General features: G+C 35.4%; 1 protein-coding gene across 1 annotated transcript; it reads right to left on the bottom strand.

The window, feature by feature from the left end:
• Window positions 1-21,115: 21,115 nt before the first annotated feature.
• On the bottom strand, window positions 21,116-48,723 carry LOC145670556 (uncharacterized). Its single transcript, XM_081739361.1, has 4 exons — window positions 46,564-48,723; window positions 34,514-34,693; window positions 26,202-26,387; window positions 21,116-21,321 (listed from the first exon to the last, which is right to left on the bottom strand). Exons 1-4 carry the CDS (start codon window positions 48,655-48,657, stop codon window positions 21,175-21,177), a joined length of 2,607 nt encoding a protein of 868 aa, XP_081595487.1. The 5' UTR covers window positions 48,658-48,723; the 3' UTR covers window positions 21,116-21,174.
• Between the last annotated feature and the right edge of the window lie 9,547 nt (window positions 48,724-58,270).

The following is a 58,270-nucleotide window of genomic DNA, read 5'->3' as shown; positions in this document are numbered from 1 at the left end:
CTTTTCTACTTAACTAACTAAAAGATAAGATTTTGTATTCCAAGGAAACACACTTTTAAATAACATGGAAATTTCTTCCACACCCTTTAGACCCCGTAAAGATTAAAAATATTCACTTTTGGCAACTTTACCGTGGGTATGTCCCAGAAGGCTACAATGATGCCGAATTTCGTCATTCTAATCCTGCCGGAAGTGCCGAAACATGTTGATATGTAGAAAATGTCCCATTAAATAACATGGGAAAGATTTGTCACTTACCGATGAAACCACTCCACAGTTAGACAATTTTTTTGATGACTTACTTAGAAAACGCTAAAAAACCTACAAACATACCGAATTTCAACTTTTTATTCCAATTCCAAGTGTACCTAAAACTTGAGATTATATTAAAAAAATAAATAACTCACTGAATTTCTTCATCCCCGCTTTATACTCCTTAAAATTAAAATATTCGCCTTTGACAATTTTCCTGTAGGTTAGTCCCGAAAAGCTACAATCATAAAAAACATTGAACTTTCCATTTGAACTGGTAGTACCCTTTTGTTTTATGTGAGTCCATGTATATTTAGTTAGGATATAATCTTTTTATGGCCTGTGTAGCGCAGTTGCTAACGATTTTGCCGAGGTGGTATCTAATGTAATGGTCCCACGCCAGTTCCTTCTTTCTCCATTTTCATATTCCTCTATATTATCGTCCTTTCTGAGTATTATCCTTCTTACCTGATAGGGCCATAGATGCGAAAGCCAAGCATTTAATTAATAATCATAATCCAGACCAACATTTTTAAAATCGTCTTTAACAGCTTTATACTTTGATGATGCTGGTGGTAGGACATTACGTAGTTTCGTCTGCGTAGTAAGATGCATATCACTGTCACATCACAGCAAAACACAAGAAAAGGTAATTCAAACCCCAACATTGACTTCACCTTTCCTTTTCGTTAATACACCTGCCATTTTTCATAAATTATCAGCGTCCATTTGGTCTTAGAATATTAATAATAAAGTACATATTTTACCTAATTTATTTGTACTTATTGCAGAGGACAAAAATTAAAAATCAACTGCCTTCCTTTCTTAGCACATGATCTGAATTATTCTTAGTTTGTAAACACTCTAAGACATAGACGAGTATCATATCATTTTATTCAATATTAATACGAGTATTTCCACTTACATAGTCAAAGATAAAACTAAGGTTATCAGAGGATGTGTATTAGAGGAGCTAGGTTAGCCCCAATGGACCCCATTTTCAGAAGCTTCAAACATCCGCGAATCAGATTTAAGATGTTAACACGAAAACAAAAGTGTTCCGAAGAGTGAAAATTCAAGATGGCCGCCACCCATAACATCCTTTACCTATAAAATAACTGTTTTCTTCAAAAATTACAGAACAAAAATTAGCAACAGTAGAATTATAAAACATAATTTGGTTTGTTTGGCATATAACAGGCAATAAAGAGCGTGCATTGTTGTCCCCACATTATTTGTTTAGAAGAAATATCAGAAATATACATTTTTCCGGTTCCTTTGAGTTTCTCCTTTTGCTTACAGAGACACCACAGTTACTTCGAAGCCAAGTTTATTTTCAAAACATTCTATCATGTATCCTCCGACGACGTACCAAAATCTATGAGTAACACTTGATTAGTTACGGAGAAAAAAAAGTTATACGAAGTAAAACAAATCCTGGCGATATATATAAAAGAACAGTTCGTTTATCTTTATTTTAAGGCAATACATACATAATTGAAACATATTGAAATTTCCAATGAATTGTTTCTTTTATTCATATTCACATGTTTTGAATTTCTAGAAAAATAATCTTATAATAATGTTTGTTTATTTTAATTGTATGACAATATATACGTGATTGAAAGATAAGCACTATTTAAATTTATAGAAGAAGGGTTTGCTCCTCAAGATTATTACCTGAATTTAGAGAAAAAAATATTTTATACAAAAAAGTTAGTTTATCTTAGATATAAGGCAATATATAAATGGTTCAAATATATTCCAATTTCTAGAATAGTGTCCTTAACAAGATCACTTTGAAAGTGTTCCAACTATATGATTAAAATTATTACATTTTTTAGATATGGAAATGGATATTGGTGCTTTACGTAGGTATTAAGATATTCAAGATACTGTATATTTTCCCTACCTTTACTTTGATTGATTAAATAATCTTTTGTTGCGGACAAAAATTTGTTAATTGGAATGGAGCTATTGAAGATTTCTAACTGCTACTGAAACTAATATATAGAGTTATTAAGTTGAATATGAAAAACCATGAAAATAATGCATTGCTTGAATTACAATTGATAAAACATTTAAATGAGGGAAACGTGGAGTCATACATGATAAATGATACATAACTAACATAATCATTCGACTACATAATGTCAAACAAATGCCGCTGCCATATCAAGCAATTAAATGAACATGTTTCAAAACATTTCCAAAATATTGAATGTTGTGTAAAAAGCGCTTTAGCATTATTTGTAACTCTGGCACGTTGTGTTGTAATTTTACGTATAAGAATTTAAAGACACATGTACACATATACATATACACATATACGTAAGGTCTCACTACTTTTGGTCTTTTGTAATGATATTTTTTTAAAGACATATGATCGCAACACGGTCTATCCAATTTCGCATTCATCTTCTGAATCGCCTGAAATATCTCATACGCTGCCTACTGACAGGAGATCAATATTTTCTTCGTTTTCATCATTATGAACTAAAGTATGAGTACAGCTATCCGCAGACAAAATATTCACTAAATTTTGAGGTAAAACGGGGCCCTCTGACGACATCGGTTCTAAAAGCTTATCACTAATTTCCCAACCATGTAGAATTGGGCTTCGAATGTTTGGATTTAGTATATATGATTGCTTCCATATACCACACCTGTAATTTACATTTGATATGCAGAGATAACGAACGTTTTCATGATGGCAAACTGGAGCGATCCACTTTGGAAGAACATGTTATCAGTTTATCTTCACCAACCATTTTCTTTAACATAAACCTCCGAACCTGGACGTTTTTCAAGCAAGAGTGACAATACATCAAGGAAGTAAATTAATTTAATTGGACTTTAATGCTTCAGAAACATCCCATTGGTTTCCTAAAGCAGAAAAGTATCTTGCATTATTTTTTCTTCTCCATTTTCTTCAAAGGGGGCTGCGGTTCCCCTTAAGAGCACAGTTGCCATCTTCACCAGTGAAGCAATGTAATCCTGAAAGAGCAGCACAAAAACTTTGATCAAATTTCCTTGCACTGTGGGAAATATTTAGAAGTCATCTCTTTCATCCTTTAGCAGTATGCATATAAACTAGCTAGGGATCTAACATTTGTGCAGAGTAAAATAAAATAAAAGAAATGTCACTATCATGACTTCGAACCACTGTATTCTTATAATTATTTTCTTTCCTGTACGCGAGGAAAAATATTACTCTCGTATCTGTTTTTTCTTGCGTAGAATAAAGGGATTTAATTTCTTTCTCTTCAATTGAAATTTGTAAATGAAATCTGTAAGTTTTACGTCCCACGTTATGCGAGTTAGGTTAAAAGAGAGGGTGATAATGAGAAATGATTGAAAATGGTGAAATGAAGAAAGTGGGAGGAAACGGGAGAATCGCGAGAAAATCCACGAGCATGGTGTTTGTCAACCACAAAGTCCACACGGCGCGAGCTGAGATCGAACCAGCAACCCCAGGCACAGGAGGTGAACGCTCTACCACTGAGCCACCGCGCCAACTTTCTCTACAATTGATTTTCCATCTGATGTCAAAAGGAATTTTTCTTTGACAACAAGCATAACTTTTCTATCATCAAGTCATGATGAGTCACTTTTCCACATACGATACATTAGTCCACCAATTGCTACTTATTTTCATAATTTTGCAGAAAAACCTGGAAATCTGGGGGTTTCTGATTTCAGATCGCTGAAGTAATAGTTTTTTATTATCCAAAGCGCAGATGTTCTTGAGATTTTATAAAACTCTCTATGTATCAGTTGAAAATATTATATGCGATTTACGGCTGTGGGTGTTCAGCAATTTGGTACAAAATTCCTCAAAAGTTTATGGCAGATTCTTCATTGCATGAAACTAGGCATTGCCATCTATGAAAAGGGTTTCCTTTGTAAGAGGAGGATACGTATCATCTAGGACATCTCTAGTAAGATTTGTTTTGTTTGTTTTCGCCATGAATCCATCAGGTATTCAAAGATTGTGAGGAACAGGTGTTATACAGTACAATATAACATGAATTCATCAGTGATCACAAGTTGTTCGTCAAGCTGTGACTTAACAAGTATTTTGAAAACAACTCACCCTGCTCTTGTCATTTTATAAGTAACCCATCGGATGCTTTCCACTTGATCACTTTATTTTTGTAGGCCATGGATTTTATATTAAGTCTTGGCAGTCTGTCAAAGAAGTTTTTAATGGGTATAACCCCACCTTCTTCAACCTGAAACTTTTCCTGTAGAAATCTCTTTTTCTCTCGTTTCCCTGCTTCTTCAGCAGCCAGAACATCGCATGCAATCATCAGATGAAATTATGTACAACTTGTCTTCAGATAGTCTGAAGATCAATACTAAATTTAACATGTTTGCGATCTTCCCTCCCAAATTTCTCAAGCTTATCACCGATATTAGAAATCATATGGGTACATGTGTGTGTGAAGAAGATTGACTTTTATAGCACTAATATTAAGATTTCTGCCAAGCACGCAATCAAACTTTGATACTATCGTTTATTAGAGGGTAGTACTCACAGTGGAATTGAGTGTTAGAAAATTAATCAGGAATCAGTGACACTTGTTCCTCAGATTGAGTCACCTTCAATTTCTTCCTTGGTTGGCAATCGGTATTTTTTCATTCTATTTGTGCTTATATTATTGTTTTAGACGTATTGTTTCATGACCAAAACTTGTTATTTGAAATGATACCAAAAGTTGTTGCTTTTACTCTGCTTACCTGTCAGTGCAAGGATATTATTTACTATCCTTATAGCGTATATGAGGTTTTATGTTATTCAACCAGCACTCTTTTTAAGAAATTTTAGTTCCTCATTGCCGGTCATTATAAAACCGCCATGTGGCAAATCCATAAGATGTACACAACGATAGTCAAACCATTTACACGACGTAACACGCACTTCATCTTTGACCAATAATTCGCGCTTCTGCCACTAGAAATGAACCTGATTGAACAGTTACCTACTACTTCATGAAGCTGAAAGCACTTATATTTTATCTTTCGAATTGCCTCATCATCATCATCGGTATTCTGCCTCTATTGGCAGGTCACTTCCCGCAGCTGAGAAGCTTCCATGCTCCACGGTTCTCCGCTAACTTCTTCGTCTTCGCGTATGATCTTTCTGTTTTCATATCATCCATTAATTGTAGTCTTCTTCGCCCCCTCCCTCTCTTTCCCGATACCATACCCTCTAGGACGTCCCTCATGATACAATCTCTTCTTAGGCAATGTCCGAACCAGTTTCTCTTCCTCTTCTTAATAATATCTAAAAGTGTTCTTTTCTAACCCACCATTTCTAACACTCTCTCATTCGTTTTCCGCTCGACCCAACTAATTCTTTCCATTCTTCTCCAGACCCACATTTCGAAGGCTTCCAGTCGATTTTCATCACCTTTACTTTCATTTCGAATTGCAGATCAGTAAAAAAGTGCGCTAAAAGCTGATCGTTACTTGTTGATCTGCCATTGTACTTTCTGTAAATTTCTGTAAATCAGTTTTCTGTTATTTGCGGAAGCTCATAATAGATAAACGTTATAAAACATACTTTTTAATAATCTTCCTAAACCTTTATAACTTACTGAAAAATATTCGGCACACATAGCAAATTTAAATTTATTTGTGATTTATGTGTAGTACTATTTTTAACATTAGTTCTAATCTACTACAAACCTTTCATTTCCTCCTTTGTGGCCGCGGTGGCTCATTGGTAGAGCGTTCAGCTCTGCTTCATGGGGTCTTTTTTCCATCCCAGCGCGTGTGTGGGTTTTCTTGGGGTTCTCTCGTTTCCTCACACTTTCCTCATTCCACCATTTCATTCAGTTCTCATCAGCAGCACCTCCTTTTCCCTAGGCAGCATAACTGAGGGACGTAAAACTTAAAAGATTTCGTTTAACTTTATTTAATTTTGTTCTCCTCCCTAAAACCATTTGACATGTTTTCCATATTCTCTTCATATATCTTCTTTCTTTCCTTTTAAGTTTCTAGTTTATGAACAACATTCTAATACATATTAATACATTGACAGTAACACACTGTTAAGTATGCAAGGTATGTTAGAGGGATGATTACTTACTAATATAACAAATAAAATAGAACACTTTGGTGCCATGGTTTTTTGTTTGTTCTCAGGTTAGACAAAACCAGAACAGATAGAAGAGGAGAGGATATAGGACAGGTGACTATTTTCGATACGTGGATTGTACGATTAGTGATGATATGAAGTATGAACGTGAAATAAAAGCAAGGATAGGAATAGAGAAGAAGCCTTTAGGAAGAAGAAAAGTTAGTTTTGTGGAGCCTTGAATAAAAAGTTGAGAAAAAGACTCATAAAATGCTTCGTGTGAAGTATTGTACTCTATGCATCAGAAACATAGACATTAGGCAAAAATGTTGAAAAACTGGCTCGAGTGGAAATGGTAGGGTAGAAAAGAACAGTTTTAGATATTATTAAGAAGAGGAACAGAAACTTGTTGGGACATTGGAGAAGAATGAACTGTATCATGACGGACGTGGTAGAGGGTATGATCACACTTCCCTCATGATACGGTCCTGGTTCTTCAGGAAAGAGAAGGAGGGAGTTAAGAAGATTACAAAAAATGGAGTATATCAAAACAGAAAAATCTTATATAAAGACGAAAAGGTTAGCGGAAGATGCTGGAGCATGGACGTTTTTCAGTTGCCAATGATATGCCAAAAATATCAGCATACCTATGATGATGATGATCAGGTCATGTAAGTCTGTGGTGGACAAAAATAGCATGTATGGAATTTCAATGGTTATCCTATTTCTCCTACATTTTTATCCTACCAATATTTCATGAACATTGACTTTCACTAACCATCAGTATCCTATCGGGGATACGGCATAACGCTGAGACATACAACTAGAACTTTCATTGTATTTGTGATATACGTCTAGAATATCTTTTAACTTACAGATGGATTTTCGAGAAATGTTTTTTAACTTCTCGTTGATTAAATTTGTTCTAATAATTGCATGTTAACATGACACACACATATTGTCTTGAAGCTTCAGTAGCCGCAGTTGGTTTCATATGGCCAATGACGTAACATTGTGTTTGTAATGTTATAGGTATCTATATTTGGGTTGTAGTTTTGTTTGTGTACTGCGGATTGATCAAACTGTGGTCCTCAGTTAGAGTAGGAAAATACATTAAATTTGCTTACTTTGACCGTGGAATACACATCGGGGAATTGAGGCACCCCAGTAGTTGTACTAGTCACCATTGTGATGCTGTTTTCAGGCCTATTGGTTGGTACTTCCATGTATTCCCATTTTAAAGAGTGACATTCCCGGTGGTAGTTGTCAAACCATTTCTTTCGTTGCTGAATACGAGGTAAATAAGGGATGTGGTTCTTTTGCACCCTATTTGTTTGTTTACGTTTGTAAAATCTAGTGTTAACGAAAATCGTCTTTTGGTACTTTACGCGTGTTTATGTAATATTTTCTGATGGCGAAATTAAGTGCAGATTGAAGCAAGTTTATGAGACTTTGTACTGAAGATACTAGACCTCAAATTATATATTTATAACGAAACAAATCGAAGTATTGACTGTTTCAATCAGTTACTTCACATATAAAGTGTGAGTAGGACAGGGGCGGCGATTCGGGGGAGCAAGAGGGGGCAGTTGCCCAACCACTTTTTTGAAGTGACCCCGTAATGTATATAGTTTCATTTGGAAATGTAAAGTTTTTGTTTACTGGTTCATAGAAAAAATGGTGCCATATAATATTTGTCGTTGCGTGAGTACACATTGGTTATTTGTCTTCCCGTAAAGCTAAGAAAGCTACAGTTACATATAATGCCTTGCTTCCCCACTTTTAACGTCCAATCGCCGCCACTGGAGTAGGAAAAGGGAACGATGGCCTCTGGTTTGCTTTATTTTAAGTTAAATCAAGCTAGTGTTCTCCAATATTGTAGATTAATAGAAGGAAATAGTACGTAAGGAGTTTCTCAAAGAACTGAAGATGCTGTTAGCTAGATCCTATATGAAGGAGCTGCTAAAGTTGAATCTTTCCACGAATTTGTCTACTGGCACCAAAAATATGCTTGGTATTGAAGACCAATCATCATCTATACGTGATTCAGCACCTGGTTTACCGAAGCAAGTACTATGTTGAATGTGCACCAGGAACAAGGACAGAAAAACAAAATATTTTTCAAGCTGGTGCAAGACGGCTGTTTGTGCTGCACACTAAAAGGAAGTATGAATTTCAGCACTAAAATGTAACTATTTTTGTTCAAAATTTAAACATTGTGCTTTTGCGTATTCTAGTATGTGATAAAATCTTAGAGATTTGTTAAAGTTCTTTTATTATTGGTTTTAGTGGTATTAAATTAAAGGGGGTGCTCTGCCATCCCACATGTGTTTTCATGCTAGCATTTTTTTTTGTGTGTTTCAGGGTTATAACAAAATGAAATTGTTTTCGGCAAATTATCCAGTCAGTAAAATACATTCTATAATCTATTTCTTTGATCTTAAAAATTAGAAAAAATATATAAAGGTTGGATACGATATTTCAAATACTATGCAATACGTACATTACGTAGCCGATGAAGAACGAACTGTTGTAAAAATAAATTCAATTCTTTACTTATTTTTATTATCTTGTGGCAATGGGTTCTATTAAATAAAATTATTCTAACCACAAAACAAATGATTCAAAAAGTGAGAATCGTGTTTAGATTACAGTTTTATGGTGGCTTTAAACCCATATCGACGCTGGAACTAAAGTAATACTTGCAACCAATATTGTAGAGTTTTCATAGAATTATAGTTATTTACATGCGAAGTTTCGATAATTAAAATTAATTATATCGTGTTTGTTTGATTTGATTAAAGTTTAACTAATGTTCATGTATGCTGTGTATTAAAGCAGTAATTCTACAACATATAAACTCAACATGAAATACATTGCTGGGAAAGTCGTTTCAATACTTTGGTTTATTTTGCACTACTAGTCCCAATAGTTCCAATTGGTGGTTTCAAAAACTAATAACGTATATTTGGGAAGTTATTTTCCAAGTAGACATGCCAATTTAGTTTTTGTGCAAATAATTATAATTGTCGGAAGAAACTTCAGAAGGTTTCGGATATTTAGTATGTTATCTAACGATGGAACTCTTTGAAATATTTCTATGGAATCGCTTGTTTTTTGCTGTGGAAAAACGATTTCTATGCTGAAACATTCTATGCATAAATTCAGCTATAGGATTCAAATTCCGTCTCAATCTTAGACAATCTGTAAATCTCAATTATATGTCCGGAAATTCGTAAGTTTTCGACGTAATGCATTCTATTATATTCTAATCGAACTTCCTTTCTCAGATGTTTGATTTACAATATTAAATATGGTTACATATCTTCACCTTTTTGTTCTTCCTGAGTTAGAAATTTTGGGGAAAGATATGTAAACCAGGAGTGTTTAGACAGCATCCATTTCAATTTTCTGATCACTATATTCTTTCTCGTTCCTTTGAGTATTGTGCCTTTCTGAGCTAAAACTACGACCCTTTCTGAGATATTATTTATGAATACTAATATACACTTCATCCTAATGACATAGTTCAACCACTTCACAGTTATTATGTAACAGACAATGAATAATATATTTTGAGCTGTCCAGTTTCTAAATTTTAACACATATTCTTTAGAACGAGGAACTTTGAGTTATACAGTTCAACTGCCCAGTTAATATAATGTTCGACTGACCATAGTTTGACCTTTCAACAAACAGGTAAATTTTACCTTGTGATGAATTGCTATGTGATGAATTGCCCGATTTCTTGATTTTGTTCAAAGATCCCCATAAATGAGTTTCAACTAATGAGGACCTTAGGTTTGATATATCAAACAACTGTATGCTAACATGCACGTAGCGTTTACCATTGAGTTTTATTAACTTGGTTTAGCGTAGCATTGGTTGCCACAAGTAATTGTTTTTCTTAATTAATCTTTCCATATCTTTTGCCGGTGATAATTGCACAGACTCTTGTATTACTCTTTTGCATATTGTTTTGTATTATTCTAGTTAGTTGCAACACAATTTACTACGAGGAACTAGAGTATATTCTTAATTGCTTGAAAAATGATTGAAAACCCGAAAGATTCGTAAAGAAACCCATCCCAATGTTAAGAGTCTTCATCCCGGCGAAATACCGCTACTTTTACAGTAATTATGTGATATCTTCTAATAGATAAGAAATAATCGAAATGTGGAACAAGAGCACCCTAGACTATATTATTTTACATCAGAAACCATTATCACGACTCACTTATCTGCTTTCAATTTTGAGCCATTTTGAAAATCGGCATTTATTTTCGCGTTTTAAAACAGCTGAAAACGGAAAGCCCCTAGGTACTTGTGATAACGGTACCTCACGCAAAATAATATTATCTAGGGCGCTCTTGTTCCATATTTCAATTATATTTTATCTATTTGAAGATATCACATAATTACTGTAAAATTAGCGGTATTTTTATTTCGCCGGGATGAAGACTCTTAAAGATACTATTTCAAATTGAATAGCGTTGTCATGAAACTAAGATATAATTAACACGAAATATTCCACACCTTTGGTTTTGCTGGGCTATATTAGGCATGTTCCCGAAGTGATGAACTATACTATTAAAAGTTTATCCCATGCTTTTTGAAGCTCTGCAGAAGCATAGGAAATGAACACTTCTAAAAACACCATTTCTTTCACTAACAAACAGACTTACGGAAGTGTCACTCACTGATTTGAATTAAACTTTGCATACTTGTAGAACATCGAAAAGTAATCGACACATATTTTTTTTATTTCGGCAATGGTGCGGGTTTAAGGGTAGAAAACATCCTTTGTACGATAGGGGTGATCTCCAATCATAGACAAAAGACAATCACTTAATGTAGAAGAAAACACACTGCTAGGGGTGTTTTAGAATAGCTCATGTAGAATCTGACGTCACAATTACAAAATTCAAAATGGTGGATCTAAAATGGTGATTAAAATTCCAAAAAAGTCTTATGGTTTAAAATGCCCTGCAGTTAGGCAAAAACAATTATAGTTGGCAGGGGTTACTGCCAGAAGGTTGCTGACCAATTTGAAAACCATTTGTGTGTGTACTTTAACGGGATGCTTATTGAAAGTGAGACCCCATACCTCTCACTAAAGTCCAAAACAACCTTTTCAAATCAGAAAATGTCCTTGTGAAAGCATCAAAATAGGAAAAATTAACAACAGGTCTTGTGAGATCATGGTTTCAAGAGGTTTTTCTCCCAGCGTCTAATGCAAAGTCCATTTTGTTATTTGATTCGTGGAGTGATCACAATTCATCAACTTTTGAACCTATTTTAAAGAACGAAAGAGTACCTCAAAATAGAAGCTCTTCCTGCAGAAATAACTGGTAGGATTGAGCCTTTTGATTTGTTGTTCTTTAGGCCGTGGAAAAACTTCTTGGGACATTTTTCTGACACTGTCCTTCTCTACAACTATAACATAAATTTACGTCTCCGTAATAATATAATAAAGATTCAATCACTAATTCAAAATTAGTTTTCTTCTCCAAAATTTTAAATTTTATAACGGTGTACATGATACAAATGTGGTTATTTGGAACAAAAACCACCTGCGTTTGAAATTCCCGTAACATTTTGTTACACCGATTCTGCAACATTTTGTGATTATTTGTTTACATTTATTTCCATAATAAGTATGTTTGGTATAAATGCTATTTATACATCACATGCTTTTTGCGGAATATCATTACTGTAAAACTTTTTCTCGATAGATTCATAATTATAATAATTGAGGATATATGAAGTTCTGACGTAGTGAGAGGCGAGTGGACTCACTTTAAATAAGCACACCGACGAGTGAGAGGCGAAAAGACTCACTTTCAATAAGCACCGTGAGTAGCGAGAAACGAGGAGCTCACTATATATAAGCACCCCTAAGTGAGCACCCAAAATAGTGAGAAGTGCAGACACGCACTTTAATCAAGCACCCCGTTAAAGACCATACAAAAAGGGATTTCAGATCTGTCAGCAACCTTCTCGCAGTAACCCCTGCCAACTATAATTGTTCTTGCCTAACTGCAGAGCATTTCAAACCAGAAAACTTTTTGTAATTTGATCACCATATTGGATCCGAAATATTGAATTTTGTAATTGTGACGTCAGATTCTGCATCTTCTGCTCTAAAACACCCCTGGGAATGTGTTTTCTTCTACATTAAGTGATTGTTTTTTGTCCATGCTTGGAGATCACCCCTAACGTTGAAAGGGTGCTTTCTATCTTTAAATCCGCACCAATGCCGAAATAAAATATGTGTCGATTAGTTTTCGATCTTCTACAAGTGTGCATAGTTTCATTTAAATCGGTGAGTGACCCTTCGGTAAGTCTCCTTGTAAGTCACTAGCTCTCTAAGATGCTACCACATGAGCGTAAGTTTCTTACTTAGCTGTGATAAAGACAATCCTTTGAAGTTATAATATTTAAATGACATAATAATTCGTAACAGTGATCTTGCGACTGTGATATCATTTTGTAATAAATTGGAGATAATGACGTCATTATGACAAAGGCATTTTTGAGTTCGCCCATTCTACCACTAATCCACTATGCTTCACAGTTATACTAGAGATACCAGAAGCATATACCGTGCTGAAAAATAACATGATACTACAGAATATAAAATGTAACCGTCAAAAAGAGCATTGAAAGGTGATACTAGCACCAAACTTTCTGTGCTAATTCGCTTAAGGCTATTGGTCACATCTATCAGATTGGCCATTTAAAAATTAAAGATGGTGTTCATGTTTTCAAGATGGACGCCAAATTGACTTGGAAAAGTTAGTTTGTGTCATAGAATTTTAACTATATGCTCGATTTCTGTCATCTTAATGTCGATTTCTATACTAATGAAAATATTCATCCAATTTATATTCCATTCTTCAGTTCCATGTTGGTAAAATAGGCAAATATACAAAATTTAATAGAAAATATACAATCTCACATTCTTACAATGGTTAGTAGAAGTCTTGCAAATGTTGCATTAAACAAGTAATATTATATGAAACGAATAATCTACAACTAGTCCATATGTAATTAGGCGAAATAACATTCACGTAAGGAATATATTATAACAGTATGTAAGTTGTTGTCCAACCATTGTCATTTAGTAATGCTCCAACAGACATCAGCGCAGCCGTTTCTACTCGAAGCCCCCCAAACATAATCACAAACTTATTCTCTCCAAGTTCCGGCCATTCCCACAGAATCTCTTTTCCCAGAACATACAGCGGTTTGTCAGCTGCCACAACTGGAATCTGACCTGGATTTAGAAAACTCACTGTATTTCGAACTTCTCCATGACATGTTTTATGGTTGCTATAGAGTGCGACTGATCTCGAATTAACGGCATCAATGAAGTAATGCTTCCTTCAAATGACTGACTTCTTTTCTGCGCTGAGTGGTGTGCAGTCCAAATGATGGGAGCTTCATTATCCGCATTCTTGATAAGCGATACCTCTTCTAGGCATGCGTATTCTTCTTTCATGTGTGACTCAATTGATTCAGAAGCTGGCAGTGATGGTACTGTTGTGTTTGGAGGATCAGAATTCTTTGCAATGTATGCTGGACGAATATTTGTATATGTTTCGTGAAGTTTTGGGGCTTTTTAAATGACTGTTATGTGTCGATTTCTCTCGCTTTACACCAGAGTAATCCTCGTTTATATGTTGAAAATTGACACACTGGTACCATGAAAGGACGTTTTGACAGTTGTTGATGTCGGATTATGGTCAATATTATCCACTTCTGCAGTCGTAAAAAATTGTTCTCTTAAGACTGGTGGACATACTAGTCCGTCTTCCACGCACTGTGCTACCACTGTTTCACCTATTTGGGCAGATATTTCCAAGATTCTGTCGTATGAGATGCTCACACCATTTTCAAGCAGCATATCGATAAGCTGTGTCTTTCTCGTCTTGGCAAATACTGACCAACCGACATAGATAGAAAAAAGTATCTCAAGGTCCTTAGAATATCTGTGAGTGTGTGTTCCCATTTTTGGATTAGTAATACAGTTGTACTGTAAGAGGTGAGACAAAGCAAAGTCAGAAGTTGTGATTTATTATCTGCCCCATGTTCGATCATGCTTACAAATTGAAGTAATGAGTGTAGAATGCTCTCCTCAATGCATTTGTCTAGAAACGAACCAGTGAAGTGTGACTTATATTGAAACCTGCGCCAGATAGACCGCATCGCTGTACTTCCCTGTGCTAGGATTTCGCCAACATCTTTTTCAAAAACTAGCAACACATCTCTCCGTTGATGATGGGCTTGCAGCTGAGAAATATGGAAAAGTAACTTGCCTTCCAGACGAGTTGCATGAACTTAGGATGATTTAACTCCCAGCTGCTCCTGACTCTGTCTGTAAAGAGATGTCATGTCTACAAGTTTAAAAATGGGAGTCTCTTCACTAGTTACTTTCATTTCTGTGATATAAGTGACCAGTTCAGAAAAAGCTCTAGGGAATTATTCTTTATCCTGATATATCTTGCACTTTATCTTGCTGTTGTAAAGCTGTACCAAGCAATGGGGATGGTATTTCAATTTTTGCGCCACAACGTCTCCTGCACTTAACTTTGTGGACAGTTTTCCTTCATTAAGTGTCTTAGCACACTCCGTGAGTCTCTGATTTAGTTTCAATGTTATCACGCACCTTAAATCATCTTCTGAGCTTTGTTCCGCACATAGGAAACATTCTGTTGCTTTGAGAATTCTAACCTTTCGAAGAATCTTGCTGGCTGGGCTTATCTCTGTAGGAACAGAGGAGGTTGATCGCCTCATAGCTCTGTTTAGTTTTGTATCATTAAACAGTAGCCTGCAACATTGTTGATACTGAGCCTTATTTCTCATTACAGTTGCCTCTATTCCATTACCTTCATCGAGTCTTGCAGGATCAAACTTGATTGGCATACAAGTAATTGAATAAAAACTGAGGAATATTTCTTGCCAAGTTCTTGTAACCATCACGCATTTTTTACTAGGGTTTACATGTGGAAATTTCAGATGTTCCTCAGCAGCCTTTTGATAAAGACAACTCTTTTAACAGTCATTGTACCACGATTTGCTGCTAGATCCTTATTAATCACCATTTTGAATTTTATACTTTAATTTTTTCGACTTTTGCTGCTTTCACGGCTGATTTGGGTACTGGTTAAAGCAACACTTGGGACACTTACTCATGCAATATAATTATCATATACTAATCTGATACTGTGGTTCTGAATTGGTCACCCGTAATGTCATCAGTGTGATCTGTAGTACCTGATAATCACTTAATTAAGAAAAGGTACATTATCACTTATCCAAGCTTGAAAATAAAGAACAATAAGACAATAAACGCTCGAATGCAAGAAATACATTCATTAGTAAATAAAAAGTTAGATCTGTAGTAGGGATGGTCATATTTTCCGGAAAAACGGAAAACGGAAAATATTTTTTCCGGAAACCGGAAAATTGAAAACGGAAAATTTTCCGGAAAATCGGAAAACGGAAAATTTTCCGGAAAATCGGAAACGGAAAATTTTCCGGAAAAACGGAAACGGAAAATTTTCCGGAAAATCGGAAGACGGAAAATTTTCCGGAAAATGAAAATGTTCACTTGGAATAGTGACATCGGTCGTCTTACATTAAGAAATATAACGAAAAATGCTACGCGAAAACAACCTGTAAATGAGGAAATGCTCTTCACCATCTAGTGCTATAGAAACGCAACTCAACTCAAACTTAACAGTGGATAGGAGAGGAAAGGTCGAGTAAATCAGCGACGAAACATTCCTTCCTGCTACATCTATTTGTACACTTGCTTAATCATGTACTTTTTTTTTGTTTGCGTGAGGGCTTGCGGATCATTCGTTTGCACCGGGAAATTCCATCATGCGTGTGTTTCGGGGAATCCCCGATTATGCGTTTACCTCAGGGCAGAACTCTGGCAGTAAAGAGAGCTGGCAGTGTGTTATTAATACAACTGGTATGCTTATATTCCAACCATTTCTTCATTGCTTATCGTGACCACTGTGATCTGTCAAGGTCACAGATCCTGGGGGCAGCCCCCTCAAAGTTCATGTGGACCCCGCATTCTATTTATAAATATACAATATTTTGCACAATTTGAATTCAGTTTGTTTTAGAACCCTCATATATACCTTCTGCATCTGAATGGATCCCCAAAGTTACAGATAAATTGGCGCCCTAGATTCTATAGAATCCACACGCAGTAGTATTGGCGGAAGTACACTACGTATTCCAACTGAGCTCAAGCGTTAGAACATCGGATTAACATTCAGAAGGCCGATGTTCGATTCGAGCGCCCTATCGTTCCGACTGTTTTTTTTCTGTAAGTTTATTACTCAGTTACATCCGACCTGTGCCATAGACTTTTTAACCCTAAGATAAATTCAATTCTACTGATGTAATTCAATTTTACCCTAATGTTACCATTTTGCAACTATAGGCGTCACGAATTCCAAATACCGGTACTATTGACTATAAATACCATAGTATGTAGCACTACTTGAAACTAGCGCCAGCTATTCATATAATGATCTATTCCACATAATTCTCTTCGTAACTTTTTCCGCTAATTTCTCTTAAACTGAAAGACGATTACACCTAGTCATCGATACATCAATTCAGTTCTCAATGCTGACTTATTATCTATGTTTCTGTATGCATTTGAAAGTTTTTCTTATTATTAGAGCAACCCAAGCATAATAGTTATTTACACATATGGTTGGTACCTTGAACATGGTTGTGGCTGTCTAAGGATCCAGAAGAAACTAATTTTAAAAGCATAATTTTAGAAAATAAAGCATAAAGCATAATTTAAAAGATGTAGCACAATTCTTTAAAAAATCTCTTTAACTTCAAGTTTAACATACTGTATTAATATTTTTAAGAAACAATATTTACAATGCAAAATCATTGAGAACATAACAATGCAACAATGAAAAGCTTATTTTTATTTCTGTAAACTTTTTGGTCTAATCTTTTGACGTGGAGAAAAGAATAAAGGACAAAAAGAAGAAAACTTCCACCAACAATGAATAGTACACAAGAACTCCACACTATACTGTGTACCTCTTGAAGTTGAACACTTTCTGTACTTTTTGGTGTCATCTTTTACTTTCCCTTTCTGTATATATGCACCTCTAAGGCGCACACAAGTGATTAAAAAAAAAACTGACTCGAGTAAAGCCTCTCTTTACAGTGCATTAGGTAGAAAGTTCATTAATTATGAAAGAAACTGGTTGCATAAAATATTAATAAATAGATCAAGATATTTAGAATATTTAATGTAGTAAATATTATACGTTACACACGATTAATGTAAAACAATGATTGAAATTAATAATAAAGCATAATTTGAAAAAAAAAATAAAGCATAATGTGGGTTGCTCTACTTATTATTCTACATTCATGTTTTGTTACTAAATTGTGAACTCCTAATGCAATCAAAGTGTTTATTATTATTATTATTATTATTATTATTATTATTATTATTATTATTATTATTATTATTATTATTATTATTATTATTATTATTATTATTACTATTATTATTATTATTATTATTATTATTATTATTATTTCATAAACGTAGATGGTAATCTAGGTGCTGCTACCTCTATATCTCAAATTATCGCTTCACCTGGCGCACGCTCAAATGCATCTAAAGTAACAGAAAGATCCCAGAAAAAATGTTTTACAAATAAGGGAACATAGTAGTACGTAAGAAACAGAAAAGAATTCTGTCTTATCTCAGAGACCCTAAACCTTGTTCTTCCGCAAGAGCAGAGGTGCTTTATAGTAAAATAAGTAATATGGTACCAAAGGATCTTCTTCCTTTGCCTTTCGTTGAAGCAATTCGGTTTTTTGAATTTATTAATGAAATAGAACCAAGTTACCAGTCTCCATCCAGGCAAACTAAGACTCGCCGTATTGAGGCCTTGTTTTCTAAGGAGAAGTGTGGCTGCGGAATCGATTGATTTGACATCAGATAGCTGGGCTTCGCAGGCTGCGGAAAATTATATTACAATCACAACCCACTATATGCTTCCATCTAAGTTCAATAAGTTCAGTCCTTCAAATAATTGAAATAGAAGTGAGGCACACAAGGGTAAACCTAACTCAGCACTTAGCACATGTTGCAGAGTAGTGGAACATTTTAGATAAAATACATGCAATTGTCTATGACAATGCTAGTAATATCACAAGTGCGGTACGAGAACTTCCGTATGCAAGCATATGTTGTTTTGCTCAGACCCTACAACTCTCTATAAATAAGGGTCTTGCAATAGAGAAAATCGAGAAAATGTTATGTGTTGTTAGTCGGATCGTTTCCCACTTTAAATATAGTACGTTGGCAACGTCAGAACTGGAAAAACAGTAAAGGTTATTAGGATTGGAAGTACATTTCCTTATACACAAGTTAAAACTCGGTGGAACAGCATACATGAAATGCTTGAGAGATTGATACAACAAAGAAGAGCTCTTAACAATGAATTATCAGAAAGAAATGTAACAAAGACGTCCGATTGCAAGAAGTTTAACCCTTTAAGGATATCCAAAATTTTAGACTTTCACTCAAACAGCTACTGCTTCCTTACTATTTATCGTAGGATCATGGTTCATACCTCGTTTTTCACACGATAGAGCACACTTACCAACGGTACCACGTGTCGGTATCATAAACCTTAACCGGAAAAAAACGGAATTTTTCTGAAAAAATCACCCCTTCGTAACACTTGCGCCCCTCGGGCCCGTCCCCGGTTTTACGTAGGGATCTAGAAAAATTGATAAATACCTAAAGGTACACACAATCTTTATGCAAGTTTCAATCTGGTATCTTGAAAACTAAAGGCGTGAAAAAGTTTTGAAATTTGCCTTAAGAAAAAAAGTCACGTCTTTTCGCACCACTTGGCGCCGCAAAGTTGACCATCCGGTTCCAAAACGCATCTGCGGTGTTCTTTGGTCCATCCTTGACTTGAAAAATAAAATAAAATCCCGGCTTAAATACCTGTTATAGAACCTAAATAAGCGGTCAAAGACGATAGTACGTCATGGTATATAAATATACCTGAACTCTTAAAAAGGTTAAACTTTCTACATACTAGGAATGACCACATTTTCAGAGAAAACGGAAAACGGAATATAATTCTTCCGGAAACTGGAAAATTAGAAAGAAAAGACGGAAAATTTTCCGGAAAAACGGAAACGGAAAATTTTCCGGAAAATCGGAAACGGAAAATTTTCCGGAAAAACGGAAACGGAAAATTTTCCGGAAAAACGGAAACGGAAAATTTTCCGGAAAACGGAAACCGATAATTTTCCGGAAAATCGGAAGACGGAAAATTTTCCGGAAAATCGGAAACGGAAAATTTTCCGGAAAAACGGAAACGGAAAATTTTCCGGAAAATCGGAAAACGGAAAATTTTCCGGAAAAACGGAAGACGGAAAATTTTCCGGAAAAACGGAAACGGAAAACGGAAAATGTGATTTCCGGAAACCGGAAAACTCTTTTTCCGGAAATGGCTATCCCTAATCTGTAGTACAGTAGTTAGATCTGTAGTACCTGATAATCACTTAATTGAGAAAATGTACATTATCACTTATCCAAGCTTGAAAATAAAGAACAATAAGACAATAAACGCTCGAATGCAAGAAGTACATTCATTAGTAAATCAAAACAGAGAAAAATTAAATTTTCATGAATAAAAACGTATAAATTAACAGCAAGATCATCCGAATCGGTCAATAACTTTACATTATTTTAAGGAAAATAAACTCAAGCAGACCAGTTTGGCAGTCATCTTGAAAAATGGCAGCCACCTTAGAATTTCAAGTGGCCAATCTGGCAAATTTGATAACCATTTCCATGCCATTTTTGATGCTTGTATCACCATTTGCAGAGATTCTTTTGGTATCTGGCCCACTATTTTTGCTAAAGAACATAATAGAAGGTACCGTGGATAAACATATGGAGTAAGAAAAGGACATATACTATAGACGAATTGTGAGCTTGACCTCTACGTCAACAAATGTATTGAAAACATGCATTTTCATTAGCAAGAACAAAACTTACCCATAGTTTAATGGTATAATTATCAAGTGAATAAAGAATTTAAGTATATAACTAATTGACATTATAATTTATAGAGCTGGAAGGTTCAGTGCCACATCGCAAAAACCATACATTGAATCTTGTTGTTAGATATTCAGTTTGTACTTTTTGTTTCTGTTTCAGCGAGATGTATCGAAATAAATATTCTCCCAATTGTCCCTAGGTCTTCCTAACGGTCTTTCACCAATTGATTTCTAGTTAAATTTTAGAAACATTTCTACTTTCTCAGATTCTAGATACACGAGCTGCTTACCTTAGCCTTCAAGACTAAATTACCTTAACAATGAGATAAACAGTATAAATTATCCAGCTTTTAGTACTCATGAAGTTTCCAGAATTTGCTATTTCAATCGTTATAGGTCCGAATATTCGCCTCATGATTTTATTTTTGAATACTTTCACTTTTCGTACTTCGCTCAAATTGAGGGACTGTGTTTCGCCCCTATACATCACAACAGGTACAATTATTATATTATATATTTAAGATTCAAAACTTCGACAAACTTCGCGGCGACAAAAACCATGGACTGAATAATAATATAAATTCCTTGCTCCCAGTCTACATTTATTTCCGTCGGGGATCTGGGTACAAGATAAATAAAAATATAAAGTACTTTTAGGTAAATATTTTATTTGCTGTATCTATATTTGGCTTAGTCATTGAAAAGAAATATACATAATATTTTTTTCTTAACAGAAGTTATGATACACTAAATTTTATCATTATACATGCTACGCTGGTACTTTGCTCCATTATAACTAGGTGGGCAATATATGTCCCAGGTTTGAGATAACTCTTGATACTGTCACGAATTCTAATTCCTCCTGGAGGAAAGACGTAGTAACCCTGGAAAATTATTTATTGATATCATAACATCAAAATAATTGCAATTTGCAATACGATTAGAATATCATCAAATAATATTCGCAACATACTACCTTGATATATGGAACAATTTTACCTCTCTTTTGTAATAAATGTTTACACAGTTATTCTTTGATTGAGTAATTACTCATTTATTTTAGTCTTGTTACAGACAACTGGCCACCTTCTTTCTTTTCGAAATCCCTGTACACTTACCTACAGTTAAAACTGTTTTTAAATTTGATATTTTTAAAAATGTATTATTTAAATGTATATTAAATTTTTTAAAAATGTATTATTCCTATGTCCGATCAAAAGTGGAATGTGCTGTGATCTGCAACCCATCACAACAGCAATACCGACACTAACTGGAAAAGGTCTAACCTAAATTTATCAAATACAGAGGTTGTTCAGTCTACATTTGATCAATTTCGATATACTTAAAAATTTGGAAGAATCCATGGCGCCAGATCCGTAAGTGCTAGATTTGTTTCCCTTGGTTCCTAACAATAGCCCGACAGCGTAATTTCCACTGTAATAGGCATCTCTGAAGAACTGGGAGGGGAATCTTGTCACATTCCCTTTGAACAGCTTTCCAAAATCCTTCCACAGTTGCCACACGGCGTTTTCCCAAACCCCGCTTCAGCAATCCAAATCCACAGTAGTCCATAGGACTTACATCTGGATATTTAACAGGTACCTCATTGAAAGGTATCACCTGTATACCACTTGCCTCCTCCATCTCCCTGTAGAATGCGAGAGACGATCGTGAGGTATGTGATGAGGCCTTGTCCATGCGAATGCGCACCAAATTTGCGTCATACATTGTTGGAATCTCATGCTCGTAGATCGGCCGCATGATCTGCTCCTGAAAATACTGCAAATTTATTTTGCAGTTCTTCGCCACCCTACGAATCTTCAGTTTACCTCGGTAACAGTAGCCAGTAACGACCATGAACCCTTTTGGGAAGGATTCTTTACAGACACGGAACCACCTTCTGAAGTTCTTGGCGCCTTTCTCTCGGTACATGATGGCTCTCGGTTTGCCACAGTCGGAAAGGTAAACCCTTGCTTCATCAAGCGTTACTACCCACATCCACCTTTGTTTTGCCATATGGCGTTCGTACAGCTACCGGGCGTTACACTTTCGTTCCTTTTGGTAGGCATCCGTGAAAAAATGGCCGAGAGGTTTCATGATTTTTTCCAGCTTGAGTTGATGGTGTAAGGTCCCGCTCACAGTCCGGCTAATGTCAAGACGATTAGCCATACAACTTTGTGTTGGCGGATTTTCTTGCATTGCCATTTTGCGAAGTTTTCTCTGCATGGTGGAGGTGGCCTTGGTGCATTCCCGCTTCCTAGGCAACTTCGTTGGTGATCCAAATGGTGGAGCTTTGTTGCCCTTGTACTTTTTAATAACATTTTTATTCCACTTAAACTGATGTTACAACCATTTTTCTTGCCCTGTTTTCTAATGACAGAAACACTAAAGTGGGCGTCATAAAGAGCCGCAACATAGCCTTTCCAAACCGCCTTAATTTGAGCGGCATTTTGGTCACAAGTGGGAAACCCACACACTTGGAAACAAATTTAACACAATAGTAACAACAATGGTCGTGTTTTGTGCGTTGTTGTCGTCCGCGCGGAAAAACAGCTCCGTTTCCAGGAATCTACTGCACAACACTACAGGACACCACGAGCCAGGTCGTTGAGTCCATCCTGCCCGGGAGGGGGAAGGAACGAAAGAGGCCAAACGTAGGCTGAACAACCTCTGTACTTCTACAAGACAGCTGGAATCTATCCATATTATGAAAATTATCTAACATTAATAAACAACTTCTGTATCCTTCTCTTGAACAAAGGCGAAACGTCATAGACCGGACTTTTCTCCATAAAATAGTACAAAACAAACTTAATTGTACGGATCTCATATCAACACTAAATGTTCTTGTCCCGACACTTAAACTCCTGCTGATAACTTTGGCCTGTTTTATTGCAAAAAGGCAAAGACCAATGTATTTTTAAAATCACCAATCTAGAAAATGTGAGGAACATTACTTCAAAACTCGATAGAGCACAAATTTTGAGAAACGGAGGTATATATATGGGATAGGTATGCTTTTTATGCTACCAATCAAGCTGTGAAATCAGAATTTGCAAATCTCGATATGTGCCATGTGTATAGCATACTAAATCATAAGCGTTTTGTCATAACTCGATTGAGGTTATGTACAGTAATAACAAAAATGCAATTCCTGTAAAAAGAATTTTTTGTGCCGTTTCGAGTTTTGAAAAGAAACTCTCCTCATATGCTTTCCTTTTAGCAAAATATGTATCTAACACAAAGAAATTGATATATGTTGTATGAACTCTATGTTTAAGAAAACTATTGTAACTTTATTAAGTAATACACCACCATTATAATTAGGCTTATGCTTGTTGCGTTAATGACAAATAAAGAAATGAGATGTGACAAATGTTTGTCTTTTAGTGATAAAGTTTCAGAATTGTAGACGTACAACTATCTGGATGTGGTGTTAAAAAAATTAGATTGATGACAAAGATTTTTTTGTTTGTACATTTGCAATTATAATACATTTCTACGTATGAAATAAGAGCAGCATGTTTTAACGAGTACAATTTGCATAACACATTATGCAAGACAAAGCTAAAACGTGTTTTTAATATAGAGATATAAATTATTGCAGTTTATTTCATATAAACATCTCCAAAAACAAATATAACTGAAGTTACTTAATTTGTAATAATCTTGTTATGACAAAAGTTTCTAAAGAAAAAAAGAAGCTTTATCTAAATTTATGAATATTTTGTAAGACGAAGAGCTTTCTTCTTTGGAAAGTTTCCTTACATTTATATTGCTTGTATAGGCTATTTACGTTCCTTTCCCACTTTAATTCTCTCTCGAATATTGAATATTAATACAAACGTTTCATGAGAATATTGGTCACAGAAACTGAGAGTAGCATTGGTTTACTAGAGTTTTAACGGAGTAACTTAATTTCTTTGACGGCATAGAATTCCCTTATTTATAATTTTGCAAAATGGACACAAGTAGAAAAGAAATGGATGTTTTACTTGAAGAGGATGGTTTCATTTATTGCACCTTATTCACAGAAGGCCGTAGACAAAATATACCGGGTGTCCTAAAAATAATGAAATCCTGTTTTCCTGGCAGCAAAACAAGTAAAATGTTAAATGACATATAGTTTGGAAGTAGACAAAGACGGAGCTAGACAGCTTGGAATGTAGGGGGAAAGGAACTTCACACCTGCCAGTGGAATAATAATAGGAGGTAGGATGCAGGTTCAGGAAGACGTAATATCATATCGTTTTGGCATGTGAAGCACACGTTACAATACTGGGCCCAAGATTCTACATACGTCATTTAGAGATACACCGAGTGTCTGTACGGCAGGGGTAATGAAACGATGCAGTAAAGATGGAAACGAGGAGGAAAAAAGTTGTTGTCCATGGCACAATTTCACGTACATGTACAATCCGCGGCAAAAAACCTGCAACATGAGGATGTAAGTTTATTGTGAAACTACGCCTAACAGCACAAGGAATGAACATAACGTTTAAGTGGAACGAATCACGCCAGGATAAACCTCGTCCTCCTCCCTTGCACACTTATTTTGGAGCAAACGACTTCGTCATTTCACAATAAACTTATATGCTCATGTTGCAGGTTTTTTGCCGCGGATTGTACAATGGCAGTCAAAGCAAAGAATACTTTGCGTGGTTGCATAATATCAGGGGACAATAGTAAGTTGTATGCCAGATAAAAACTTCCAGAGAGAGGATAGGAATAAGAATAAGTGCAACTAGTTGTGCAATGTAATGAAATAACATGCAGAATCAACATAGACTTACTGTATATTTAACATAGTATATTACACAGAATAGCACTATCAACTACTAGGTCGTACGTTCTAACAATGAACATACCTACAGAAGATGTTTAAAATTCTGTCCTCCCACAGCTGTGCAACGTCCTAATCATGTGTTTCGGATGCATTCCATCACTCCCGGTGTGTTACGTAACTGTTTAGCGCATTTTAAATGCGGTGTTGTAAATCGGCAAGTTTTTTTCCTTACGTGTGAAGTCCCTATCCTTCACATTCGAAGCTATCTAACCCCTCCCCTATCCACTTCCGGACTATATGTGATATAAAATTCTCTTGTTGTTTTATTGCCAGGAATCTGTGGTTTCATTTTTCGCCATTACTTTTGAGACACCCTCTATTGAGCAGCAGTGGATAATTTTTCACTGCCTTCTTATTCTTCAATAACAGAAACTCATGTAGTATCGGAGAGTTTACAAAAGGAAAACTTACAAACTTGAAGAAGAAAGCAAAAACAAAGATAATCGAGGTATTGGTGATGTGAATGGTAAAAGACCAATAGAATTTTATTAAGCGAAAATTATAATATTATATCAGGACCTTGCAAGAGAAAGGTCCAATAATGAAATCGGGGTGTTGGAAAATCAAGCTGAATTTTTTGCAAGTTCCTTAAGACAACAAGGGCAAATCTTTGTTTATCTAGAAACTGTGAGAAAACTAAGGGCGAACCAGGTCTAAACCCAGTATCTATGTGTTGTCCCGACCTGTCTGATGCGAGTAAAAATGATAAAAAAAAATCGATGTTTCGAGTTTGCCCTTTCTCTTCCAAGGCCCTCATATTTTGAAAGCACGAAATGGAAAAATATACTCTTATTGCGTGTTAAACCTTTACTTAAAACGAAGATATATTTCAATTTTTGAAGGCAATACACAACTCATTTAAAAATATGTACAAAGATTAAACATACAATTTAAGCGAAAAGAAATTATTTAACGTACCATTTCTAGAGGGCATCCACAAGGAACTCTCTCGCAGTTATATAGCCAATAGCAAGATCTGCTTTGAGCTAGCATTTGCAATGCTCCACAAAAGTTTTCTTGAGTACATGTTTTTTTAGGTGAATGACCATCACATGAAGTTTGTTGCCACTTTCCATTGTACGAATTGTACAACCTCCAGGCAAGCTGAAACAACAAAATTCTTAAATTGTGGCACGTTTCCATTTTACATGAATCATGTAGCTGTCATAAAAAAGACCTTGTTACCCGATCTTTTTATCTACTGTTCAGATTTTACAACTTCTTGTACGCAAGAAAGGTATCACCACCCATGCAGCACTACACTCTAGTGGACACACAGTGAACCTCCTCATTAAAAACGTGTATTTCGGTGCACTTCCCCTCCCTGTCCAAAAAAATCCATTGTTTCAGAAGCGGCGAACCTTTTTTTTATGGCAGCGGGAGAGCAATAGCAGGTATCAAGCAAGACGTTCCAGAAAGTTGCGCATCATTCAACTACTTGCAAGTTTGAAGCAGGTTTTATGACCCTTTCAAGACCGTGTGTACATGGTGAAATATGGTATGGTTTCAAGATCTTTTTTATGACAGCTACAAGTTCTTCTAACGTGGCAACCAATCTTTAGTAACGAAAGACAACAACAAGTATTCAAAATTAATTATTTCACACCGAATTTAACATCAAAAGAAACATAAATATTCTGGTTATTATGCAATGTTACCCTAAAAGAATTGTAATTGTAACTGTGTACCTTACTCCGTTGTTGCATTGTACGTATCATTTTCCAATTGTACTTGTGATTTTACTTATAAAAGGTTCTTCCGTACAATTTTGATCCATTCTTTTTAATAGAAACACTGTGTGTTTACTATTTAAACTGTCATGTTCTAGTTATGCCTACTGAGATTGTGTCGATTATAGCCGATTAGTTTCTTGTAGTCATTACCCTCTTCATAGCAAGATTACTTTGTCAGCGGAAGGTTTTGCAAATAAAATATTAATGTAGAACCATGTTTTATTGTATTAGTAACACAGGAAACACTATGAGATGAGGCTATTCAAAGATAGTCTATTAACGTAGTTTGTGTTTAGCTAGAATAGAAGAAAGTAGGAACGCTTTCAAATTTCTAACTGGAAGACCAATAGGAAAACGACCATTAGGAAGACCTAGGCATATATAGGAGGAGGGCAATATTAATTAAATCTATCAGAAATAGGAACACAAAGTAGGATAGAAGCCGAACTTGGCCGAGGATAGAAGCCAGTGGTGAGAGTAATACAAAGTAGTGTTAAACGCCTAGCTCTGCTTATTTGCTTCTTTATCTCTACCTATTGCGGAACAAATTTATTTTGAAACAGTCTTGCTACGATCACAATAGGCATGCGCTGTGAAACTGTAGGCTCATGGTCGCCATAGCGATGTATACTCTAAATATGATAAGGCATTCGATATTGCATCCAAGTCCTTGAATTCTAGAGAGGCATGATGAAATCTAAGTATATCACAATGCACGGCGGTGAAATCTTTGAATCATGACGTAATCTTAATCAGAGCTTAATAGCGATCTGATAATATAGAGTAAATTACAAGTATATGTCACAGGAATTAAAATTTAAATAAACTGTTCAGAGAATATTGAAACAGAACGTTGTATTAAGTCCAAAATAAATTGCACAAACAACATCCAACTATAACATTAAGATTTAACAATATGCCTATACTACAAATGAATAATCGCAATTAACATATATTGAATTGAATTTTATAGATTCTGATATAGTACACACTCCATCATAGAAAGAAAAATCATGTGTCTGTTGCTATATAATTGTAGGTAAGAAATTCATGTACAGAAGTTCAAAGCATGCATAGAATTGTCAAAGGTTTTTTTTTTTTTTTTGAGAGCACGCAAACTGATGGAAGTGAATAACCATAAGTGTAAGCAATAGATCTGGTTAGATGTATGTTAAATAGAAGCGTAGGTTAATTATGGGAATATTAATTAAACATAAGTAAAAATAATCTATTTAGTTGTTTATTACAGAGATGACAGCTGAGTGAATCACTCTTGAAGACAATTAAATGTGACCAAATAAATTGCTTTCGTATCGCACGTAGCAATATCTCCTGTCAATAACATTCATACTAGTTTCATATAAATTAATTCATTATTATTTATTCTCACTAATAAGAACAATACTTAATATACTTGAAATAATTCGTCACATACCTTCGAATAACTACAATTTTTTACGGGTGTATATTAATTATATTTTGTTTCGTTTTAAGTTATCATCTGTCAGCTGTTCAAGGAATGACGTGGCAAATGATCGTCCTTCCTTTTATACTTCTAACAACATCAAAGACTTCCATTGTGATAGCTAGTACTTTGCTTTTCAATTCTCATCTATTTAAAACATATTTTACATCTTAATGTGTTAGAATGTATTTCTTTATTGTATGATAAGTATGGCATTCACAAGACCAACTATTTGTTATTTTAACCATAGAATGGTAAGACAGCCAAACAATCATCTTACTTGATTTTTTCGTTAATTTTGGCATTTAGATGTAAATATAAAATGTTTCATGAATTTGGTGTTTTGTCGTTGTCAAGGATTATTAGGGAAAGGGGCGAAAACCCTAAACTTACTTTTACAGACCAATAATTTGCTGTTCTTTCTCTTCGTCATGGAAGTAAGAGAATAATATACAAAATTTTAGATCACAGGAAGTTTTACGTAAATACTATTAAAAATATTTCTGTTTGAACTGTTGTTAAAATCTAAAAATTATTTATTCTTAGATTACCATTAATATTATATTCAAACCTCAAATGTGTTTTTCAATGTACATATTTTATGGTTAAAATTAGTTAATTTCTTTCAAAACAGTCGATGATTATTGTGTGGAGGTTGTGAGATATTTTTTTTTTGTTTTATAAACAATGATGTTTGTTATGGTCCTGACCTTATTCCAAGTTCTTTCTAAGCAGCTTCTCTAGCTAGATTGAGAACAAGGTAGCGTTAACCAAATAAATGTGAACTTCATTAATAATTTCAGAATAATAAGAATATTGTAATGCCCATACCGAAGGGGGCATTACAGTAGAAACTAGATCCAGTTGGTTAAGTATACAAGTCAGTGTCGAGAGGAATACAAAGTAGAAACTGGATCCAGTTGGCCAAGGATAGAAATCAATGTCGAGAGGAATACAAAGTAGAAACTGGATCCAGTTGGTCAAGGTTAGAAATCAGTGTCGTGAAAAATACAAAGTAGAAACTGGATCCAGTTAGTCAAGGATAGAAGTCAGTGGCGAGAGGAATACAAAGTAGAAATTGTATACAGCTGGCCAAGGATAGAAGTCAGTAGCGAGAGGAATATAAAGCAGAAACTGGATCTAGTTGGCCAGGGAAGATGTCAGTGGCGAGAGGAATACAAACTAGAAACTGGACCTAGTTCTCCAAGGATAGAAGTCAGTGGTAGCTTTTGTGAAGGCAGCATTTAACCTCCGGGTTCCATAGACCATAGAGTTAGTTAGTTAGTTAGTTAGTTATGTATAAGATATCCAAATGTTCTTTCAAGTATTCTGAAATTTTCAATTTTCTCTTTGATGGTTTACGTAGACTTCACTAAACCTTTATTTGAACACCTTCAACCCCTTGCCATTTTAAGAAAGAGCTACTCTATTTTGGAGGAATTAACTTAATGACTGTTTTGATCCATTATTGACATGCAGAAAGGAAATATATAATTACAACTCATATGTGGAATAAATCAAATGCTTTTACATGCATAGAATAATTCTAAAATATACAGCAAAAGAATTTTTCGTCAAGTAATATGAAAATGATCAACTACCCTCGAAAGATTCTTTGCTCTATTGCAATGTTACAGTTGAAGGATATCTTGGTACAGTAGCCAATAATTCCATGAGTCGCTAACAAAAAATAGTCCTGATCATTTGATATAGTTTCAATTTCATGACTGCCACTTGTATATTAAAGTAGATAATTTTCAGTTGGATCGATACTATTTCCTAGAATATTTCGGCTGTTTTTCTTTTCTTATAAGAGTGTACGTGTTATTGTTAAAAATTTAAATTCGCAAAAGTTTCTGGATGGTATGGTTGTGTAATTTACAATTCTATAAGCAACAGTATGAGTTAATAAATTCAACCAAAAAAATGTTTTCTGTATAATTTATAATAAAGTTGATCTGCTTTTTTCACCTATTCATTTTACGTCATTTACTCATTCTATTTCCATAATTTAATTAAAATATCAATTGAGGAGGTTATATTGTATCATATTAAGCACAAATTGTGAATATACAACTCATATATTTTTTATTGATCCTTATAATCGATTGCCAATTTCGAGCGATACAACGGGAAGTTACTACTTCTGCTATTCTACCCCTGAACTTGGTTGGTTTTATCTTGTTGCTCCGTGAAAGATCATTCGTCAGAGTAGAAATTTAGCACAAAAAGAAGTAAGTTTGGTTCTACTTAGACGGCTATCGTAACGTGTCATCTCACTCTGATGAAAACTACGTCATCTACACTACTTATATCACTATTAGGCAACTACTACCATCACGATTGAATTTCAATGTTTATTCAAGAATACTTGAACTAAAGCAGAATACTTAAACGAGAATATTTTCAACACCAATATTTTATAACCTCCACCGCTCTGTATATTTCGTGAAGACAGTGATTATTATTTTCGATTTATACTTTATTCAGCTATGCAAATAATTTCTTTTTTTGATAGGAATTGCCTCCTTCTCACGCAACTGGACAAAGAAGTCTTTCACTGTTTTTTCATATATATATTTAAAACATTGCTCTTTGGTGAGAACGTTTCAGTGAGCGACGAACTTTTTCAGTGTTTCTCCCTAACTTATTAATATGCACAGTCTATATTCTACTGTTATTTGGAACTGAATTAAGTGCTTTCTTCGATCGCTTGTGGACATATTGCAGTAGATTAGAGCAGATCAGAGTAAACCAGATGTTCGTACACCAGAGTGACGCCAGCTACATCGCTTTTCTAGTTCGTTATCAGTACTTTCTCACGCTCGAGTTATCGCAATGCCTCGTGCGTCGTTGCTAGTGGACTAAAATTAATGTATTTTTTCCCGTTTTCTGTTTGCATGTGCATACAGGTGATTTAACAGAGAGGTTTTCAGAATGAACTGCCAACATTCTTCAGTGAACCATTGCAGCTCGTATCTCGAACCTTTGTGCTCGAGGAGTTTTGACTCCAGGTTTGGAAGCCGTTACTACGCACGTCGTGTCGAGTCTCAAGTATGACTGTGTTAAGGGACACAACCTATTAGCCGGTGAATTACGTTTTCTTACAGCTAGCCTCAACTAGTGAAGTCCCAGGTTCACATACCTTGTGCGTATACGTTATAAACGCGCCCTCTAACATAAGTATTCCACCTTGGAGAACATGTAATTTTACCGAAGACTATCGCCGATTCTTCAGGACTGTTTGGAGCAGCAACTAAGTTACTACGCGGGATTGTCCCGGCAACTTTACCCCTAGTGATAATCCCCCAAGTGCGTCAATTGGTGAGAAAAGCATTTATAGTGAAACCTCAATTATAATTTTCTATATATAAATCAAAGTGATAAAGAGCTACAATATAGTGAAAAGTGCGATTTGTGATAATGGAAATAATTATACATATAGTGTTAAGTGTTGTGATCATTTCTCTTCGTTCTTCTTTTTAATAGTATTCTAATAAATAAGTATAGTGTCATTAATCCAGTGTGTTTTCGTTGTACGTGTGAATGATATTTGTGTGCGTTATGGTCTGGATGACCGTCTGATCTTCCGTGAGGTTTTCGAGACGAGACATCCGAACTTCTCGGTTCCTAATGCTCATCTCATTATTGAGACCGACAAGCGATTTGGAAACAATTTTGTAATCCCTTCTTGGAGAGGTCCTTCAACGTCCTACCCAGGTAAGTCCAGGTCTCCAGCAAATACCCATTGGCAGTACCAAGGAAGACAGACTACGATTAGGCGATTACAAATAAATGCCGCCCGAACAGAGACTCGAATCGGTTACTAATAAATGGCAGCCCGAACAGCAACCCGATACCTGGTCGGTTACAAATAAATGGCCGCCTGAATAGAGACGACGAATCGATTATAATTTCACAATGTTTTGGTGACGATTCTATAAAACGTTGAATATACCATTATACAATACGATATTTTTAGTTTTCTGAGTAATGGTTGTTTTGAATTTTTAGATTTTTTTTAACTTGGTTTCACATACATGGATATTTCTCCGACCTATACACTAGACTATTACCAAAGAGAACACTAGCAGAAGCAATTCGCAATGCAATAATGTTATTCGACATTAAGAAGAGCCACGTGTTCTAGTTAATAGATCTTTTCATTATTTTGATGACTATATACATGAAATAACTGAAATATGTAGTTTCAAGTGCATTATAAAATAATACAAAAAATTTAATATATAGATACACATAACGTTTTGACTTACTGTGTATACTTGTTCTGGACACCCGGAGATTCCAGACTTCCTGGTTAGTCAGAACAGAGGAGGATTTATATTGTACAGTGCAGTCCACATATAACGAACTTGGAAATTATTGGACATTAAGAACATAAACGAATTCCTCGTCACACTGCCTATTAAAACATACAAGAAATGACGGTATATTTCCAACAATATTTTACGTAAAGACCGCTTACAGCAAGGTTTTCAGAACGGGTTTCATGTTTTCTTTTCTTCTTCTCGTGGATAACTCAGGTAAAACTGGTTTTCATAGTTGTTGTCGCTGTGCAAGCCAGGCATGACTCAGTTCTTCACTTCTTACTCGGATGACATCAGAAATCTTCCCGGGTGCAGATATTTCCCGCACTGAGTGTCCACCAGAATTCAAGGTATAGGTTAAAAATGAATCTCTGTTTCCATTGGAGCTCATTGTGTTTGACGCGGAGAGAAAGTAAGGTGCGGTTTTCGGTAACTGTAAGGTAGGAACACCCTGGAAGTTAATTTTTCATCGCTTCTGTGAATATTTGAAGCATTTCTGGCATATGAGGAAATTGTAAAGGCGTGCTACGAACGGCGACAACAGACATGGTTTAGAAGAAAATTACAGACTTCTTCAGACGTGCTTGAACAGGTAGGAAGAACTTTCCATATATACGATTGGCTAGATAACTACTAAATTAATAAGACTATCTTTAGATGTAATGCTATACTGCTGTACATTCTTTTCTAAAGGTATATACTTGTTATCTAATAATTTTGTTTTTCATAATTCGGAAAAATTGCTTAAGATTGTTTATAAAGAAGTTCAAACAGAAAAATCCTTTATGTATTGATCCTTTGAAATTTATTGTAACTGGGGTGCACTGTATGGTCTCTAGAAAAGTGCAAAGTTCGAAGTGCCACGCTTTTACTCCACAAAAGTTAATAGAATTCGTGTAGCATTAAAATCACCGTTTTTATTAATAACTAGCTGAAAATACCCATTCCTCGCATTGCGGCTCTATTTGGAAGTCAACGCCTGTGGGTGTATCACCACTCATCTCAGTGACCACGAAAACCATGGTTTTGACACTAATATCGGTCATTTTGGATTATTTTTACATGCCTCGATACTGCCCGCGCAGTTGACTTCCGGCCTGCATACAAAGTATCTGAATTCGAAAGTCATCGCTAATGGAAGTGTCACTATTGATCTCAGCGATCTTCAATACTATGAATTTGACACTCATATCGATCATTTTGTACTACTTTTATATGTCCCGGTAAACGCCTCATGAGACTCCCCTGGTTCGAATTTTGAAAAAAAAGAAAATACTTTGTCTTAGTTTGGGACCTCGACCAAGGTACCCGTTACCAACATTTGGTAACTAGCGGTCCACCCGTCTGGTCTTGAGGTCGTGCACAGACAGACACACATATATATATTCACAAACAAACTCTTTATTTTACTTATATTAGATTGATAACCATCCAATTTCAACAATCTACCCATTAGCAGTCACTGTTCTAATTGTAGACCTATACTTAAGAAATTTCTGTATTTTGTCAGATATCCCGTTTGTAAATTTTTATGTAATGTAAATATTAATGGAGTATCCAGGCTTTTAGTGTAGATTTTCGTAAGATACCTTTTTTATTGTGAGAATCTAGGAGTCATGTGCGCTATACAATGCAAATTTCACTGGCCATTAACAATATTAATCATTTGTATTACGAATACACAATGTTACAAAATCAACTTACCTTTAAACCGTTCGTTTGCCCAATAGTGTTTGTAATGATACATGCACCAGTAACGTCGTGCCAACCAAATCCAGGATACCCTTGATTACTTGAGTTACCTACATGGAAATATATTATTTCTAAATAGTTTGGCATAGGTCCTTTGCAGTTCCATACGTTTATCACGTTTATTACTCGTACCTAAATGGAAAGAACAAACATAACTAAAATACAGTAGTTAAATAGGTAAGGAAGGTTATAATCATAAAATGGTCTTATGTTCTAGTTTAAAAATTTCTAACTTAGACAAACACCTTGATTTAGCTAAAAATACGTTCAAAAAATGTTAGAAGTATACCCTATTAAGGCTCACACCTATATCATGTAGTTTGGACAGAAAATGGAAAAGACATTCTCCGCCACTTTAACACCTGCTTCAAACATATGATAATATTACAATTACAGTTTTACGTTAAGGGCATTTTTGATAGATCCAGCTGTAACAGACCGTCTGGATGTTTCTCAAGGTTTGTACATACACATTCAACTTAATAAACGTGGCAGTTGTTATTGCAAAATTACTCATTAGTTGTGGTGTCATTGGAAAATTACAAATACGTGTACATTGAATACTTCCAAATAATATGGTTCAAATTATTTAGTACAAGTGATATCGGTTCATGGGATAAAGGTATTTCCATACCATTCAGAAACATCATGCAGCTTATTTCCTTGAATCAACTCCTGTAGATGGAGTACAGAACTTCACGACCGTAGTAAGCGGAGAGCACTAGGCAACAAATAATACAAACAAATCACCAATCACATTGGTCGATAATACCATAATTGTTTTAAAATTACTTCAATTAACGTTTGGGTATCCTGTAGTGTAGTGGTTATAGGGTTCGCATGGTTGTGGGTTCAAATTACACCTTAAACACCCCGAAGTTTTTGCGTCCGTAACATCTACCAGGTTTGCTGAGTTCTAGCTACGAAGTTTGTAACACGGATTCTCAAATACAGCATTGAAGAGATTCTTCTTAGAGAATCAAAGTGAATTCTTATTTTAGTAATGTTACATTTAAAAAGACAATAAATGTGATAAATGTACACATGTGAACATGTAGCGTGATTGGTCATGAATTACGGTTCGAAACATTTACTCATTTAGACAAGAATTAATTGTTATATACGTTTTACAAAGAGCATTATTTTTCACTTGCCACTGTTCAGTTATGTGAAGTAAAACTTAGTTCACAACAATAAGCGCTAATTTGACGAAAAATGATTTGTTTCATGTACAATACTGCAAATTTGTAAAAAATCTAAACTGCGTTTGTAGTATTTTGTGACCTAGAAAATGAATTCTAGACAAATCTTAATTTTCAAACTAAAAACAACCAAACGAAGAGTTTCACACTAATAATATTTAAATAAAAGTTTAAAATGAAAATAAGGCAACTAAACTGTAAAAGAAAAACTACCAAAAAGATTTCCAAACAAAAATCTTCATATTAAAAGCTTTGGCGAGTGGGAAAAATTTGAAGTAACAATATCGAACCAAAAGTTTTTGAATTAAAAACACATTGAGTGCACAAAATTTTCAAATTAAAAATTGCAGTGTATTCAAACTTTTTCAAATAAAATATTTAAGTAAATGCATAAAGATTTGAACTAAAAGTATCAATTATAATTCTCAAATGGAAAATCAGTTAGAACACAAGGAATGTTCAAATAAAGAAAATAAACTTAAGTTCAATGTAAGAAAGATGAAACTAGAAGCTAAATATGTAAAAAAAAAAAAAAAAAATGCGAACAAAAAATTAATGAACTGTACAATTTTCAAGCACGAAATTTTCAAAAAGTCAATACATTCAACCAGTTTGAAACAAGAACTTTTCAAAATAAAATAATCAAACTAATGTTTTTCAACATAACGTCGAAAACATAGCCAAAATTTAAAAAAAATCGTGATTAAAAACTTTAGAAATAAATTTTCAGTTCAAAACTTTCAAACTAAATATTAAGAAAGTGTAATAGAATTAAACTAATACGTTTAGAACTAAAATTTCGGTGAGTGGAAAAAATTGTAAACAAATAAATTCTGAGAGTTAAAAAAAATTAAAGAATTTTAATATAAATGTTTTAACTTTAATTTTATAAGAAACATTTTCAGACTAACGAGTTAGACAGTGGAACATTTTTGACAAGAGATATTCGAACGTGCGCCGTCAGGAAAATTTCCATGTAACAATTGTACAATATATATTGTGTATGTATTTGTGTCCAAGAGAACTATTAGGAACTTCAGTTTTTGATATGTCACAAATTCAAGAGATGATCCCGTGTAGAGTTTCAAAGTTTTACGGGATTTTCGCAATGCTACTTATGTTGTATCTAAGACAATACACCTGTGTGCTCATTAATTCAATCGTATTATGCTGAAAGTCTCACCAAATATAACTTAAGTCAATAGACTGTAACGTGTATATACGAGGTTGTACCAAAAGTAAGGTTCCCATATTTTTTACCAATAGAAAACATTGTTTATTGTTATTCATTTATACATCGTTCGAAAGCTTACACTGTTGTCTATTTTTCAACATTGTCTCAATTTTTTCGTGTCGCTCAGTGTTTGCTTTGCAGCCGTCAGAGATGGAATTGTTGATCGCAGCTCCGGCCAAGTGCGAGGTTCGAGCAGTAATCCGGTTTCTCCATGGAAGGAAGTTACCGCCCGTGGAGATTCATCGGCAACTGACTGAGGTTTATGGTGAAGAGTACATGTCCGTGTAGCACGTCCGCAAATGGTTCAGGGCTTTTGCTGAGGGTCGCACCTAAGTTCACGATGAAGAACGAAGTGGAAGAAAGCCGGTGTTGGATGCGATTGTCCAGAAAATCAACAGTAAGCTGCGCCAGGATCGGGGGGTCACTGTCCGTGAACTTGTCCTTCCCTCTTCCCCAAGCTAAAGGAACACTTAGGTGGCAAACGCTTCAAGAGCGACAATGAAGTCCGAGCAGATGTCACACGCTTCCTCAACGGATTGGCGGGAGACTTCTTCGACTTAGGAATACAAAAGCTGGAGCACCGTCTTCAAAAGTGTGTTGAAAGAAATGGAGACTATGTTGAAAAATAGACAACAGTATAAGCTTTCGAACGATGTATAAATTAATAACAATAAACAATGTTTTCTATTGGTAAAAAATGTGGGAACTTTACTTTTGGTATAACTCTCGTGTATAGGAATATTTATTTAAGAATAAAAGGAAAGAAAAGAATTGCCGTAAATTATCTGATAAGTATTTCTTTTGGTTGTTTTTCATATGTGAAAAGAGGTAATGAAATGCAACTTACCACAGAAAATATAAACCTGAAGTGTTTTCAGTGTTGCCATCTGTATAAATTAGAGTATTGCCAGAATGACAACTCCTCCAAGATCTAAGTTAAGATAGGGACTAGAGGAACGAACTCAACTACATTTGATTTCGTATCATGTTGTCTTGGTATCATGTGAATTACTTTCAAATAATAGTAGTATTGAGTATGTAATAAACAAAATAGTTTTAACATACAGTTATTAAAATTAACTAATATTATTTAAAAAGTAGTTCACAGGATACCAAAACAATATGATACGTGATGAAATGAGTTGAGTTCGTTCCTGTAGTCACTGTCTTAACTTAGATTTTTGGGTAATTCTTAGTTTGGCACCACTGTCATTTCTATGGATGGTAACATTGAAAATTTTTCAGCTTCATATTTTCTCTCGCAGAATAACATTATCTATGATTGTAGTAAGTTGCATTCCATTTTCCTCTTTCACTTATGAATAAACAAGCAAAAGAAAATGGGTAAATTTTATTATTATTTTTAGTAAGTCTGGCTCAGAGTGTCAATATACACATATTTTATGGAAGACAATAGACGCCTGTACTGAACTATCACTATATGTTATAATAAATTCTTAGAAAGGAAGACAAATTAGTCAATAAGAACCATTTAAGGCGGAAATGACAAATAAAATATATTTTTCACATAAAAAGAGACGATCTGGACCAACTGTATTAAAGAAAGTTAAATTTTAGGGTCCTAGAGAACAAATTACCAAATTTTACTTTTTGGCAGTTCTGAAATTTAAAGGTCGTTGGTGTACATAATCCAAACTTCAAAACGATACATCAAAATGAGGCATCCATTACTTATGACAGGTAATGGACCACTTTAATTATTATATAACTATATAAGGTAATAAAGCCCTTATCAAAAAGACAAAAAATAGTTCAAATGCCTACAAATTTACATTTGTGGTAATTTGTTACTCATAAAGTGCACGGGATGACTTGGCAAACTTATGATGTACATTCCGCGGATATAAATCACCATATCCTTTTTCATTGGATTTTTTTTTTCAAATTTAAAATGTAGTTTAATGTACCCCTGTCAAAATTTGGGACTTGGTCTGAGTAGCCGTGCTAAAATCAGGAGGACCATTAGCCCCTAATGACATCATACAATGCGATCAGATCATACGGAGTCACTTTACCAATCAGAATGAGTAAGATAAAAGTCAACTAGTACTACTCTGATCAATGTACCTATGTGAAATTTACGCTGCATAGCAAGGCGTGGCATATTTGAAGGTAGCTGTATCTGTGGGTTGTGCTTGGTCAAGATATTGGTATGGTACAGTATTATCGCAAACATCCGTAATGAAATGATTAATGGAAACACTTCGACTTTCCATATGAATCCTGCATCTGGCTGTACATACTGATTGGCGTATCTGATGATACCGTAGTACTGAACTGAGTGATCATATATTTTGCATTATCTCGTCAGTCTGGCAGTGGGGTTTTATTCGTTTTCGTGTCTGCTTGTGCCTCTTACACATCTATAGATGTTTGAGCAACCAGCGGTACATCGACCATGTGTTGGACTCGATTGTGATCCCTTTGGTATTTGTCCTTCCGTTTACTATATCCCAGCAGAGTGTGCCATATTTGCAAGCAGGAAACAAAGTTCCTTTGTTTCGTTCGCTTTCATATCTCCTGAATTGTCGTCGATTAAACTCACCTGGATGTTTAGTGCAAAAACCACGGCATGCCTGCAAACTATGTGTGCTAAGACAAATAACGATATCTACTCACACTCGTTTTGGTCAACATGAGAGTAACTTTCTTGCAAACCAGCATAATACTTTTGACCTGATCATCTTTTGCATGGAATGCTTGCAACAAACATCAGAAGAAATTCTCTGCACCGTGCTTGACAGTCAGACAATCTCCTGGCAAATGAGGGATAGCAGTGATGACACTCGGTCGTTATAAGCCATGCTCAACTCTTCTTTGGAGAACGTAGCCCCAAGTTAGCAAATCCTACGATGTGAGTAAAGTCGAGCAGGGTCTAATCCAAACCAGTAACCAAGGATGAAGCAATGACTGAATCCTAGCATTCCGTCAGCTACATTTGAAGAACTCTGACATCATGTTGATCATATATTACGTGTCACAGCTTAAAAGGACCTTCAAAGATTCATCTTCTTGATGCATTGCCGTTTGGTGCGTTGTGATTGCATCTGATAGGTTCATAGGCTACTAACAATAGATAGTTCTTTCTCGGTTTCTAAACGTTGTTACTCCGTGGGATTGAACTGTAAACTTAATCATATTTCTACTTTGCCATTAAGTTTATCCTGCTAAATTTGTCGATCCTATATTTTCTCCATGATTATGTACATTTGTATTGATTGTATATGTAAATATAAAATCGAGATTTATATACAAGGTGTATATACCCTGTATATAGCTGTAAACCATGATTTTGAAACATTCCTTTAATTTTTACACTAATAGATCGAAAGCTGTGAAAGTTTCGTGGTTGCAAATAATGACAAACAGAAGTTGCCTTATATATTTTGCAAATTTACAAGATAATGATTATTATCAGTTTAAACTAAATTTGTATTTTTCCAAATGACAATGAGTGAACATATTTAACACTTAAATGTAAATATCGAAGGAAATTCACAATATCCTAATTTTATTCAGTGTTACAAGTTAAGAACACTACAATATCGCAGACATCTACAATAGGGTTGACATTCGTCTCAGCGTCCCAAATATATTTCTCGGAACGCCTAAATATCCCGGATTTCAGCGAAGAAGAAAGGAAGGGAAAATTAAAGTTTTTTTTTCAAAGGGATAAATATAATTATTCCCTTCCACTTTTGAGTATGGCAATTCAAGAGTTGAAAAAGAAAACATGAATGTATAAAACAAGGATTTAATTAAATTCACGGTGTAACTTCTTATTGAACAAAACATTCGTTTCATTGGGCCAGGAGAAAAGATTTTACTGCTCAATCTTATTGTTATCTTGAGTACTCTGTTTCAAACTGCATCTTTCTTCTAAAATATTTTAATCAATAATTCCTGACCGATATTTTGGTAATTTTCTGCTGACCATTCAAGAAGAAAAATATACTTAATAATGCTAAATCCGGCCCTGGGGGCAAAAGGTTTTAGTATTCAATCTTATTGTTATCTTTAGTACTCTGTTTCAATCTGCATCTTGCTTCTGAAATATTTTAATCCATAATCCCTGACCGATATTTTTGGAAATTTTCCACTGACCATTCAAGAAGAAAAATATACTTAATAATGCTAAATCCGGCCCTGGGGGCAAAAGGTTTTAGTACTCAATCTTATTGTTATCTTTAGTACTCTGTTTCAATCTGCATCTTGCTTCTGAAATATTTTAATCCATAACCCCTGACCGATATTTTGGGTAATTTTCCACTGACCATTCAAGAAGAAAAATATACTTAATAATGCTAAATCCGGCCCTGGGGACAAAAGGTTTTAGTACACAATCTTATTGTTATCTTTAGTACTCTGTTTCAATCTGCATCTTGCTTCTGAAATATTTTAATCCATAATCCCTGACCGATATTTTTGGTAATTTTCCACTGACCATTCAAGAAGAAAAATATACTTAATAATGCTAAATCCGGCCCTGGGGACAAAAGGTTTTAGTATTCAATCTTATTGTTATCTTTAGTACTTTGTTTCCATCTGCATCTTGCTTCTAAAATATTTTAATCCATAATCCTTGACCGATACTTTTGGTTATTTTCCACTGACCATTCAAGAAGAAGAATATACTTAATAATGCTAAATCCGGCCCTGAGGGCAAAGGGTTTTAGTACTCAATCTTATTGTTATCTTTAGTACTCTGTTTCAATCTGCATCTTTCTTCTAAAATATTTTAATCAATAATTCCTGACCGATATTTTTTGGTAATTTTAAGAAGAAAAATATACCGTTTTATTTAATAAAACAGAATAGATGAAAATGGAAAAAATGATGGAATATTTTTAAATAGAAGATTACGAGGTAGGAGAAGGAGAAATAAAGCCGTGGTTGCGTTTACTTAATAAGGGAGGAAAAGGTCTACTAAAATGACTAAAAATGTGATTACGTAATACTTGACCAACTCTATCTAATGAAAGAAAGGAAATGAGTATATAACACTTCTTTCCATTTTAACCATTTCAAAGATTCCCGTAATTTAGTAGCGTCCCAAATTTTCAGTTTTGAAATATGGTAACCGTAACGTTGGAAGCGTCTAAAAGACTAGCACGCGCTAGTGCAACAGTCGTGGCAATATATATCGTGAGTATATTTCTGCTGAATAGTATGACCACGATATGACGAATTAATTCTAAGCACAGTTACTCGATATTAAAGATATTTTCTAAAAGATTTGTTATTCAAGAAAAGTTCTTATTTAAGTACGAACTTCGTAAATGGTTTTCAGCAAATGTTTGCAATGACGTTTATAGTTATTTCATACAAACACACTAATCCCGAGATATATTTAATATTGCAAAAGTTTCCAACACTGGTTAATCATTATGTCAGAGCGAGAAAATTTGTAATTTCAAACACAGAAAGCTACACTGCAAAGTTATGGCAGCATATATATATATATATATATATATATATATATATATATATATATATATAAAGAATTTTTGAAAGTTTCCAACCGTACGCCATTTTAGGCAGTATATTATTCATCGTTGATGTTTTCAAACGTTAGCGACACTTTAAGATATCAACTTACTTTAAATGGTGACATATACTTTAAGAATATTTATAACAATTTGTGAACTGGATATGATTCTTGTATATAGATTTCTTTCGAAATTCCACAATATATTACCACATCTAATATAAATAAATACATTTTCTTAAAACATCATAATTTACAATAAAAATACAATACATATAAAAAACTGTTATAATGAAAATTTAAAATGAAACAGTAAATATCTATTCTTCGGTACTTTGTTCCCATAATGTTCGGCAGGTAATACTAAATCTTCTGCTTTCAAAGGCTCCAACCTATCATGTTATGTCACTGTCTTGACGTATGGTACAGCATTCACGCCGTAATTTTTCATATAAACTTATGGACTGTGAACTGTCTCTCCATACTCCTTGCTCGTTTGCTACATAAATTGATGCACCAATGATGTCTGTTTTTACTCCTAACCTCCCTTCTACGCAATTACAGAAGAAAGACTTCTTCTAGCTCTTTACTAGTGGGTAACGTTCCCATTATAGCCGACACGTTCCCACGCTGAATGGCTATGCTTATGCGTTGAATCAGGAAGCTTTTTGCTCGATTATCTCCTGATTTAATGGATAGACGGTGGCCGATTTCTTTTATAAATTTGAGGCCACATTCTTCCCAAGAACCACTAGACTCAATTGCTATTGCGACAAAGCAATAGTTATCGAGTAGATTGCTATATTTATTCCATTTTTCTTTCGCTCTTCGAGCAGCTACGAGTCCAGCTTGTACTGAGGCATATTGTAGGAAGTTCCAAATCAATGCCTTTCCTTTCTTCCAAGGTACTAATGTCATACCATCGGGTCTTTTTCCGTCAGATCGGCTACATCCAGTCGGTTCCCTCACTGCTGGCACTCCTGCTGATATTAATGCTCTTAATATTATATCATTTACACTTGAATGACGTGGGTGTCTGCCTGCGCTGCTTTTGTACGACAAACCGTGTAATCCTTTTTTATCTACAAAGGTGTTACAAATGGGGCAGTGGTGTGGTTCACATATATCTGCTCCCAACCGTAGTGTAACTGATACTCGGAAGCTCTTATTGGATAGGTATAGGCCCAGAGATGGTGATGGTAGAGCTTGAAGCCATGCTCCGTTTTCTGGGGACATGACCGCTAAAAGTCTGGTTTTATCTTCAATGTTATTTGTAGTCTGCAATAAAGAAGCTGCCTGGCAATTAACAATGGGCTCGTCCCAAGTCGACTGATTGTTACGATTTTAGAGAGCCGGAGGGTCAAACCCAACTAAATTTGTCCATTTAGCTATGCAGCCCATCACATCTGGATTGGTGATTTCGTCGTTATCCCATTGAAGAAGAGATCTAACTATTTGACTTGCGCCGTAGAAAGACGCTAAAAAAGACAGAATAGCCATATCTGTGGCGCGACGGGTTCCAAGGCCTCCATTTTTGACTGGTAAAGAAGATTGTATCTAAGAGTTGTTATTAAGAGAACAATTGAGGATGGATTCCAGACTAGTTTTAAGAATATCGTCATACTTTTCCAATAGGGCATCTTCCTTCCAAGATGGAGAGCATCGGAGGAAATAAAATAATCTCGGCATTCCAAATGAAGCCCTTAACAGGTAAAAAGCAGAATGGGCTGAAAGCTTGGAAAGTCGTGACAAAAAATTCTAGTTTTGAGGTTTTATCTTGTAACATTTTGCTCCGTGCCTCTGTTGAGATAGCTGAACCTAAAAGCTCTGCATTACTTGGTGTAAGGAGCTGAGTACCAGGTGCCTATTTATTAAAAATATCATAGAGGATCTTAATTTGTTCTTCTGTAGCACCGAGGAATCCTACTTCGCATTTGGAGCAATTTAGCGATAAGCCAATTGATGATGCATGTGTGCGAATGTTGTCTCATGTTTGTAGTATTACGTCTGTATTTCCAGCTATTGTTCCATCATCCAAATACCAGACATTCAGCTCTGCGTTTATATTATTAACAATTGGTTGGAGAGCCATAGCAAACAGTGCTGGACCTAACGGATCACCTTGTTGAACACCTCCCTGTGATAGAATAGTGTTATCTCCTATATATAGGTTGCTTGATTGAGAGTAGCATTGAGAGATGTACGAAAAATATGCTGGAAAATTCTTTTTAACAGATAGCAACATGGAATCTCGATTTAAATCATTGAAGGTATTTCTGAAAGCGATGTTTAAAAATGCTTTCACTTGGGTGTGCGAAGTAGAATAATATGTGCGAGCTGCATGTACTGCTGCTTCCGCCCCAAATGGGACATAGACTCCTAGTTGGTGTGGATATAGTATGTTGATTAGTGATTTCTCATCTTGTAGCAGATTATTTTGGCGACAATCGTCCAAATCCAATTGCCCACGGCTATTGGCCGAATTCCTCCGCTTTTTTTCTTAAGGGCGAGTAACGACGCACCGAAGAATATTCGTCTCAATGTTGTAGGTACATTTCCCGATATAATGAGGTGTAACAGTTCTCTGATAACATTGATAAGCTGATCTCTAGATTCATAATCATGTGATAGAACTAAATCTTTTAGAATTGAAGCTCTGAGGCTATCCATTCCACCGGCGGATCCAGAAGGAAAAGATTTAATTGCTTTCAATAATTCAGTTGATGATACTTTAGCTGCTGATGCTGATGCTTCTGGATGTTCAGGGATAGCTAATAAATGTGAGTGAGCTGCATGTTTTGCACAGAGTGCTTCTATCAATGAATTATCAGGAGTTGCTATCGAGTCTTCGGAGGTTAATAGTCTTACTGCTCTTCTAACATCACCGTCCGATAGTTTATTTTCAATGTTCTTGCTGTCGATTGATGTGGATTTTGACAAATCACGAACTTTGTATAATTTAATGAATTTAGTGAATTCAATGAATTCCATTGAAAATTAATGAATTTTCATTTTCTTTCGAAATATATTCCTTTGAAAAAATATACTTATACCTGGTAAAATCACACAAATTTCTTCGTGTTTATTCAAAACGCATCAGCTGATAAATTTAGTATTCAACACTAAGCTATTTTAGAAATGAGTTTCTCCGTGTATGAGGAAGGTAGAAAACCCAAAAATGTAGGGGGGCGGCTGAAGTTTGGGGGACCCGATCCAATCATATTATAGTTTATCACCATATTATAGTTCATTTGCAAGCCTAAAGTCAACATTTTAGGCGGCAGGAAAAGTTTATGGGGGCCCGGCACCCTAGACCCCCTGGATACGGGCCTGCCGTGTTTGTCATTTGCGAGCATATTGGTTTAGAACTCTACAAAGTTTGCATCTTCGAAATATCATATGGATCTTAGTTTGTAACACAGATTAATTAATTTGACACTTTTTTGTTTTACGTAAAGACTCAAAATACTCGTATGCAGGGTGCACGTTGGCTAAATGGTACAACGCTTACATCTGGTGTGGGGATCGCTGATTCGATCCCGGCCAGGTAAGTTTACGGTGGAGAACATCGTGCTCGTGGCTTTTTTCGGGATGCTCCCTTTTTTCCTACTTGCTCATTACACCAATTCTTCTGTTATTATTCACTTATATTAATTATTTTATCCCTTAGCCTAAAAGTAATAATCGCGAGAAGTTAAAGTTTTCAAAGTATACAATAGTGGTATTTGGAAAAATACAACTTTTTTTACTGGGTTGGCCACATTGTTGATCTTATGGTGCTACAGATGACTGATATCATGTCTTGTGCCAATATTTGTACAAAACATACAAATGTACCAAAATAAATGATTCAACCTCTTTCTCTCTCTCTCCCTCGATATATATATATATATATATATATATATATATATATATATATATATATATATATATATATATATATGTGTGTGTGTGTGTGTGTGTGTTTGTGTGTGTTCTTTTTCACTCTTAGCTATTTTATCTTTCCTATTAGTTACGGTATTTCTAAAATAATAAGAATACATTGAAAATAACTTACTGTCATGCCTCCATCGGGTGGAGTACTGGGAGGTGGTGTCCATGGTGGTGTAATCCATGGCGGTGGCGTAATCACCGACGTATAATTATCTGTACATGGAGGATGAACACATACACATGAAGGATAAATACATATACATGGAGGATGCATACATGGAGGCATAGTCCATATTGACCACGTAGTGTTCCATTGAGGTGTAGGTGGAGTTGCTGTAGGTCGAGTCCATGGAGGAGTCGTTGTAGGTAGAGTCCATGGAGGTGGAGTTATTGTAGGTAGAGTCCATGTAGGAGTAGGTCTAGTCCATGAAGGTGTAGTTCTTGTAGGTAGAGGCCAGGGAGATGGAGTTATTGTAGGTAAAGTCCATGTAGGAGTAGGTCTAGTCCATGGAGGGTTAGTTCTTGTAGGTAGAGGCCAGGGAGATGGAGTTATTGTAGGGAAAATCCATGTAGGAGTAGGTCTAGTCCATGGAGGTGTAGTTCTTGTAGGTTGAGTCCAGGGAGTCACCGGTTTTGAAGGCCAGGTGGGAGGAGGTGTAAATGGTGTTTGCCATGTAGTATTCCAAAAACATGGAGGTTTATCACATATACATGGAGGAAAAACACAAAAAGGTCTTGTAGGTCCAGTCCATGGAGGTGTAGTTCTTGTAGGTAGAGGCCAGGGAGATGGAGTTACTGTAGGTAAAATCCATGTAGAAGTAGGTCTAGTCCATGGAGGTGTAGTTCTTGTAGGTAGAGGCCAGGGAGATGGAGTTATTGTAGGGAAAATCCATGTAGGAGTAGGTCTAGTCCATGGAGGTGTAGTTCTTGTAGGTTGAGTCCAGGGAGTCACCGGTTTTGAAGGCCAGGTGGGAGGAGGTGTAAATGGTGTTTGCCATGTAGTATTCCAAAAACATGGAGGTTTATCACATATACATGGAGGAAAAACACAAAAAGGTCTTGAAGGTCTAGTCCATGGAGGTGTAGTTTTTGTAGGTAGAGTCCAGGTAGTAATCTCTTTTGAAGGCCAGGTGGGAGGAGGTGTAATTGGTGTTTGCCATGTAGTATTCCAAAAACATGGAGGTTTCTGACATATACATGGAGGAACAACACAAGAAGGTCTTGTAGGTATAATCCATGGAGGTGTAATCCCGTTTGAAGGCCAGATGGGAGGAGGTGTAATAGGTGTTTGCCATGTAGTATTCCAAAAACATGGAGGTTTATCACATATACATGGAGGAAAAACACAAAAAGGTCTTGTAGGTCTAGTCCATGGAGGTGTAGTTTTTGCAGGTAGAGTCCAGGTAGTAATCTCTTTTGAAGGCCAGGTGGGAGGAGGTGTAATTGGTGTTTGCCATGTAGTATTCCAAAAACATGAAGGTTTCTGACATATACATGGAGGAACAACACAAGAAGGTCTTGTAGGTCTAATCCATGGAGGTGTAATCCCGTTTGAAGGCCAGATGGGAGGAGGTGTAATAGGTGTTTGCCATGTAGTATTCCAAAAACATGGAGGTTTATCACATATACATGGAGGAAAAACACAAAAAGGTCTTGTAGGTCTAGTCCATGGAGGTGTAGTTTTTGCAGGTAGAGTCCAGGTAGTAATCTCTTTTGAAGGCCAGGTGGGAGGAGGTGTAATTGGTGTTTGCCATGTAGTATTCCAAAAACATGGAGGTTTCTGACATATACATGGAGGAACAACACAAGAAGGTCTTGTAGGTATAATCCATGGAGGTGTAATCCCGTTTGAAGGCCAGATGGGAGGAGGTGTCATAGGTGTTTGCCATGTAGTATTCCAAAAACATGGAGGTTTATCACATATACATGGAGGATGAACACATAAAGGCGCAGTCCACCATGTATTGTTCCAAGGCCAAGGAGTAAATTCATTCGACGGAATTTCCCATATTGGTGGTCTAATTGTCGGTGGCGGAAAATCAGTGTAATCAGGTGTAGAAATGCATGTTCCACTATTACATTGTAAATTGGTATTGCAGATGCAAGATACACATACACAATTCGCTCCTCTGTCAGAAGTTACTTCACTGCTTATACTTGGAACAGAAAGGAGGAATATAACAGAGTGAAAGTAAGTCATGTCTGCTTTCAAGTTCATGAGATAGTTAGAGAGCTGAGTGTGCCTCACGTAGACGACAACAAACAGCACAACACTCTTCTAACGGTTTCGACAAGCTGCAATAAATAGAACAAACCAATATACATAAAAATCTTAGTATCAATAATATGTCAGATATTTAAATTAAGTAATTACAATAAGTAGATAATTGAAAATGGGTTTAGAAGTAAATGCAGAACTAAATACATGGAAGTAATACGGCACGTCATACGGCAAATTATTGATGCGTTAAAATATTAAATAATACTTTTGATAAAGTGGATAGTTTCAAATATATAGGATCAGTATTAACAGAGGAAAATCGTATTCACGAAGAAATTAAATGTCGACTAAAAGCAAGGAATTGGTGTTACTACTCGGTTCAAAATCTCTTGTGGTCGCGAAATCTATCGAGGAATCTGAAGCTTAAAATATATAAAACGATAACCATGCCTGTTGTTCTGTATGGTTCCGAAACATGGTCGCTAAGTCTGAGGGAAGAACATAGACTGAAAGTATTTGAGAACAAGATCCTGAGACGAATATTCGGACCCAAGAGGAACGGGAATGGGGAATGGCGGAAACTTCATAACGACGAACTACATAATTATACGGATTACCCAAAATGGTTAGAGTCGTCAAGTCTACGAGCCTTAGATGGGCGGGTCATGTGGATAGAATGGAAGAAAGTAGAAACGCTTTCAAAGTCTTGACTGGAAGACCAATCGGAAAACGACCATTAGGAAGACCTAGGCGCAGATGGGAGGACAATATTAAGATGGATCTCGCAGAGACTGGAATACAAAGTAGAAACTGGATGCAGTTAACTAAGGGTAGAAGTCAGTGGAGAGCTTTTGTGAACGCGGCATTGAACCTCTGGGTTCCATAGGCCATAGAGTTAGTTAGTTAGTTAGATAATTGAGAGGGACTTTGTAACTTTCCAGGTTAGCTTCAAATTGAAGCAGATAGATTAATACAATTCGAATATGTAATTGCTCTTTTATATACTATAATTTTTTTCAAACACATTGGAGCAAAGATATTTTCTGTTGTTGGAATTTGAATAAAGAAATATATAGTACATTTGGTAGAAAAGATAGATCATACCTTTTCCTTGAAAGAACAGTAGGTCGCGGAAATCAATGATGTATTACATGATAGTATGGGCTAATATTTAAAATAGTACAATCTGACTTTAGTTCCTAACTTTAGGAGAGGAAGACCATCTACTGCAAAAGAGGCGCATTCAAAGAAACGTAGAACTTCAGTAACGTTAGAGGCTATTGATTCTATGCACAAGGTGATATTCAGAGGTAGACAAAATGACTTCTAGAGGTTTTCATAGTAAGTAGTTATATTTGCGAAATGTCTTCATTCATAACGAACTAGAAATGATCACGCTGGCTGTAACATGGTCCCGAAAGAGTTCTGTGCTGATTGGAAAGGGCAGCTTGTGATTGTTCCATATGCAACCTTGACTAAGTTCGTGAGTGCCATACTTTGCCATGTACTGAGAGTCGATGAACTAGGTTGTATCACTATTACCAAAAATCAAAGAACAGTTAATTCAGTAAAGGCATATGAGTCCACAAAGGTCAGATATTTAGCTGTAACAACATTGACGCAACCCGCAACAATAGAAATATCATTCAGACGACGATATTCAATTTGCAAGGTCATCAACTTGGCGCTTCTATATTAATTGAGATGTACAGACCATTTTCTAGTGTACAAAAATCATTTGCACTAGGTGTACATTTTTTCAATACTGAGTCAGAACATAATGTACATGAAGGAAGTGAATACATATAGGGAAACTGTATATTTCAGAACATAAACAAGGAGATAAAGGAATAGCTAAGAAGAAATTAAATTACGTAAATTTTGTAATGTTGTTTAGGATCCGGCTGACTTTATTTTAGGGGGAGGGGAATAATTGTGTAACGAGAAACATAAACGCATTTTCTTTATCTGGAACAAAAGGAAACTACAACAAATGAAAATATTCAGTCATTATTCCAATTCAGAAGAAAGGTGAAAAACCTGTTTGTATTAATTATCGAAACATCTTTCTATTGTCAACATACCACAAAATTACCTAAAGTGGCCACTAGTAGCGTAGTCTATAACGCTCGTGCCTTCAGTTCGAGCGGTCCCGGGTTCGATTCTCGGTGTGGGCACTCGGTCGAGAAAATGTAAAACGTTTTTTCAGGCCCTGCATGAGATTTTCCTGTGTTTTCCCCATTCACACCAGGCAAATGCCGGAGTGGTACCTAACTTATAGGTAGCTGGTTGCTTCCTTCCTTCCCCAATCTTTTCTTCCTTCCCTTTCCTCGAATACTGTGCTCGCCGAGGGACGTCGTCAATCATACGTTATCAGGTAACATTGCCATAGATGCCGAAATCCCAGAAATCTAAATCCTAAAATATCTAAAATATTCAATTAGCGACATTGACCCAGTATGTAGATGAAATTGTTGGGAATATTAGCGCAGATTAAGACAAAATCCACCAACAATTGGCAACATTTAAAAGTTTCATGAAACAATCGAAAGAAATAGGAATACAACACCCTGGTACATCAATTATTCATTGTTATAAGAAAGTTCTATAGATCCGCTTAGAGGAAGCATTCTGCAAAATTCTTATAGAATTTAATATTGCAAATAACCCAGGTAGAGTAGTTAAGACGTGTTTGAACAAATCCCAAGGGTAAATTTCGAATATAGAAATACTTATCTACTTGCTTTCACCCCAGAAATGGTACGAAATGCGCCATTCTTATTTATTTTGTTCTGGGTATATGGTAAGGAAACTCAAATATAGGAACTAGAGACTTGAGCTGAATGTCACGGTTACGATCATGATGCTAATATGACAGCAACTAATATCGCAAACTGGCGCAAATTTTTTCAACTTCTTCGAAAAATAAGACAAAAGTGAAGAAGCTTTTCGTTTTCATATTCCGGTGCATTTTTAGACATTTACTTTTGTTACACGTCATGTTTATCTATCATAGGGTAAATCCTAATGTTCTCAGTGTTTTAAGACAAAAATTCCTTATATTATATATTCTAGTCAAAACTGATTTATATGGTTAAAAGAATACTTATTAAAAGTCCCATATACCATAGAAAGTAGGATGTAAAGATATACGTTTCAATTTTTTGCTTTATTTGCAATAATAAGTATAACGTAATATATATTGTTAATCAAAAAAGAGCGCCGGTTTTGTTACATCAAATTATGAACTTTATATTTCCAAAACAAACTATTTTGGTCTAGGAATTAATTCGTGCGGGTGGACAAGAGATGGCGCAACGAACGGAGCGTCCCACAGTTCCGTGTATCCACACATGTGTTGCAAACCCCTGTCATCGCGTATCGTTCGTAGTATAGGGCAGTGGATTAAAGCGTCAACAACACCAGTTTGTAGTTAAGTGAACATGGCGCAATTTGTCCCTGATAAAGTGTTTTTGCGGGGTGTCCTGCTGCATTACTTTAACATACAGAAAAGTGCGACTGAAAGTCATCGTATTTTGGTGGAAGTGTATGGTGACCATGCTCTAGCTGAGCGAACGTGTCAGAAGTGGTTTGCACGGTTTAGAAGTGGTGATTTCGGCTTGGCAGACCAAGAGCGAGCTGGACAGTCAAAAAAATTTCAAGACGAAGAATTGACAGCATTGCTCGAGCAGGATTCGTGTCAAACGCAGGAACAACTTGCAGCAGCATTAGGCGTTGATCAAACAACAGTCTCCTAACGCTTGAAAGCCATGGGAATGATTCAAAAGATGTCACATTGGGTTCCACATGAATTGACAGACAGAGACGTTGAAAGACGAAAAACCATTTGCGAATTGCTGCTTCAACGACAGAGCAGAAAGGGGTTTCTGCATCGAATTATTACGGGTGATGAGAAGTGGATCCATTACGAGAACCCTAAACGAAAAAAGGCCTGGGTGAAACCAGGTGAACCAGGTCCATCACAACCAAAACGAGATATTCACTGTGCAAAGGTTATGCTGTGCATATGGTGGGATATGAAAGGTGTGGTGTACTATGAGCTGCTGCAACCGGGCGAAACTATGAATGGAGAACGTTATCGACGACAATTAATGCGTTTGAAGCAAGCTCTGGCCAGAACACGACCAGAATGGGAGAACAGACATGATAAACTTATTGTTCAACATGATAACGCTCGCCCACATGTCGCAAAACCGGTCAAAACCTATTTAGAAAATGTCGGATGGGAAGTTTTACCCCACCCGCCGTATTCACCAGACGTTGCTCCTTCGGACTACTACTTGTTCGATTGCATGAACAACGATTTGATTGGACAGCGGTTTACTTCTTCAGAAGATATCGAAACATGGGTCTCTGACTGGATCGCTTCCAAGGATGAGGACTTCTTTCGCCACGAAATCCGTACATTGCCTGACAGATGGGCGAAAGTGGTGGCTAGCGATGGACAATATTTTTCTTAAGGTATTTATGTATTTTGTGTTTGTACTACAGCTTCAATGTTTGCGTACCAACCGCACGAATTAATTCCTAGACCAAATAACAAAATTCATAAACATGTTCATCACACATTCTGATTTCACGTATGATGAGCGACGTCGGGCATAAGTTCTCCTATACTGCGCTGGCATGCAATGACTCTGTTCGCGAAATTCGCTATGATTGTCTGACTCAGAACGACTACTAAGACTATGTTCTGCTCAGAACGACTACTAAGACGATGTTTTGCTCAGAACGACTACTAAGACGATACTAAGGAATTCTAATGTTCATTGTTGAACCCGTTTCAATGAACCTTTTCATAAGTCTGTAAACTGTTGACTCATTGGGTGCCTCATTTCGCTCTAGAACCGCACGAAGTCGCCTGACAGTAGCTGCATAACTTTCTCGGTTCTGATAAAAAGTTTTTACAATTAGCACGCTTTGTGCTATATTAAACTGCTTCATTGCTAGACACAGACTGAAGAAATCCGAGAAATTCAGACTAAGGCGACAATCGGAATCTTTGTGGGTAGAGTAATAATGTCTGCAACCGAGAAACAAAAATTTGCCAAACTATTCAAAACCTGCGCGCTTTTTGAATAACTCTTTAGTTCATACATTCAAACAAGTCATAATGTCTGCAAAATGTATATCAGTCTATAACAATAACTGCCCTGCTAATGTACCCCGGAGGGAGGATTTTTACTTGTTTTTTCTTATATCGCTTTCGTTATCGGCGAAAATTCTGCGAAACATGATTTGACAAATGAAAAGAAAGAGAGAGATATTTCTCGTTCGGTAAATAAACGAAAAGATAGACATGACAAAATTGAATCTAGGTACAAGCCTTGCACAGCTGGAGAGTTTATTTTTATTTTAAATTAAAATTTCAGTAAACCCAAAATTTTAATAGTTTTATGTAAAACAAATATGTAGCTACCATAGAAATATGTAATATTGGTCAAATATGTGCAAATATGTAATATGAAATTTAAGTTGTAGCACCCTACAGGTGTGAATCACAAATATTTAAGGATTTGACGAACCCACATATGAAGGAAAAAAAATATGTAATTACATACAAATCCGGACATTACCAATAATCTCTGAAACTTTGACATATTGAAATAGTGTCCACAGACTAATTTAATGGCAGACCTAGGTAGAGGGGAACAATTATCTTATGCTTATAACATATTTTACTTTATTATATAAATATAATAATTATTTTTACATAATAATTTAAGTATAATGTTATATGTATATTACATAAATATAAGAATATTTATATAATATTCTCGACCAATAAGAAAGAAATTATTCGATTGAAAGGAAGCAAATTACAGCTCAATGTAAATTAATTTGGCTCAAAAATAAGCTCAAAGATTCTACAGGTTATTTAAGAGATGGTAAACAAATATATATCCCTATCATCTTTACTAATTAATATTTACCTGTTCACTAAACGGATAACATTTTATGAAGAAATCATGAATCCTAAGTTTGAAATAAAAGCAATGACATCCGGAAAAGAGGCAGTAAGTGTTTCTTTTTGCCTACTGATATCATATGAGGTATGTTAATGATAAACGTTGTTCTAAAGTATGCCAGAAAAGTCGAGACAAATATATTGATCTGCAGAATGACTTGAAGTGAGAAGAATTTAACACTTTTGATGCTAAGCCCGAGTCAGACTTGGGTTGGCTGTTTATTCCAACTTATTATGGGTTCCGGTCGGTTGTCGGCCGTGTTAAGTACCTACTGAGACTCTTCAGTTCTTGAAGAAATACTATTAACCTGACATCCAGCGAAGAGTACACAAACTTTTGCGGCTTGATTGTTGTGATTAACTTCCTTTGTTTGACTGCAATAATATAGTGGAATATTTTGTTTAGAAAACTATTTAATTTTACAGAAGTTGTCTTGTTTGAAGGAAGTAAAATGAATATAGAAGAAATATCAAAGATTTTAGAAGAGTGCAGCTTAGATCCTGTTCGGAGGGTGGAATTGATGATTCAGATTTAGTTCCTGATTTCGAAATTTAAAAAGCAGGTGAGTACATAATCAGTTCCAAGCAGTGGAAAATCAGCCCTTGGGGCAGAAGTATACGAAGGCACCCTCCTCCCTGTACATATGAGTGAAGTCGACAGAACAGCCGCAAAGCGCCACCATAGTTGGCGGAAAATTTTCAAAAATAAACACGGCTTTTCTTTGATTTTGAGCACTTTTTATTACTTTTTCCTTCCATCTTATATACAGTATATCTTTTCTTTTTCCGCCCGAATCCTCGCTATAACGGAACTCAGCGGTCACTTCCCGCAGATTTTCCGTTTCTTATTACACACCATTGTCACTGTTTGCACTTCACACTCAGCTGGAGTATTATTTTTCTACTGTAGAAACCTTTTTCATCTGTTCAAAAAGTACATACTTCAGACAGCAGTGTAGCGAAGTACCTTTTCTTACATCACTAAATTATATATTCATAATAAAATCCAGAAACTTGTTTGCAATGATTTTAGTGCGTCTACTGTTGTTTAGCAACGTGATATAAGCTTTTAAAAAGGCCTAAAAACTCAGAATACTGGAATAAACCTGGTCAGAGTAGCCCATGATCGAAAGTGTTAAAAAATACTTTTAATACGCATATTTGTTTACATATAATTGAATAACTTGTCTCTAATTTAGACACGTCCCAGTTTCTTAACTTGTTTTTATAGAATTTTAAGTTTATATGATTTTGAGTTGAATACGATAAGGTATTGATTTCTTTTTGTTTTACGTCCAGATGCTCTCGTTTAACTGCTATAGCTCCATTACATTCGGCGCAGTACTTTTGCTGCTACGAAAAAGACTTAGAGAGATCCAACCCAGTTTTCAGCTAACATTTCAACCAACAGATGATAATTGGTAAGCTTGTCGAACACTGAAACTGGTTTTTGGTGTGAAATTGACACACGAAAAAATCTTCAAGAAATATGGTTGGAAAGATATGTAAACTTTGTCTTTAAATTATTTATTTTCCTGTATTTCTTGGTAGTACCTCTTTATTGCAAGTAAAGTTAATGATATGATTCCTAGGAATTTTACTTACGCGTAAGAGATATAAATTATCAATTTAATTAGGTTATAATTTTATCGATTTGCTGCGTGGTACCGCTGTGAAGAACTTCATTGTTTTGTATTTCAATTTGAATTATTTACCTGCATGAACGTAATCGACAATTAATTGTGTATTCAGTTATTGTATCTACTTTGTTTGTATTTAATCATAGCAATTACTTTGCAACTGTGACATTACCTTAAACTCCTGGTGGCTAAAAGTCAATTTTCTTCTTTTAACTTCATTGGTTCAGGAAAGCCATGCTAAACGTATTATTTGTCGAAGTCTGTTCAAACCTTTTCTTTACATGCCGAAAGGTATTAGTAATTATGTAGTAAGAAATAGTACTTAATATTATGTCCAACAAAAACATTTGCATATCATATTACGTATATGCACAATAGAGCATAACATTACTAATTTAGAAACTTACTTTTTTTTCCGTACTTCTTCCAGTGGTCTGTATCAAGTATTGTGTTGTAAATTACAATTTCTTTCAGAAATACAATGTTTGTATTATTTTTTAAAACTCAATTTACTGGCATATATAATGACATACACAAATAGGAAATAATTTAAATATTTTAATTTCTATTTTCCGTAACGATTCTGAGTCTTCAATCTGATATATATAATAATAAACACAATATAACAACTTGGAATTATTCTTTGACTCGTTAAAATAATGTTAATGGTTTGAAGGTAATAAAATATCATTTGTTTAGCAAAGTGAAAATTATTACAAAAAGTATTTTACAGTAATCGTTAATAGAATTATGTCTTCTTAAATGTATTCTTTGTTGATTTTAACATAAATATAATTAGATTTAGACTTGGGTTTATCAGTTACAGATTTACTTATTTCTAAACTTCAATAAACTTCAATAACACTTTGGATAACTCAATTTCTTTCTCGAAAATGTTGTACAGCGTATGCTCTTTTAGGAAGATAGTTAAAATTATTATAGACAATAAGAAATATACTTACAAATGAATAGAGACATATGGTAGTAAAGAATAGTCCTCTAACCTTTAATTTAATTCAGTGTTTTGTAAATTAACAAATCAGGTTTCAACATTTGGTTATTCGGATATTCGAGGAGTTCAGTGGCTAATACAAGGTGATTAAAAAAGGGGAAATTTTGAAAATTGAATGATTTCATAAAAAAGCATTCTTTCTTTAAAAAATATTTATCGCATTTAATAGCAGAAATAATGCCGTTTTAGAATACATACAGCACTATTTATGGTCAACGAAATTTAAAAAGTTCGTTCCTGAATTTTCTATGTCTACGTCTCTCTGTTAGTTGCTAATTTTTCAATTCTAAGCCTTCCATTAGACAAAGCATCAGCAAATATCTGAGGAAAAGATGGAAATTGTAGCGTCACTCATAAGGTTCTCGAGATATTGACCAAAAAAATTCCGATTTCGGAAGATTTCAGGAGTCATATCATTGAAGCTGTAATTGATAGAGAGATGATATTGGCGTTGATCAATACTTAAGAGAATGACAAAGACTTTGGTTCCAATAGTAATCGGTGACCGCTAGCCAGGCCAGTGGCTAGTGGACAATCAATCATCGTGCAACTTAGCATGGGATCCAAACAATATGAGTTATTACTGCTAATCAAACCTGGGTCTTCACACTAACCATATAGCCAAGGATTAGTTTTCTTCTTTCATGAAAATACAAATACTATTTTTCTAAAATTCTTGTTATTATGTAAAAAAAAAAACACTCTGTTGATATTAAAGAATGGTTTCTCGTGAGGGACACGCCGTCAGAGATGTAAAGCTACAATCACACACATGTTAGCTGGATTGCAAAGCTCAAACAATGACTTGAAATATTCTTACCTTTTACATACTGTTTTTGAAAGATACAGTATGTAAGGATACCAATTTACCAATTAGAGAAAGTTAAGTATTGTATCCATAGCACAGATACAAAGTAATATTTGTTCTGAATCTAGTTTCCTAGCGATGGTAATCCTATGTAGATCAAT

The sequence above is a fragment of the Thermobia domestica genome, chromosome 14 (genome assembly GCF_964235325.1).
Source record: "Thermobia domestica chromosome 14, izTheDome1.hap1.1, whole genome shotgun sequence".
Classification (NCBI taxonomy): Eukaryota; Metazoa; Arthropoda; class Insecta; order Zygentoma; family Lepismatidae; genus Thermobia; species Thermobia domestica.
Note: the sequence above shows the minus strand (reverse complement) of the source record. Positions and strands in the feature narration are given on the sequence as shown.

Bases quoted from the DNA above. Each gene is read 5' to 3' on its own strand.
- LOC145670556 (XM_081739361.1), bottom strand. From the start codon at position 48,657: ATGAACTTGAAAGCAGACATGACTTACTTTCACTCTGTTATATTCCTC. The intron at 26,388-34,513 runs GTAAGTTGATTT...TTGTTGTTTCAG, and splicing joins GGCAAACGAACGGTTTAAAG to CTTGCCTGGAGGTTGTACAA. The intron at 21,322-26,201 runs GTACGTTAAATA...ATAATTTTCCAG, and splicing joins GTGGATGCCCTCTAGAAATG to GGTTACTACGTCTTTCCTCC.